The sequence below is a fragment of the Psittacula echo genome (genome assembly GCF_963264785.1).
Source record: "Psittacula echo genome assembly, chromosome: 2".
Classification (NCBI taxonomy): Eukaryota; Metazoa; Chordata; class Aves; order Psittaciformes; family Psittacidae; genus Psittacula; species Psittacula echo.
In genome coordinates this window covers 101,700,978-101,761,925 of record NC_137737.1, presented here as the reverse complement: position 1 = coordinate 101,761,925, position 60,948 = coordinate 101,700,978, and the positions used below count along the sequence as shown (strand labels likewise).

General features: G+C 38.2%; 1 protein-coding gene across 3 annotated transcripts; it reads left to right on the top strand.

The window, feature by feature from the left end:
* The first annotated feature begins 6,918 nt into the window (after positions 1-6,918).
* Positions 6,919-34,962, top strand: SOCS6 (suppressor of cytokine signaling 6). 3 transcript variants are annotated; one of them, XM_080610624.1, is made up of 4 exons: positions 6,919-7,110; positions 28,119-28,170; positions 28,847-29,024; positions 30,634-34,962. In XM_080610624.1, the coding sequence occupies exon 4, from the start codon at positions 30,759-30,761 to the stop codon at positions 32,361-32,363; it is 1,605 nt and encodes a 534-aa protein (XP_080466750.1). In that variant the 5' UTR covers positions 6,919-7,110; positions 28,119-28,170; positions 28,847-29,024; positions 30,634-30,758; the 3' UTR covers positions 32,364-34,962. The 3 variants fall into 3 exon arrangements, with proteins under 3 accessions (XP_080466750.1, XP_080466749.1, XP_080466748.1); XM_080610623.1 differs by lacking the exon at positions 28,119-28,170; XM_080610622.1 differs by lacking the exons at positions 28,119-28,170; positions 28,847-29,024.
* Positions 34,963-60,948: the final 25,986 nt, after the last annotated feature.

Below are 60,948 nucleotides of genomic sequence, written 5' to 3'. Positions count from 1 at the left end.
GGTAAAAATTATTTACAAACTGTTCAATTAAAACTAGCAGGGGCAGGTACACCCTCTAATAAGCTCTTGAGAAACAAGAGTATTGGGGCAACTCCTGATCTAGCTGAATGTACATTGTGTAACGATAAGCCCCGAGGTATGAGAATACTGGAGCAGCCCTGGATCTAGCTGAAGTCTGTGGGAGTTCAGAAATCAAAAGAAATTGCTCATGGCATTACAGGAACAGCCTTACAGTGCTGAAGCAACCGTGAATCTTTTCTGCAAACTGGAAGGAAAGGACAATCAGGGCTGGACAAGAACTGCTCAGCTGGCATTGTGAAATCTGCTGGCTATCCACAGCCATACATCCATTTTAGTGAACTGTTTTTTTGGGTTTGTTTGTTTTTAATATGCTTCTGCCTATGAATTGAGCATTTTTTATGCTTATATGCATGTTTTTAAAAGCATATTCTTAAGAATGAGACTGAAAAGAACCCATTTGACCTTCTTTTTCATAACTAAGGAAATGGCTGCAACACTTAAAGCCGAGAGGAACAGTTAGTCATTACACAGAAAGTAGAACAACATCGATTTCTAGGCACACCTGCTACTACTGGTTTTAGACATTTTAAAATTTAATATAATCCTCTAGTGAACATTTTGACCTGATATCTACACTTTACTTTGCTCTCTTTTATGTGGTCTAATGAAGTAGGGATGATTCTTGATGTCTAACCAAGATTTATTTTTAGGTTTTTTAATAAAATTCTAGCTACAGCTGTGTGCTCAGTCATCACGCAACACTAACAGAAGCTGGCTGGAGACAAATACAGAAGTAATATTACCTCTTGAGTTTTCAAAAATATTTTTCCCTGTGAAAAAGTAAAAAGTCATCTTCTAACTTCTTTTCACATTTTTATTCCATCCTCTATTCCTCCTTAAAGATGAGAAAATAAACCACTGTTTGTTTTTTTTCCTTTTAAAAGTCCTGCTTTAGAACAATAAACTCCTGACAAATATAATGGATTATTTCTAAATGACCGGGTTCATATTTGAAAGTTTGGGACACACTTTTGCCTTTAACTCTACCCTGAAAGAAACATTCTAATGCAACATTTTCTATACCAGTTTCATCCACCAGACAAGGAAACCAGGAAACAAAGGTGCTGAGCAACACATGCCCTTGCCACAGTCTCACTCAATTCACACAAATCTCCTTTGATCCTCCAGATCCCTGGCAAAACCATAACCAAAAGTTCTGGATGTTTAGGCATTGTAAAGTGACATCTGGAGCTGTTTTTTGTCTTCGGCACTTGATTGCCAAAATGATTGCTCTTGGTGAGCTCTATACTCCTTGGGCCAGCTGTGAATTCTGAAGTAAGGGCTACAAATCCAAGCCCGTGAGCTGCATTGTAAAGAACAATTAAGATTTTAAATAGAATTAATTTGGCTATAGGAAAGAATATAATATTCCAAGTTAAAATATATGTTCTTGGGTTTTTCTTTAAGGGTCTGACACTAGTACCCATAAAAATTCTTACTTTTACCTTTTAACAGAAGAAACTTTACAAGTTGAAGAAGGAAGTCTCGTGAAGTTTCTGCGCTTTTGTTACAGAAAAAATATATGACCTTCTGTATGCATTATTTTGATGAACTAGTACGGGGAAAAAGATGAAATTGAGCCTGCATGTATTCCAATGTATTGGCTTTGAGAGTACAGACTTCATATATATTGTCTTTGTTAGCTATGTCCATGGGCAGGGACACCTTCCACTAGACCAGGTTGCTCAGAAACCTTGCCTGTCTTTCTGCATCTCCAAATTTACATGACTCACTGCAGACCTGAGCTAGTTGACAAGCAAACATACAGGCAATATGGATACTTAATGAGTAAGATACATAGGCTAACTTAACTGTGTAGAGCTGCTCACAGCAACTACTGTCATGATTTATTGTGTGTCTTTACTGACAAGAAAAGTGATATATTATTTCCCTGGCTTTAACAGAAATCTATTTGTGAGGCCCAATTTACCCTGAATTTATTCATCTTTTGGTCCATAACCAATTAAAATGACTACTCCCTTTCCCCGTTATTCAGAAGTTAGCCTTCGTTTGCTGTTTGCTATTAGAAATGTCATTTTGCCATACTTTGTTGTTTTCTATCATAATATAATTGATAGAGAACTTTGATCTAAGAAAATATTGAGCTGTCCTCTTGATAAAAAATTTACACTCCTATCGTCAACAGAATCTTTGAAATGGATTTAAAAATCTTAATTTCAGAAGTGCTTGTCAGTCATTTTTAAGTATGATTTCCCTGCAATTGAATTGAAACAGGTGGAAGTGGCACTCAAACACAGGCGTCAATTAGAAAATATTAAGTAACTGGGTTTTTTAGGTATAAGCATAACAGATAAAGATACAGACTATCACAAGGTAACCACAGTGTGAAGTAGAAGCAATAGCACTACTCTCATTAAAATGTGACAAATGATTTATATGTATGTGATATGGATAGTTTATTTTTAGTAGCTATAATGAGGTCTTAACACCACTTATACCTTAAACTGATTTCAGCAGTGCTGGTAAACAATGCAAATTTAACTCCAATCTGAGGCAAAGCGGGGGGTGGAAGAACTTCCTGCATACTTCACCTGTTTTCGGTTCTGGTTTCTAACACTACTATTAAACTGGGTGGAGGGTATTTGCTCAAAAGAAAAATCAACCCAAAACCAAACCCCAATATTGAAAATATTTACATAAACTAAAAGCTATAATAGAAATGGAATTTACTAACAAAAAACGTGCAAGAATCTGAGAAAATGAAGTGGAACAATCAACATAGAGTATCCAAACATTATATGTGATGATATGATATATAAAGATTTCTAATAAGTATTAAAGTATAGGACTATAAATATACAATATTATCTAAAATAGAAATACAGGAATAAATAAAATAGATATAATAAAAAGGACTATGGAAATTGAAAACCCCAGAAAATTAGGTCACAGTTACAAAAATGACCAGCAATCTAGAGTGATTTTGTATATACTGCTTTCCTTAAAAGCCCGTGGTTTTCCAAGGCCATTTGAATATTTACTATCTAAAAGATCCAGTTCCTTTAAAGTGTGACAATAATTTGAAAATTCCAATAAAATTGCAAATGCCCTTTCCAAATTATACTTAACAGAAATAGAAAAGGAGGCATTTGTGTCCTTAAAATACAGTCACATACAGTTACATGCCTTCAAGGAGCAATAAGAAGACAAAAGCATTAACCTCCCACTGCAATTCAGGCCAAAGAGCAAGGAGGAGAGTAGTTGTTACGATATGATGGTAACTTATGCCAGGTAGGCAGCAATAGGATAAAAAGTGGGTATGGTGGATATAACATCAGCTTTGTTGTCAATGATCTGCCTCTCTGAACTAAAGATTTGTATACACACGTATTTGATTCAAAAGTTATGAAATAATTTGTAATCACAATTTTGAGTATAAAAAAGGAAAAAAAAACCCAACTCCATAAGCATATCAAAGCAAGGAACTCATCGACATGCAGACCTCAGTCAAAGTAATTAGAACTGGATCTGGAGGTCCTGATTTTAGAAGCTTATGCATATAAGGACATTGGATATGAAAAATTTGAATTTTGTATTACTAAACCCCAATTTTTAGTCCTCATCATCTTGGACAAAGCTAGCAACTGTGAGGCAAGTCTAATAAGTGATATGGGCCTAGAGAGCTTTAAAACAAGATGTCTGAATATATGAACTGCTCAATTTAGACCAACACATGTTTTTAAGCCAAGAACAAATTCATCTCAGCAATCCTGTTAACATCCTCCTCATATGCCATCCAAGTTGCAATGCGAGTAACACACTTAGGTGAGTTCACCCTTAGTGATAAACTGTTGCTTGTACTGGGATACAGCTATTTGCTGACACGCTTAGATGGGAAAAAATCTATCCTGGACATAAAGTTGTATACTAAGGCTAAGACAAGTTAACAGCACACTGGTAGCCTATAGAGAAGATTGCAATCCCCAATCCTTCTCCCCATTTTTATCATCACTCCAAATGCACAAAGTACCTCTTTTGTGTAGGCTGTGATATTCATCTGGTAACAGGTTGAACTACATCAGCAACTAATCCAGCTGGAAAGTATTGTTTTGTTCTGCTTACTCAGTGTCTTCCTTTAACGTCCCTGACTTCTTATAAACTGCTCAATGCTAACAATCTGAAAATGTTGTTCTTGTGAACTCTTACAGCAACAGATTACAGTTTCTAAATTATGTGAGTGAAAAATAAGGCACCTAGTCTATTTTACGTTGTGATTTATTCTTAGGTAAATGAACCTCAAGAGATTTAGCTACCTGAGCTGGCTTAAAGAGGTCCAACAAGGACTGTAGCCACTATGAAAAAAGGGAAAGGTTTATATGAGCAGAAGGAGGGAAGGAGACAGAGAGAGAATGAGGAATCATGTCGAGTAACAATACTAATTTAGGCCATATTTAGCATCATCCCTACTGAGAAGAAAGTTAAAGTATGGAAGACAGACTGGAGGATAAATCTACCAAGTTTTGTGGATGACTTTCCTTCAGCTCTCTGAAGTTTTCTGTCAGTGCCATTTCTGCAAACAGCTAAACCTTTTGATTCATAAAAGTGACAAGGAAGCAGTTTCAGACACATTAAAACCCTTGTTTAACACATGGGCTGGAAAACATCATCCAGAACCAACTCTATAATAAAGTGTGGGTGGCTGTAGAAAAAGACTTCTAAGACCTTTTTGTTTTAAAAAAAATTCTGTCTCATGTGCAATACTACAGAAATTGTCTTAGGGTAACAACCAGCTGAAGGTAGAAAACCATTTTTAGTCTTTTGACTTCTTCATACATACAGTTGCTGTTGTCCCACAGCTGCTGCCAAAGACACTGCTAAAGTTAATATCACATATATGTGTCGAGCAGGAGTATTAGCTGGATCCTGAAAATAACTACTTGTTCAGTGTTTGTATCCAAAGGAAAAGGAGGCCTAAGACGAAGGCAAGAACACACACACAAAACCCCTCAAACTTGTTTGAGGAACTGACAAGAACTGCACAATAATTAAACAGAAACTTTCCCAGTGAAGACCTTCCTTGCTTCCGTGGCTCTCTCTTATTCCCCTCTTGGATTAGGTTGCTAACAGTTTATCCAAGAAAGGAGGAACCTACTATGTTGAAAAACAAAGTTTTTTGTTATTTCCTTTTCTTTCCTTCTTTGAGCACCACTGCCAACATAGAAAGTCATTCATATTTTTAACACCAACAATATGGGTTTTACGAACAAGTTACAAAATTCATAAGGTTTCAGAAATTATCCACTTGGAGCTATTCTTAGCTTTGTTATACCACTGATAACATGTAATCATAATTGTTAAACAAACAGTTTTAATATAAGCCACTTAAAACCATAAATCATTCTATATAGATCAGGAAAAGCCAAACTTTGTGGAAAAAAATAATTTCTTTTTGCAACTCTATTAATCTCCTGAAATGGTCCTGGCCTGCCAGCAACTGAGGTCAATCAGACACATAAAGAAACATACAACCCTTGGATGAGACTCAGGAAAACCCTTTTAATTCTCAGTGAGTGCCTGAGATACAAAAATGTAAGCGAAATCAAGACACATTCTGATCTCAAATAACTTTGGCAATTAAAGAAGTCACAGACCTCAACCCACAAATACCTTTGATCTCAGTAGAAGAATCCAGGCAGAATGTGCATGGACATTTTCACTATCTTGTGAGTTTCAACCATTTCTTTTAAACCTTGAAATCAGTGAGCACTGGCATAACGAGTCATACAAATGACATTGGCTCTCATGCGATTACATAGGTACGCAAATTATGCATATCTTTACAAATCAGGTTCTTGATTTGCATCAGTTATATATCACAAGCAGGAAATAAAAGGTAGCATTTTACTAGCTCCACATCAGTCAACAAATATGACTTGTATATTTTAAGACCCATATTGTCCACAGATTTTAATTCTTCGCTCCCCGCAAGTCACTTGTGTTGGTCTCACACATCCTATATTAAGAATTGTTTAGTTGCTCTTGATTTAGCATTTTATTTTTAAAAAAGGGGAAGGCAAACAAGCAAGCCGGCATGCAGCCTGCTTGGCTGGAGTCGCAGTAGCACAGCTGATGGGGCTGAAGTTTAGCAGCGATCTGTGAAGCGAAGTTAAACACTAAAATAATGCCTATTCTCGTCTTCACGGCATGGGAGGTGTGAAGCAAAATGAAGCGGAGCGGCGGGTAGACCACCTCTCTCCCCAGCACAGGGCGGGCCCGCACCGAAAGCTGATCTCCGTCGCGGGCCTGGCCCATCACCCCTGCTCGGGAACCCCCTCAGCAGTGCGGTACCAGCAAGGCGATACCTCTCGCCAGACAAGTAGGGAGGAGTAGCTCCTTATGAACTTGTGAGCTTCTATAAGCGAGGGGGTCAGCCAGATACCGGAGCGGGGTGGGAGGGAGGAAAGGGCCAGAGACTAACAAAGCCTGATTGCCCCCTCCCAGCGCGGTTCCTGGCCGCCCCTGCGGGTCTTCGGTGGCCGTCGAGCCCAGAGGAAGGCGCCCAGAGCCGGGAAGGGAAAAGGCCCGGTCACCGAGTCGGGCGCTGCAGGGTAGCCGAGCCGCGGAGGGCTGTTGCCGGCCGCCGGGGCAGCGAGGAAGGCGGAGGCGCGGAGGGGGGAAACCCAGGCCCCGCTAACCCCGCCGGGCTGTACGTGGTCGCCGCCTGCCGCAGGCACTGCTCTGGCTGCGGCGGCCATCGCGGACTCGCCACCCCCGTACGCCCCTCCGAGGACGGAGGGGTGGGGGCAGAGGAGGCGGAGGAAGCGGCGGCGGCGCCAGGAACGGGGGGGCGGTGGCACGGCGAAGGAGGGAGGGAGCCGGAGCCGGGCCGGGCCGGGCCCCGCAAAAGCAACAGCAGCGCCAGCTCCTCCTTCTCCTCGGTGAGTCGCGCGTCGCCGCCTCGGGAGGCTGCTCGCCGCTGAGCCCGGATGCCGGCGCAGGCCGGGCCGCGCCGCCGAGGTGTCCAGGGAGAGGTCCGCGCCGGGATCGGGACACCGCGGCCTCCGCTTGGTGAGCGTCCCCGCGGCAACGGGCGCGCCGCGGCGGGTCTTCCACCCCCTTCCCACAGGGCTGGCGGGGAGAAGGGAGGGCCAGGGGATGGGGACAGCGCGGTTCACGCTTTGCCTGCCGCCCTTTTCCTGAGCTGCGGCCCTGGCCTCCTCTCCCTTTGTTCGCTCAGCTCCCCGAGCCTGCGGCGGTGCCAGGCCCTGCGGAGGCACCGGGGCCACTGCGCGGCCTGCAAGGCGGGCGGGTGGGGAGCCGGGCCCGGGCCGCCGAGGCTCTGCCCAGCCCCCCGCCGTGACAGGAGCAGGCCGGAGCCGGCCTCTCACTCCTACCAGCCGCCGGTCTGCCCTGGGCCGCTGAATAAATACACCCCGCTTCTACCGACCCTATGATCGGGGTAGCTGAATTAGGCTGATTCGTCCCCACCCGCCTTGTAACCCGTCTGCAGATATGGGCCTGCAGGGTCCCCGCCTGCAGACGGGTCGGGGCTGGTGCGGCGGCGGAGTCCGAGGGCGCCGGTGCCGCGCTGTTGAGGTGAGGGTGCGCCGCGGGCTCCCGGATGGGCGAGGAAAGGAAAGGCTGGTTTCTGGGACAGGCAGCACTTGAAAACTTGACTTTAAAACCCAACACCAAACCCCCAAACTTTACTGGCTTACTGTTCCTCAGGCTGCTTCTTGCGTTCTCCTTACCTTAATGGTTCTGCTTCTCTCAGAAAAGAGCTCCTGGCCCATGCCTACTGGCTTGCTGAAGAAAAAAGCCTTTTGAAAATACTGAGGTTCTAAGAGATGTAGAAGTTGATGCTTCTGTGGTGTGAAGTGCTTTGGCTGTGTCTTGCTGTCTCCTTTACTCTTTGGTCTTCCTGTATTTTCAAAATCATCTTAGTTTGGAACACTTTCTTTTGTGGAGTACGTTACTTTCTGTTACAGTGTTGGTTGCAGAATAATGCGCTTCAGCCAGGGAAAGCTGCTCTTCCACTTAGTAAATTCTTGTGCCTTTTTACTATTAGGTGCCAGCCCCTCTTTCCTACCTGCCAGGAATGTTTATACCCTGTCCAGCCTCTTAATACACCTATAGTTTAAAAATGCCTGCTGCAGGCCTTCTGTATTAAAGAGCTGCTCTCTGCACAAGTGCTTGGGTAGTGCAGCTGCATTTCTGCTCTGGGTGGAAAAAGTAGCGCTATTTTTGTTTCATGTTAATAAACACATCCTTGGATTGTAAAAAATATGGAAGCTTCAGTTTAGTTACAAAATAAATTACTTGGCCTGACTGGGAGACTTTAAATCGCTAGAGAATGTGTAGATATTTTTGGAGCCTTCTGCAGTAAGGTGGTAATTGTAGCAAGCAGTTTTATGTGTAACTCATGAAAGGCAAATTTCAGCTTTTTCAAAATGCTTTTCATGAAGTGTTAAGCAGCACTTGAATGGAGTCTTCACTTCCTATTACATATTTCTTGGATCTGTGGCCTTGCACTGTGTTTGAAATTGAACTTGTACTTAAAGCAGGTTTACCTGTTGTAGGCTTAATCAAGTGTGTATTCCCTATATCTTGAGGCTTGAGATTTAAGTAGATTTTTAAATTTAAATTCAATGAGACTAAGCTTTAATACTTAAAAGTATGAATGGTCATAGTGTAGTGTTATAGACATACCTGCATTTGCTAACTCCCTGGGAAGGAGTAAGGAAGGAGCACCCACCGTATTGTTTGCAAAGCTTTTGCGTCACTTCATCACAGTGTGTATGTGCAGCATCAGAATGTTCATGTGGATTCAGGAGACATAATAGATAATCCTTAAACTTCCTGAGAACTGGACATACTGAAGGCTGAAAAAGATGTATGTTAATTTAGACTTTGCTGTGCACAGTATCACGGTATCACAGTATGTTAGAGATTGGAAGGGACCTCAAAAGATCATCTAGTCCAATCCCCCTGCCGGAGCACGTCCTATATTGTGAAGTTGGTCAGCCGGACACCTTGGGTTACTCTTGGAGAGGGGTGTTTTGAAGAAATAACTCCTCCACATTGTTCTGCAAGTAGATTGATTGCACCTCTAAACTCTCCTTAGCACAGTGAAGTGAGAGGATGAGCCCTTAGTTAACAGGTCATCTTAGAAATCAAATTACTTCTTTCTGTTCTTTCGCATGAAGTCTTCTATAGTCATACAATAACTCAAACTTAAACAGTAGAAAGACTTTATCTTGTAGTTGCCTTGAGTTCAGTACATACTTGCACTGTTGCTGGCAAAACTGAGGCCACAGTCCAGGGTAATCCATTACTCAAATACTTTATTTGCTATTGCTTTACTGCCCTCCTGGGCCTACACTCTTTTGGTAGTGTTTGGGTAGTGCAACATATAGGGAGTTGTAGGAAGGTGAGTGATAACATACAGTAGGTAGAAAGGAGACTCTGCTGGTATGTGTCTCAGTTTTTTGTTGATAGTGCTTTAATGCGTATTACCAACAAATTAGAGGGGGTAGCTCAAGCAGTTGTGATGCTCCATGGAGGAAAAATAAGATATAAGTAGTATAAAGGTAAATGTAATCTAATTAAGGATGCAAATACTATAAAATGTAGTGAGTACAAATTGGATAGGATTGGGATTGAGATGTAGGATAAAGTTTTCTTATGCAACTTAACTATCTTGTGATGGAGTATTAAACTGAAAAGAAACAGAACTTTGAGTTTCCTCATTTATTTATTTATTTATTTACTTTTAAAGAGAAATAACAGTATCTGGTAATGTCCATTATGTTTGTGCCAAAATCTGATTTCATTGCATTTTAGCATACACTTTTTTTCAGTAAATACATATCAGTCTTCAGAAGACAATAGGTATACTTAATGCAAAGCTCCCAAATTCTTACATCCTCTTTCCCACTGCCTCACAATAATTTTTTAGTAAAAGCAGAAAAGGAAGCATCCTTAAAAAAAAAAAAAAAGTAATGAAAATTTTCCTTGACAATTTTGAATGGCAAATTATATACAGCAGTATGTTATTTTAGAAAACATGAAGATTGTGCTTGTAATGGAGTATTTATTGTTCATGTTTAAAAAGCAGCTTCATACCAATAAAATATGCTTCTGATACAGCAGAGGTTAAAGATTAATGCCACACAGTAGATTCTTTCTTTTATTGTTATTTTTGCTTTTTCCTCTATAAAGAATTGATTTCTGAATTTAAACTGTATATTACATAAGTTGGATACATTTCTGTGTTAGAAAGTTACTCTAGTTTTGAAACATTTGCAAACTTGTACCTTTTGGTTTTTTTTTGGTTTTGGTGTGTTTTGTTTTTTTTTTGTTTTGGTTGGTTGGTTGGTTTGTTTGTTTGTTTGTTTGTTTTGTTACAGTAGGGTTTTTTTCCCCACTGTAGCTGAATGATCTTATTGAAACAAAAACCTGTCACCTACTTCAGCCTTTCCTGGTAGTTAAAACCAAAACAAGCTGGCCTTGAATTATTGCCCTGGATGAAAATGGAAAGCTATCTGCATGTGAAGTGTTGTCTAATACATCAAACATATAAAGAAGGTTACACAATCTTTGCTGGGCTCTATACAGACTGAATTTGAAAAGGCAACATGATGCAGAATCTGAGTGAGTCTACTTACTGTAAGAACTAAAACTCTCAGATCCAAAGTAATTTCGAACATAAATTATGTTTGTTATTTCTTTCTTAAGCTCACTTAAAGAAAAGTTGTACCTATTTTTTTCTTCTATTACTTTTCACGGTGTTCTGACTCCAGCTTTTGTCATGTACAGACATGCAAGCAATAAGCATCTGCAACTCCAGATAATTTCAAAAAGTTTTGGCTTTGCAAATCTGACTGGTATTCATTAGTCTGTAATGTAGATTTAAGGACCCATCTTTAGACATTTTTATTTAAAAAAAACCCAACAACTATATGTCAGGAAATTTTCTTCTGGAAAATATTAAGATAACCTACTCTGAAAATTATTGGCCCTTTTCTGTGTCCTTAACCATTCACATAACATTTTGGTCTCTGAGGAACTCAGTTGACTTTGTTTATGACAAGAATGTAAGCCACATGTTACCTAAAAAAAAAATTGTTCCTTGATTGCTACATCACCAATAAAACTATGCAAGTTAAATATAAGTCTTTATTTGTTTAGTGCAGATGCCTATACATTGTCTAACTTGTTCTGCCTCTGACTTTAAAACTCTATTTAAGGAAAATGAAAAAAAAAACTCCTTGCTTGCAGGTAACCCCAACCTAGGCATGCTGTATCTAGGCATTTATGTCCAGGTGATGCTCTCCAAATACTGTTTCCCATTGTGTATTTATAGGACATATAGATCATGAGATAGTTCCTAGCCTCTGTGAAACAGCCTTTACTTTTTGAACCTGCCAAGTGCAATAGGTTGGCAGTTTTTTAAAAAAGTCTCAGATTTGTAAAGTATGTGTGTTTTTTGTTACAAACACCAAACAATTTTACTGTAAACTGCTGTAAAAACAGTTTTGGATGGGAGCCATTTTCTCTGGCAGGGAAGGTATAAGTAGTAGACGGTAGTCTTTTTTTCAGCATTTGTGAGGTGATCTGTAGTAAAAAAAAAAAAAAGAAAGGAGCAATGAAAATGAACTTATGTGCGGTGTTAAGTAAATCATAGGGATATGTGGTATTTTTCTATGCTTCCCAGAGCAATGTATAATCAGCAACTGTATTTGTATTATTTAACTTGAATGGCATATGGTAATGATCTGTAAGATGACTTGTGTAAGGTTTTGGTGCTCTCAGCTAGCAGCTAAATTGATTAATCTTAGGATTTGAGATTGCAGACTTAATACCTTTGGTATTGTTTCTCAAGGATATTATGTATTAATACATAGAGTGCTACTCTTGATGACAGAATTTCTGGAAGTGAGGATCCATTCAGACTTAGTTTTACAGTGTATGATCTCTGTTTTTCTTGAGTAGTTTTATTCTTAATTAATCTTGACATTCTCTGGTAAATGTGCTAAAACAGCAGTTTGTAGGAGTCTTGAGTAGGTGATTGTTTTTCCTTCTATAAGGCAGTCTGCATTTCTCAGATAGGTTGAGAACGAATTAGTAGGCTACTCCAAACATTTCTGAAGAATGTTTGTTTGATCCCAAGATGTCTCCAATACAGTGGTCAAGTTTGCTTTCCTTTTTATTCCTTCTGATTTAGGAAATTCTGTCTCCTCTGACTTTGCCTCAGTAAGTGCTACAAGACTGGGCAGTTACAAGCTGTAATGCTGACTGTGGTTTTGGCATCAGAAATGGGTTTTAATACCCTTGGATTACCTTTCAGTTGGTAATTGGGCATCAGATTAGAAGGTTTATTAAAACAGAGAAATAGAGACTGGTGGCATTAGGGCAAAGGTGTTTGATTACAGAAGGTGTGCTTTCTAGGATAAGAATTGTGGAAGCTGTAGTCTAGAAACTGGGTGGACAGCTTTTCTGGTTGACTCCATTCAGGAGCTGGTGGGAACTAAGCGAGTAAGGAATTCTCGTGGGATTCACTGAAGAGAAGCTGTTTGTGCAGGCATACTGGTTTGGGTGAAACCTGTTCTGGGGAAGTTTTCCAGAATTTTGGTCAGCCCAATGAGAGTGACTCCAGAATACTTGGTGTGTGCATTCAGAGGTATGAGTTGCTAGTTTATGTGTAAGATCTTAAGTGTGGGTCTGTGTAAAGGTAGGTACCTGGTGGCTTTCCTTTTTTCCTTCACCTCCGAGTTTTCTCTTTAGTGGAAAGCAAGCAAAACCAACCAATGCTGATGCAGTGCTCTATGAAACATTGATTTTTCTCCTCTTCTTGGCTTTTGAAAAGAAGAGAGCTTATGGTTAATAGTAAATAATGTTGGGAAGTAATAAAGGATTAGCCATAGGCCTTTGGCATATTTTGTGCAAAAAAATCTAGTTACTTGGCAAAATACTTATGTGTAAATATAGATATTCCACAGACCCTTAATAAAGGGATAAAAAAGAGTCTGTACTGACCAGTGCTCTGGTCTTATTTGCAGTCTAATCCACTGGTGGTCAAAAGACAGTGAAGGGAAGTTGTTACATCAGTTCTGACTCAGATGTACTGTATTACTAAAATAAGTGCTTTGTGGAAGCAGCAGTGTTTAAAATGTTGTTTGACATGGAAAAGAGTAACAGAAATTCTATGTATCAGCATTGAAAAGTATGTATCCTATTTTTTTTTTTAAGTGGGCTAATACATTTTTTCATTTTATTTATAGCATAAGTTTAAAGGTATGGCAGAAAGAACAGGATTAAAAACAGTCTGTGTGTGTGTATGTTACTCTTTATTTTTTCATGCTTGAAATTTCAAGCTTAGCTAGCTTTTGCAGCCAGGCTTCTATACTCCTGGCTCTGCAGAAATTTGACCTTGCTCTGGAGATAGCTTTCTTAAGGGCTTTGAGTTTGTGTAAATCTCAGAGATTCATATAGACAGTGAACATTTTATCTTAGATCCTGCATGCAAGAACTTATACACCAACATGAAATTGCTCAGTGTAAGGCCCCAGCTCTTCATGTGCAAGCTAAACATAATATATAATAAACACTCCTATTGGTTTAAATTTCTCACAATTAATCTTTGCTGGGTTGGGATTCAATATTAGCAAAATCAGATTGTTTAGGGCTGTGTGGAAGATTCTTTTCTGCTTCTGTGGAAAATTATTAAAAAAACCCCAAATCCACCACCACCAAAAAAAACACCTGGAACAGTGCACCCAAACCCAAAAGTCTTCCAGTGTGCATTAGGTCAAGACAGTGTCTTGTCTAAAAACTTTTGCTAAAATGCTCTCCATCAGTTTCTTTGGTGTGGTAGCGAGATGTTTCTGTCTGCAGGTGGTTAGAGTGTAGGTGTAGGAGGAAAAATATAACTTCCTGATTTTAATAATGAATAATTAAGAGTTTCTCTAGTTTTGACCCAAAATTAGAAAATTTACATGTAGAGTAAGCTTTTTCAGAACTGGTGTATTCTTGTAAATCTGAGAAATTAGGACTTCATAAAAAAGAGGGCTAAGCAGCTTCGCCTATGCAGTAAAAATTCTGTTCTCCTTCTGGTCAGTGTGCTAGTTGTGCAGTGTTAATTTATGTGCCTTCTTAAAAGCACCCCTTTTAAGGATCAGTCAATTTAGGAAACCTATTTAATGTTTCACCTTCTTTTTTAAGGGAAACAAAATATTAATTCTCTGAGATTAGATGGAGATAATACTCTTTGTACAAGTGTGTTTACCCTGTGTCTTTGACAGTTCTTCGAGCACAGCCATGTCTGCTGTTTCCCATATATGTATGCATGGGCTCAAGACCATAAACAAGATTATGACTTTACCCTTTGTTCTTATTGTGCCTCCTGCCAGTGAAAATGGGAAGGGAAATGTTTTAAATAAGTAGTATTTTACAGTCTCATTTTCCCAAATGCTGAGCTTGGGTTACTCTCTGCAATGGGTCCTAAGACCTTGGAGGGACAGCCAGGATGAATGCACCAGGAGCCAGTGGGCAAACGTTGGGTGCAACTTCTGTTCGACTGATCCAGGTTCTACTGCTAGAGTGTGTTCCAGAAGCATTCGCTTATTTACAAGAGGTACTCTGTGAGGAAGAAGATTTCCTTTTAGGAAATCCACCTGACTGAAGATCTCTCAGTCTTTAAACAGAAAGAAGGAAGTCCTCTTTCTCTGCCCCTCTGCCCTGTTTTGTTTTGTTGTGCTGGCTTGTCTGTAGGCTAAACCCTGCTTTCTGTTTCACTGACCATGAAAGATTGTTCTTCAATAGCCAATACTGTTTGGCATTCCATGTATAAAATCAGTTAGATTTGAGGTTGACAAATGATCCTAACCTAATCTTCCTGTATGTGGTTTGATACAGTTACCAACTTTCTTTAAGTGAACAATATTCATTTGAAAGAACACGACAGTTTAGAAGGATTGTTTTCAAATGTCTCATTCTTGAGGATTAGAAAGCTTTTAAACGGTCTTAAGTTTATTTAGCAATTGGCAGGCTAGCTTATGAATCACATAAAGTCCAAAGGAGGAAATAAGATGCTGGGGGTACTGGAAATAGAGTATATTGAAATAAGGATTGCAATAAAAATAATTTGGAGTTGTAATAGTGGAAAAGAGGACAGAATTGTGAGCCTTCTTGTCTTATTTTTGTGTGCTGTGCTCCCAAGAAATCTGATGATATATGACCCTTCTGTGGCAGTATTGTATGAAGCATATTTTCTGATTCTGAGGATTCCAAAACTGATTTCAGAATCAGTAGTGAAGTGTTACAATATTGTATTATTGTTTTACTTTGGTATTGATTCATCAGGGTGAACATGTGAGTAGCTCTGTTAAAATCTCTCTGTCAATGCTTAGTGTTGAAAAGTGAGTGAAGCTTCTGCCTGTGTGTGCCTGACCGCTCCAGCCCCTCCAAATTTAGAGAAGCTTAAAATAATAATTGTAGTACTCAAAAATGAAGATGCAGGCCATAGGGAGCTTGTGTACTTATCAAGTATTATCAAAGCCAGTAGTTTTATGATAAGTTTTTGTTTAAGTACAAATAGTGGGGAAATAGACTTCTAAAGCAAAATGGATACTAGTATTTATTTTCAGATTAATTGTTGAAAGGCAGTTTAAATTATGTTTTGTATCACTCAAAAGTTTTTTTTTTTCTCACTTCAGAATATACCAAATAAATCCAGCCTACTAAATTACCATGTACTATTAGTTTTTTCCAGGAAATTTGATTAAAATTAATTTTTTTAACTTCCCAGATTAAGTTGCTTCTGTGTTGTACAAAGTTTTGACTGCAACTATTTGAAAAACTCTTTCAGTGTTTGTTAACTTTGTCTCTTTAAAAATGCAATTGTTTTATGTAGTAGTAGTGGGAAATAGTATGCTTTCCTTATCGGTATGAAGTACTAAGTTACTTAAAGCTTTAATTTTTATTTCATGAAAAAATAATATTGGACTTTAGTTTAAAAAAACACAAAAATGTTACTCAAACCTCTTTTTAGAATATTAACACTAATGTTAGGATTTGCATATATCCAACAAGATTATGTTAAGGTATTTAAGCAATGTGAAACACTATTTTTCTGGATGAGGTGCTTCTTTGAAACTTAAACTATAGCTGCTTGAGGGCACGATGAAGTTACAAATCTATTTGGTGACTATATGGAAAAGCTTCTGTACTAACAGTGACAGAGAGAAGTACATTCAATTGGAAAGGAGTTATTAATGACATTTTTCTGATAACATTATTTATGCATACTTTTTGCCTTAAATTTTCCCTTCTATTAAGTATTATCAGAGCCTAGATCAAACCAGTATTGATCTCAGTTGAATTGCATCTTGTTAAATAGCATCGGTGTTCCAGAATAGAAGTGAGTTGCTAATATAACTGTGTAAGAGTGGCTTCCTTACGCTTTTGGTATTAAATGCTCTTTTGCCTTTTAAGTGGATTCCCGAGAGCACGTGAGCGAAGTATATATTGTCACAGTTACTTACTGGGGACCAAGTAATTGAACATTTGGCCTAGCATCCGTGTGATGGACAAAATTTATCTGCAATGAAATAAAATACAAAAGTATATAGCTAAAAAATTCCCTTGTCATTTGCATGTACAAGTTTCACAGACTGCAAGCAGTACAGGCTGCATTTCCGAGTGATGTAAAATACAGGATGTAACAGCTTGGTATCTAGAGCCCTTGTTCAAAATGTAAGATAACCAAGTTAATTCTCCGCTTCTATCCTTTCTGTATGAGGATTACCCTGAACGCCAGCCTTTTGGCTGCTCTGTAGTGTGAAAAATTCTCTGTTCCTTCTTTTAAAGCTCTTCTACAGAAGATTAACTGAACTGAAAAAGAAAGGGCTAGAGATGGTCTGTTTTCTCATCCCAGTGGAGTAAGCAACTGCCTTGGAGAGGGAAAACCTAGGGCTGAATTTCTGACCCGGTTCATCCTGCATCTGAAACTTGTTGCAAAGTTAGGTATCTTAATCAAGAATGAGTGAGAATTTCCCTTCCACAATGGCTAGGACCACTCTCCAAGTTGCTAGAATTTGTGGTTTAATTTCCATTGGTGCAGTCTACTTATGTGATTCTGAGGGATACTATGATCATTCTTCCGCTTCTCATGATGTCCATGAAAAATTATTGCTGTTTTATTTTATGCAGCATGATTCTGTGGGGTGATGAAGGGCAGTCTTGCAACATGCCTAAGGAAGTAGGTGAATGCGTAGCCATGAGGTAGGCATTGATGCTGTTCTGTACTCCTGCTTTTAAATGCAAAAAATAAGGCTAAGGGCTACTGAAGATGTTTTAATAATGATAATAATAGTAATAACTCTCTGAAATTTGGTGCTTTATAGATTAAGCAGCTCTGTGTATGTGAAGGAGAGAAGGGTTTTGATGAGCAATATTTTAAGTAAATTCTGATGCCTGTGGAGACTGACTCTTCCAGTGTGCCCTAAATGCTGTTGTTTTTCAGAGGAGTTGCTTGTTCATAGATACTGAACCCCTGGCCCTCCCAGATCTTAACATGGACAAAAATCAGATGTTTTATCTCTATTTATGTAAGACTGGTTGTAGCTTTGACCTTTGCAGTTTGTCAAAATGTGCTTTGCTTTAATTTGTATTTTTGGAAAGTAGGCCATCAGCCTCTGATGTTTTTTGTCAAAAGAAGAATGTGGTACAGTTGTGAGAATACTCTGTGCCCCACTGGGGTCACCAGTTTAGCAGAAGCAGAGTTTGTGTCATACAGGGTTTAAACTCTGGGCAGAAATATTATAGGCCTAATTGTTCGTCTGAATTTACATTCTTTGCAGGCTGCACTTTCACCAGTGGTTTAGAACTAATCTTGAAGGGTGTTTTAGTTCTGGGGTTTCTATGGGTGTCTGTGTGGATTTTTTTTTTTTTTTTTTTTTTTATTACCTTCCTCCATAAGTCGTATTTACCCTCCCCCCCCATCTTTCTAACTCCTTGAGATATATACCACTGATGGATCTTCTGCTTGTTATCTGACTACCTGATATGTTTTTGTACTATAGAATGTGATTCATTCACTTACTGCTTTGAAAAATGAAACAGTTGGGCTGAAAAGACTTTGTAAAATATCTACTGAATTGTAACCTTTAAAGAAAGTCGGGAAGTTGAATCATGACTCAATAGAGAACTGTGACAGAAGGTATCTTGAAAAGTTAGGTATGTGCCCACAGGATGGTGAACCCCCAGCGACTTGGGTTTAGCTTACTCCTCCATTGACAGCAAACCCCTGAAAGGGACCACAGGTTTTACCAATCTCCTTCAGTGAGTGGCTGTTTACTGTTGCAGTCAGCTACTGGAGTTAAACTCATTTGGTTCTCTTGTCATCTTGTACTTTTACCTGGAGAGATGGGGGAGATTTCAGATTCAAGTAGATACCCATTTACTCAAAACCCCAGGAGGTCACACCACTCCCCCCTCCCACCCCTGGCCATCACTCTGCATCATAAAAAAATCAGAATTCAGGTTTTGAATTAAGTGACCCTAAGTTGGCTTATTATTCAGCTTATGAATCCATTTTAGAAAGTGTAAAGGTATAAGATTGAGCTCTCTCTTCTGGCTCCTCAAGTGTCGAATAGAGCACTGAATGCCTGAGCATTAGCTTATAAGTGTCAGATATAGAGACAGCAAAAATTTCCTTAATGAAGCCAATAATTATGTCTGTGAGTTCTGGAATTTAGAGGTTAATTAGTATACTGTAAGTGATAGGACCATACACTTTAAAGGGTGGTGAAGGGTAGAATTAGTATAAACATTATAGTCCCATATGTGAGGCAGGACAGAGAAGAGAATTGCTCAGGAAACCCTTCTGGCTTTTCTCAACTTTTGGGTTACTGAACTTTGAACTTTAATGAAATTGTTTGGTATGTTTCCTATAAAATAGTTCAGATGAAGGATACAAAATGATTTTTTTTCTCAGTATGCTGTTGTTCAATAGGGAAAACACAAAAGATTTTACTCCTTTGTGATAGAAGTTGTGTGTGATTATTCTAGTGAATTTTCAAGAAAGTAAAATTGATTCTGGAACTTACTGGTCCCTTCAAGAATATTCTCAAATTTTGAATTGATGTAATACATAGAAAATGTTTATAATTTTTAATATTTTTGATAGCGATTTCTTATCACAGTGATATAAAAAAGTATTGGTCTTAACTGCTAATGGGAAATTAAAACCAATAGTAACAAACCACTTTTGCTTCTAAAGAACATAGTTGAGATACTGGCAGTTGGAGATAAGCAGTTTTTCTGTTACAATGAAACAGTTATGTGAAAGGTGTCTCTGAGGAATAAAATTGTTTCATGCCACTTTCCTCCTTGTTTTTAGAAATGTTTTGAGTTCCAGAGAAAGCTTTTCCTGTATTTAGAAATGTCCATGCAGATTTATATATATAAAAAATATATATGATTTTTTGCTATGGCTGCTTCCTTGTCTGCTTATTTGATAAAACTTTATTGGGCAGTTCTGAAGAGGCTGCAGGGCATTCAGGCAGGAGGAGCTTCTTTGAGTTCGTTTCTATATGAAATAATGCTAAAACAAGCTATAGTCTTTGAATCTGAGTTTAACTCTGAACTGTTTAGAAGGGAACTCAGGTTCTTGAGTAGTAGCTTGTACTTTAGATGAGATACTATATTACAGTATTTTATCTAGTTGTTATTTTAAAGATCAAAAGGTCTGCAACTACAAATAATTGTTACTTAAATGTAACCAATGCTTTTTCATCCCAGGTACTTCATGTTTCACTGAGTGTCACTTTCTCTTTTAATGTGTTGTATGGAATGGGTGCATATACTTTCATATTATACACAAGTTATGTTTGTGTTAATGGTGTGCATTTGTAATAAAACAATTGGTTATTAATTTTGAAAAATGTCACTATTTTTAATAAAAAAGAATGAACCAAGTCTATATGAATTTCACTAAAAATGAGATTTTTTTTCACATTACATTCCTAGAAAATGAGGATAATACCAGGTGTTGGTTTTCTGACAGAATTTTCCATTATTAGAAATTAAATATACCAGCTGATTTATGTGTATAAAAAAGTAAAGTCATGGAATAGGAGTCTCTGTGGTTTTGAAACTTATTAAATCTTTGAGTTGTATGGCAGCCAAATGCCTTGATATGAGGCAAGTATTATGCAGTATTGACATTAAACCTTTTCATACAGTCTGGGGAGAATGGTAGATCTTTGTGGCATCCGTGTTTTTTTTTTTCTCTGATAATTTAGTGAATAAAGTCCAAAACTAGAGATCAGTCTCTTCCTCTCTGTGATTCTGAGGAATGTCCTTATTAACAGCTTCTTACTCCTTGGCATGTATGTGTGAATGCTGTACAGATGCTGTGGGAAAGAGCTATCTTTCTGCTTTATTTCTCTTTAATCAAGGTACTATGCTCTCTTTCCTCTCAGACCATAAACAGGTCCGCTTAATCATTCCATTTATGTAAAAGATTAACTGCATTATAAAGGATTGCTGCATTTCAGCTTAAATTGAGGGGATAGAGTGTATACCTTCTAATGAAAGAAAGCTTTTATTGTTATGAAAATAGCATGGTAGAAGTGGTAGAGTGATAGCTGTAAAGAGCTCAGATCTTACCTGGTCATACAAATTTAAAGGGTAATCCAGCCCCAGTCATAAACTAACCCAGCTGAGGTTAATTTGAAGCCATAGGTGTGGCCATCATCAGTCATGAGATCGAAGGCAGAATGGTAAGTACAAAAGTAGTGTAAGACTGCAGTGTACTGTATTTTGTTCAGGCCTTCAGAGAAGCTGAGAAGGAAAATGACTCTTACTTCAAGCACAGGTCCTCCAATTGTAGAACATGACTGTGCTTGATATGGTGAAACGGAATCCTCTGTATAGTGAATTTGCAAACTGGTCTCTATTTTAAAAATTTGTTTCTGCTTTTATTCTGTCTTCTGTATGTGTTAGACAGCTTTGTGTTAATAAATTTAGCTTTTACAGTTTTAACAATATTTCTTTTGTTAATAGTGAAATAGATTAGATAACTAAATTTGGATTATTGCTTGAAGAAAAGCATGTTCTTAATAATTAAGTTTGGGGGGTATTTTTACGAAGATGTTTTGTGGGGTTTTTTTTCTGCTGGATATTTTGAAAATAATAATTTTAATTTGTACAAAATCTTTTTTCTGGTTTTGCATACCTTTGATGCCAGGTGAATGTTATTTGTAGAAACAGAGGTCAATTAGATGTTCCTGATTGTCTGTCAAGTAAGCATAAATCAAAGAGAGAAGGTGAGCAGTTGCTTGCTGGTCAGGATACCGGTTTTACAAATACGTGCTGTGAAGCCACCTGTTGGCATGATAGCGTGGCTAGGAAAAATGTTTAAAATAAAAGTTTTGGGTTTTTTTCTGTGAATGTAACTCTCTAGCTCTCCTGATGTGTTGCTTAGGTTTTGATTTCTGCTTCTCAAAAAGAGAGTATCCCATGTTGCACCTTAAGGAATGCGTAATTATCAGTCATACTTGCTTGGTGCTATAGTGTGTAAAAGCTACTTCCTTTATATTCATTTTCACATCAGATGAATTAGACAGGAGCGAACATGATTATAACAAATTAACAGCTCATAACTTAGGGAGAATGGCAATATTAAAAAAAGATAAAAATACTCCAGTTTTATTCCAACTAGTATAGTGAAGTATGTGGTGATATTGTGTAAACCTATCTGTTTTCAGCAGAAATATGGTACAAGGCTTTTCCTTCTGTTACTTTTCCTGTCTTTTCCTCCTTTCCCTCACAGTGTCTTCCTTTCTTATCTAGCATTATTCTCCTGCATGCAGACATGCATGCACGTGTGTTAACTTGGAGATGTATTTTTGTATTGGCTGTTTGGTACATGCCCTATATACTGCAGGGTGCATCCATGGTAGAAGATTGACTTGAGAAGCTGAATGTCCTGACAGCACTGTAATAAAGATAATTCATGGTACCTGTTTTATGTCTCTTCATCAAAATATCTGTCAGCAGCAGGCCCTTTTCAGCTGGCTTCATTGTGTTTTGGAAGTTGGCCACAGTGACAGTGTTTCTCTGCTTGCTGTAGAAATGCTAGCCTGAAGTGGCCCAACATAAACTTCGAAAGCGAAACTAACATCAGTACAAGTCAACATGAAGTGGTAATACTCAGCTGTTGCATGTCTGCTAAGTGTTTTCTTCCCTTTTTTGGGAAGGGCTGGAAAACTGTTTCTCACAATTATGTTATTTAGTCACTAATATTAAAAGAACACCAGATTATTGCTGGCCACAAAATCACTTTGAGAGAATGATCTGCTTTATTATTTCTGCCCTTCTGGCGTATACTTTAAATGGATGGACAACATTTGTAAAACTACGTTTTGAAATGCATTGGGATTCAGAAAACGAGCTGCATTCAGAATTGGGTTTTAGTGTCTGCATCTGTACAGTTAGATAGGTAATGTTTCTTTCAACACATGTTCCAGAATTTAAGCATTAGGCAGAAGTGGAAATTTTTGTTCTTATGGAATGCCTTTTCCATTCTTTCTTTCATTTTCACTGTATTCATTTCAAATTTCTGTTGTTCTCAAATAAGTAGGCACAGAATCTGTTCTTTGCTGAAGGCAGTTTCTTACTGTAAATTGTATACTGGTTTCTGCAAGTAACTTTACAAAAATCTTAGAGCAAAATTGTTTTAAAAATTATTCCTTTTTACAGAACATTGTGTTCGTCCTTCCTGCTAAATGAGAAACTGCTTTGTAGAGCACTGTAGTCTTCGAAGTTTTCAGACTCCTAACATAACTGTATTAATAATTAATAACTGTATGAGAGCTGCATAAGTATGTTTGATAAGCAGTAAGTCCTCCCTCCTCCTACCATACCTTGCAGCAGAGGAAAAATATTTTGGTGTATCCACCTTCTGTCAGGACAGAGGAGTAGGCTGGACCCTTACTCAGAAATGAATTCTCATACATCATCTCCCAGGAAATCTAACCTTTGCTTACAAAGCTAAACTTAGTTTTTGCTGACAGACATCCTGCTGCAAGGCTGGCTGCTGCAGTCTTGTAAAATAGCAAAAAATGAAAACTGAGTCTGACTGAGCTTTATTCTCCGTCTGCTTTTTCACAGCTGTGAAAAAGAAAAAATGAGGTTTATTTGCACTCAATGGATGTGCTTTTCTGTAGTGAAACACATAGCAGATTTTTTTAAGTGACTTCTCTCATTTAAGTCAGCAAAAATATTCCACTTTTCTGTTTTTCAGTAGCTTGGCATACATAAATCCTCTGGGTCATTTTTGTTGGCTCCTTTTCCCCTCACTGCTGGTTCACCAGGGTCTTTAGAGCCAAGCTGTGGCTTTCTTTTCCCTGTATATTTTCAGCATGCTTGGAAAATTTGTTAGCCATATACTTGGTTATCAGATGTCTGTTCAAAAGAAAGTGATGAAAGGTGGTACTTGTGCCAGTCTTTTAGTAAATGTATTGAAAAATACAATCTGCTTTGTTCCCTGTTGACTCCCAGTTGTTGAGAGAAGTCGTAAGAGCGGTTGAAGCGGTTACTGTTCTGGCTGTAGTCCACCCAACTCCCCCAGAGTTTCCTACTCCTAAAGCAACAGTGGTGGTATGATGCTGTTTGTGTTCTTGAGCTGACACCAGCTGATAGAAGCTGGTGCTAAATTCAGTTTAAAGTACCGAGTTAGTATGCCTGTAGTAGCTGTGGAGCAGATTGCATGCCAGTCAGCCATCCTTGTGTAAGTGAGATGCAACCTTGGGAGAGGACTGTTAGTGTTAGTAGCTGCTTTTCGCTACTGTAGTGATGAGGTTATTGTAGTTACAAGGCTGTATATACACAGATGAACTATAATACAGAGATGCCATTTAACACTCTTCACTTACTCCCCAGAGGAAAACTACCAATCAGATAGAAATATTTTGTCCTGCAACCAAATATGGGAAAGAAGAACAGGACTTACTGCAAGCAGCCATGGATTAAGTAGTGCTTTAAAAAAAAAAAAAAAAAGGAAAAAAAAAAGAAAAAAACAAAAGTCAGTGAAATCCATGTTAAGGAGCATCCTTTTTCAACAGCAGGCTAGAGGCAATTAGTCAAGGTATACAGACTTCTTTGGCTTTGCATGGAGTTAATTCCATTAATGGTGAAGAAAAATCCCTTTATTATTATCTTATCCTACTTTTCTACTTATTACCAAATGCATACCTTGCTTATTCTCTGCTAAAGGTTGCTAACTGTGATTAGGGTTACTCTGTATGTTGTTAGAACATTAATGACCATAGAATGTTTTCCCTTTAAGCTTTGTAAAAGGAAGAAAAGTAGAAAAAAAAACAAAAAAAGCAATGTTGTTTTCAAGGTATAAGAGCATGCAATGAGGTTCAACTTACTTCGTTTCAAAACTCGTCGTATTAGAGTAATACAGTGAAGGAATTTATTTGGAGCTCTGGGAAAGGAAAAAAAAACCTCACCATCTTAAGTATGCTGACAGCATCTATAGCGAGAAAGCTGAATGTAGTCTATATGTTCTATCAGAAGCTGATGATATTTGAAATAGATACTTAATCTTTCTTAATGAGTATTTTATGTATAGTTTCTGTACTCATATAGACTGAAACTGTAAGTACATGGCAGGAAGTATCTTGAGCGAGTTTTTTCTGTTACTGGTTTGAAGAAATAACTTCCAGTGATTCAGACTTGATTTTTTTACTTATTGAAGTAAAATCAGGTATGGAGAACAACTTCTTAGTGATTTTACATACACAGATTTAGGAACTCGAGTAAATTTAGACTCTTAGGAATTTCTGAAATATAGCACTTGAAATCTGTGTTACCTTGTGTGCCGAACCCAGGACACCTTGAGATGCTGTTTTTGAAACACCCTTCTGAGTAATGCATGGCTGTATTTCAGCAAGAGTTTGGAGGCAGCAGGGGAACAACACCTCATACTTCTGCAGATAATTAGACTAGGTTTCATTATCTGACTGTAATGAAAACCTGTTGCTTGTCATACCCCAGGAATGCAGAAACTTTTATCTTTCAAGGTATCTTTAGTTATTTTAATATAAATAATTATGTTAAAAATGCAGTAAGTTGAAGTTGTAAATTATGTAGGTCCTATTATGATTCAGTATAATAATAAAGATTATATATTTCTAATCAACAGCCAGACTTTTCAAGAATAGAGCAGTTGAAAATCAAGTTCAGTGCTCCACTGTATCACTTTATGGAAATAAATGAGCAGATTAACATTTATTTAGCAATGTAATTTATTTAGGAAAGTCTTTAAGTTATTTGAAACAGCATTGATTAATAGTTCCAAGCCATTTTAGGACGATATTTTTATTAAACTTTTAAAGGTGATTCTTCGTTCAACAGTGATTTGTATTTTGCTGTGTGTTTCATGTATGATGTTTTCTGTCCTGACTCTTAAAAGTTAGCGTTGTTTTATTTCTATAGCAGTGTATTCTGGCAGTAGTGTTTATAGTATTTTTCTCAGGAAATGAGTGCACCTACCCTGAAGGTGTAAAAAAGATAAGAAAAGATAAGAAAGGTCATATAAATACAAATAATCGAACTTTTTGTTGGTGTACTTTTGTGAATAGTGCATTGAGATAGCTATGTACTGAAAATGTTTTGTAGCATCATACTGACTAAACTGCTGACTATTCAAACTGGATTGCACAAATGGATTTATATTTTTTAAACTTCTGCGTTTTTTCATAAATCTGCTTAAAACCACAACATTGCTGCTCTTCACATTTCAGAGAAGCAGCCTATAAAGTTTTTACTTTAATTCTCTTCACTAATAATTTCACATTTATGTGTAATTAATAGATGTTATTCTTCAAAATAAGGCATGCAAATTTAGTTATGATTATTTTTATAAGCACAGAGTGGCCCATGTTGTTTGCTGGGTAGTAATCTGGCAGTCTGGCACTATGGTAGTTTTTGTCTAGAGGCCTGTGTTTTGTCAACCTGCATAATTTTAAAATTCCAAGATGCAGAATTTGTGATGAAAGTTCATAAGGCAGAATTTCATTTTGCCTCATTAATCTGTGTGTTAACATCAGGTTCTCTTTTTGGGTCTGATTAATCTCCCATTTTCAATATGTATGTTCCAGGTATTACTGTGTACATAGCTACCAGGCTTTGGCAGTGCACTGGCATAGTTCAGACTGGTTTTAGCCGCATATACCTGCGAGAAGAATTTCTGGAGGTGTCTCTAGTTAGGCTGTCTAAATTCACTGTACAGCAGATGGCAGTGGAAGAGCACATCAGTGGGAGACTTCAGTGATGCTATAATTCATACAGAACACTAGCAAAGCTGTTGCAGTGCTGAGGGTTGTGAAGAAGTTGAATAGCTTGTTTTAAGGTATTCCTGGAAGAGGTGCATGCTGGGCTCTTCTGCTTCAGCTCTTCTAGATGTAGACAGTAGAAAATTCTACACTTGCAAATGTATGAGTGTATCATGTTGAGGACTGGTTATACAGTACTTTTAAACACATTAATCCACAATGCAGAATTACTGTTATGTTTTTAAGTATGTGCAAATAAAGAAGCGTATCTGAATCAGTATTTTATTTCATGGTATATTTGCTTTCTGCTGTCTTGGATAAATACGTGTATGAGATATCATAAAGTAGAGTGATTCTCATGCGGAAAACTTGTTTAGAGGTGTGCTCTTGTTTGTAGGTGTGTTGAGTTTATTTTGCAGAGCTTTGACCACGGCCTGTCATTGACTAGATTTTTATCATCTTTTCCTGGATGAATGAGCTGGACTTTTAGATACATGCATGTTGTTCATATAGTTTGTATTTGAACTTCAAACCTTTATTATTTCTTTATATGAAATGTTACAATGATATAAGTAATGAGTTGTGCATTTGGGCAATCGTGTTTTGTTTGATAAAGACATTGGCTACTAAGGTAGATTGGCAGATGTAAACCACTAGCTCAAGCAGGCTCAGTCACATTCAAAGTAGAAAATTTTTAATTCTCTATGCTGCCATAGAGATTTATCTGTTGAGATTATTTTCAGATACTGCTTTTTTTTTGTAAAGCAATACATTTTTATACCGAAAGACTGGTATGTGATAAAAAAACCTGTTCTTTCAAGTGACTTGTTAAGTCTTTTAGGTATGGAGAAACTGAAGAAATGTTGTTCCTTCAGCCAGATCCTAGGGGACAACTTCTTTTGAAATGCGCCAATAAAAAATATATTGTGAATCAGACAGTTTGGGTCTCTTACATCTCTCCCCAGTCAACAGCCTGGTAGTGTTCTTTTATTTTCTCTCTAGGTTAGAAGGCAGATTTTACTTCGTTTCATGCTTGCTTTTTCAGGGTTAGGAATTGCAGACATTATGATGTGCTTCCCACAAGGATGGGGGTACATGCCTGATGAAGTGGAAATAGTATCAGCTTGTGGATGTCAGAAACAGTTGGAGAACATCGTGGATTTCATAAGTGGGGCTAATATGAGGATTCCCAGGCTTCTGGTAGTACTTACACAAAGGCACAGTTAAATTTATCAAATGAGCAAGCACTCTGTCAGTTTAGGAGCAGCATAGAATCCTGAAGTTAAATTTTTCACTCATTTTGTTAGGTTATTTCAGTTATATATGATGAAAAGAAACTGCAGATTGGTAAGATGGCAAAATCCAAATGATTTAGGAATAGAAGGTCAACAAGGCATTTCAAGTCTACTTTTAACTGACATGTAACTCTCCCCTTATCTGTATCTGTAGCTTTTTCTTAATTACTGTACTTTGTCAGTTATTCCAGTATGCCAAATATCAGGTGTATAAAACTCACTAAATGTGTTCTGCTCACGTTTGGTTTTCAGTCCTTCTATATTTGCCAGTTATTCCAAACATATGGAGCTGATATTAAACACCAGTAATTTAAAATGTTAAATTTTATGGTTCTGCATGTATCTGTCATAAGAAAAGGAAAATAAAAACAGTGTCTTAACTTTTGAAAATATATACACATATCCCAGTATCATCTTCATGTTTTTTCAGGTGTCAGGACTCCTGGTACAACAGGAATCATCTTAAAAGTGAGAGATAAGCGGTAAACTTCTAATAAAATACTGGGTTTTAACATTTTAATATTTATTTACAGCAAGAATTGGTTCTTAGTCTTTTGTTTAGGAAACAGGTTGCTTCCTAAAGGCGTGTTTTCTTTGCTGATGGCAAGTGAATCAGTTTATGGGAAGAAAAGAAATTTTTTAGTTTCTCCCCATTGAGAGAAAGGAAGGTGCTCTTTAATTTGGTAATTAGGAAAAGGAAATGGAAATCACCTGAGATACTCTAAAGATGGACCTGGAAAATGTCAGGGGTTATGGCAAAGACAGAACGGGTCTTTGTGGTGGGGTGATGCATAGAATAGGGAATTTGAAGATAGGACTAGGGTACATATCCAAGTAAATCATGCATTAGTGCTTTTGCTGTTTGAGAACAGTGTTCAACTGCCCAGCAGCAGGGCTTTACTTAAATTTTTTCAAGGTATTTTGAAGTTCAGAATCCTTAGATGTCTTTTAGTTTGCTTTGGATATGATCCTTTAGCCTTTGTGTACTTGAGGACCACAAAAGTTGGGCTGGATAAGAGTAATCGTCAATGGATTGCTGTTTGATTATAGTAATAATTCTCCTTACATGATTTTATGCAATTTTTGAGTTGTTATTTAAGAAAATCATATTGCTTACTTGATAAAACTTATTTCTGTTTATGCCATTATTTTTCTCAGTTGCTTGTACTGTGATACCATGGGTGAAAAATGTGAAAAAGGGCAGTTTTACTTTCCCCTCAGTCCACCAGATTCTGGAAGGTTTCTTGAAAAATTAAACTCCTCCAGCTTGCCATGTTTAGCCTGGCACCAGGCTCACTGCTGCAGTTTGTGCTGCTCATATCACACGTGTTTGGAGGTATGTGGAATAATGGCTATTACTAATGGTAGTGCCTACTTCTGTGGCAGCAGCAACTTTCTTCTTGTGCTTCCTCTCTCTACACAGCTGCTTGCTTTGGAAAGTCTAATTAATATTAGAAACACATAAGCCCCCTCCCCCCCAACCCAATAAAACCACCCTCCCACCCCCAAAACCACTGTAGCCAAGCCTCAAACAAACAAAAACAATAACAAAAAAACCCCCAACAACCAAACAAAACAAAAAAAAAAACAAACCCAAGCTGAAAAGTCAAATTTGTGGAGGGGGTAGGTACATGACTCTAGAAGAAGCCAGGTGGGAGCGGTTGGCTGGGGTTTGAGCAGATGTGTCCACTTACTCTTGGCAGAAGTACTGCAGGAAGAAAGCTCTATTAGTACTAGGCAAGGAGAGCCTGTGATTTGACCTCCTCTGTACCTAAAACAGTGTTTGGAAATTAGCTTTTCTTGTATGGAAGTTCAGGAGGAGACTTCTATGACTTGCTCTAACCAGATGTTACTTTGCTGTTAATGTGTGTCTCTTTTCACTAGAGCTAGTTTTCCTAGAATTATGTAGTTATTTGAATATTGCTCAACTTTCCTGTGTAAAGAAAGTGTGACCTTGTAAGATCATGTTTTAGGAATAATTAAGGTTTAATCCTCTTGGATAGAATAGAATATCTTCTATAGTTTTATCATCTATACTGGGGATTTTTAGGAGCCTTCTGAAAGAGAGGGATATTTCTGTGCTTGAAAATTTTATATACAAGCACATATATACATACACAAAATTCTATATATGTGCATTAAATATATGTGCCTATGAGTGTGACATAATGTGTGAGGGAGATAATCCTCCTTCTCTGCTCCACCCTGGTGAGGCCTCACCTGGGTAGTGTGTCTAGTTCTGGGCTCCCCACTACAAGAGAGCAAGTCCAGCTAAGGGCTTCCAGAATGATTAAGGGTCTGGAGAATCTCTCACAGGAGGAAAGGCTGAGGGAACTGGGCCTGTTCAGCCTAGGGAAGAGAAGACTTGGGGGATTTGATAAATGTGTATCTGAAGGGAGGGAGGGTGTCAAGAGAATGGGGGCAGACTCTTCTTGGTGCTACCAGACGATAGGATGAGAGGCATTGGGCAGAAATAAAAACACAGGGAGTTCCAGCTGAACATGAGGAAGAACTCTTCTGTGAGGGTGACTGAGCATTGGAACAGATTGTCCAGAGACCTTGGGAAGCCTCCTTCCCTGGAGATAGTAAGAGCCATCTGGATGCATTTCTGAGCAATGTGCTCTAGGTGACCCTGCTTGAGCAGGAAGGTTGGACTAGATGACCCCTGGTGGTCGATTCCATCCTCGGTCATTCTATGTATATTTTACAAATAGCATGCTGAAAGAAGAAAAAAAACAATAAAAGGAGGAAATCTCCAGGGCAGATATATCAGATTAATTCTTTGAGCCTGATTGGTTTTCAAGTCAGCTCTCTATATTTACTTCTATTTGATGCCCATTAGTTAAAGTACGGGAATTTTTGTTTTGTTTGGAGGGGAGAAACCCTTATGGATAATTTAAAAAATATTTCTTTTGTGAAGTTAATTGTTTCTTATTTGTTTTCAGGAAATGGCTCTTAAAGTTAAATGAGGCTGGATAAAACACATAAATGAAGCAGAAGCTGCTCTGCGTGTGTTAGGGCTATATCACCACAAGCACTGCTGATCAGCCAGACTTGGTAACTTGTCATAATGAAGAAAATTAGTCTCAAAACAATTCGCAAGTCCTTTAACTTAAATAAAAGTAAAGATGAAAGTGACTTTGTAGTGGTTCAGCAGCCATCATTGAGTGAATTTGGAAAAGATGACTCCTTGTTTGGCAGCTGCTATGGTAAAGATTTGGCTAGCTGTGAAGTCAATAGTGAAGATGAAAAAGGAGGCAAAAATAGATCAAAAAGTGAAAGTTTAATGGGTACGTTAAAAAGGAGGCTTTCAGCAAAACAAAAACAGAAAGGCAAAGGCAGCACACCATCTGTAAGCTCTGCCGATGATGACACCTTTTCTTCCTCATCTGCTCCAATAACTTTCAAAGATGTGCGAGCTCAAAGACCTCTGAGATCCACTTCTCTCCGTAATCACCATTACAGTCCAACTCCGTGGCCCCTTCGACCTACAAATTCAGAAGAGACTTGCATCAAAATGGAAGTCAAAGTCAAGGCCTTGGTCCATTCCTCTAATCCAAGCCCAGCACTGAATGGTGTTCGAAAGGACTTTCATGACTTGCAGTCAGACAGCGTGTTCCAGGAACAAAACAGTGTGTTAAAAAATACAGAATCTCAGAACGGGGACTTGCATCTTCATATTGATGAACATGTGCCTGTAGTTATTGGATTAATGCCTCAGGACTACATTCAGTATACTGTGCCTTTAGATGAGGGAATGTATCCTTTGGAAGGATCACGTAGTTACTGTCTGGATAGTTCCTCACCCATGGAAGTTTCAACTGTTTCTTCTCAAGTGGGGGGAAATGCTTTCCATGAAGAAGAGAGCCAAGTGGATCAGGATGTAGTCGTTGCACCAGATATCTTTGTGGACCAGACGATGAATGGTTTGTTGATTGGTACCACAGGAGTCATGTTACAAAGTCCAAGAGTTAATCACAGCGATGTCCCTCCACTCTCACCTTTGCTACCTCCAATGCAGAATAATCAAATCCAAAGGAACTTCAATGGATTGAATGGCACAGATGCCCATGTGGCTGAAAGTATGCGCTGCCATTTGAATTTTGATCCTAACACTGCCCCGGGAGTTGGAAGAGTTTATGATTCTGTACAGAACAGTGGTCCTATGGTTGTGACAAGTCTCACAGAAGAACTGAAAAAACTTGCAAAACAAGGATGGTACTGGGGCCCCATTACACGTTGGGAGGCAGAGGGAAAATTAGCTAATGTGCCTGATGGCTCGTTTCTCGTTCGAGATAGTTCTGATGATCGTTATCTTTTAAGTTTGAGTTTTCGTTCCCATGGAAAAACTCTTCACACTAGAATTGAACACTCAAATGGTAGGTTTAGCTTTTATGAACAACCAGATGTGGAGGGACATACATCTATAGTTGACTTAATTGAACATTCAATCAGGGACTCTGAAAATGGAGCTTTCTGCTATTCGAGATCTCGCCTGCCTGGATCTGCAACTTACCCAGTGAGACTGACAAATCCAGTATCTCGGTTTATGCAGGTGCGTTCTTTACAATACCTGTGTCGTTTTGTAATACGTCAGTACACCAGAATAGACCTGATTCAGAAACTGCCTTTGCCAAACAAAATGAAGGATTATTTACAGGAAAAGCACTACTGAAAGCTTACGGGAATCTTGCATCTTGCACTTTGGGAACGACAACAACAAAAAGAGATTGAATTACAGTTTACAGACTTTCATTGCTATCAAAATCTTTTGCTGCCATAAAAATATTTCATTTTTGTTTGTAAAAGAGAAGTAATGCATTTGGATTTATGTTTGTTTTGGGGGTTTTGTGTATTATTTTGGGGGGCTTTTTTTTTTTTCATTTTTATTTTATTTTTTTTTTTTTAAAGAATGATCTCAAGTTTATTTTTAGAAGTGTGAAATAGCTATCTTTCATCAATGTGCAGATTAATCACAATGTGAATGATCAGATTCTCCTTAATTTCCCCCAAGTCCTTTGCTGCTATCCACTGTGATTTTTATGCATTGAAAGCACATTTCATGTGTATTCAACGATAAGTAAAAGTAAAATAAAACTTGTTCAATGGATTTTTTTTTTTCCCTCTTTAAAGTAGCCTGTTTGAAAAAAGTGATCATGGATAGAAAACATAGTGGTATTCTAAATTACAGAATTTACATTTTTTTATTTTTATGTTAAAAACAATTTCCCAGTATCCTAATTATGAATTTCTATAAAGATATGCCCTAATGTAGAACTTACAGTCAGAGCTGTGTGATAAGAACATAGTTATATGCGGCATGTCTTTGGGAAAAAAACCTACCTTTCTCCTCAGCCTTGTATTGTCTATACACTTTTGTGTTTGAGAAGGTTAGTTCAGCTGCTGCCTTCTCTCAGTGTTCTGTCCTTCTAAAAATGGCCTTTTGAAAAAGTCAGTGTGTAGTACCTATAAGGAAATGGCAGTATTTTGGTCTTGTCAAATATTACCTTTAAAGTCATGCCATAAATTAAATAAATGAACACCTACCAGGTCCCCCTCTTTCTGTCCTTTTCCCTCCTACCTCCTGTTGGGGGGGCAGAGGTGTGTTTTTATAATTTTTTTTAAAAGATTCTAGGAATTTTTATTGTGGGAGTATAAATTGATAAGCCATTGTAGGGAATGGGGGAAAACTTCTAATAGGATGATTTCTACAATATATATTCAAGCTATTTGAAATTTTATAATTTTCTGCATTTTTTTTTCATTCCAGAAATGCAGTAATACACTAATATCCTTTGGATAGTTTTCTCCTTTTTTTTTTTTTTTTTTTTTTTTATATCCTTTGGGGAGGAAGGAACAGGACGTAACATTTTAGATGGAAGATGCTTAAAATGCATCTCTCAATCTCTATTCTCATAGCCTTTCAGATTATAAAACATATGAACACTAACCCTGACCACAGAAAATGTCTAAGTCTATTGTCATAAAATATGTTTTGACATACGAAGCATTGAATCAATTAAGTAAATGTTTATGATATTTGTCAAAAATTCTGGCATTGAAAAGCTTACAGTTATTGTGACCTTCTGTAGGGAAAGACGTTCAGTGGGGATTACTTGTTCTACACTGTAATTGTCATGCAAGGTTAATCCATGGCATTTTTCTGTTTTGCTTCAGGTTTCTCTCTCATCCCCTTCCCTGCCAATGAGTCTATCACTTTTATTTGTTATTTGTTAAAGGGGTCATAGCCTAGGAGAAAGGCTTGCTTTGCCTGCGCCTGCCCCATTTTTTATTTTAGAATGTCATCTTACCCATCCTTGGTAGGAGTGTCTAGTCACTAAACATCAGTTTAGAAGAGGCTGTTCATCTTTGATAGAGCTTTCTTGTTTAGGTCATTTCTTTTCTTTGTTTTGCCTGGCCTTTTGTCCCCTGAAATGAGTCTTTAGTAATGAATACAGTATTGCTGCAAGGTGGTGCAGTAGCACTACATCTTGGGTTGCCTGAATTGATAGACTAAATTTATATTTTTTTAATTTATTTTTTGACCATAATGTTTAATTAAAAACTAAAAAAAAAAAAAAGAAAATCAGAGGTAGAGAAAGGATGCCTTTGCTTTTAAGGGAGGGAGAATAAGGATTTCTTCTTTAGTCTGATAAAGTTTTAAACTTAAAAAGAAAAAAATCTAGAGCAGTCTATACATGTGATTTGTTGGCTCTGCCATTGAGATGTATGTATGAAAGTGTGAATTCTGTTTTCTTTTTTTTCCTCTACTGATTTGCCCTTTTCCCCATCACCGAATCAGGATCACAAACTTTATTCAAAAAAGGCACAATAATCTATTGTATGGTACAGTGTTCTGATTCTGTCTGTGAGGAGGAAAAAGAAAATAATTTTTATGGATTTCAGACACATACTTTTGCAAGAAAACCTCTGGCATTTTCTTCACTTTAAAAATTCTTTCCCCATACAAGCTAGAGGGCCTATGCATTCTACAGAATCTTCGAAAGATTATAGTATATTAAATATTTTCTTTGCCATTTAATACCACTATTGAATGCATTAAACCTGTTTATACTATGCCACATACATTAATTTAGCAGTCATTGCATTGAAACTTAAATATTTGAAGTTGTAATATCCTTGTCTTATTGCTGAATTGAAAAACGTGCAAGAACACACATGCTAAATTTTTGCCCATGCCTTTATAAATTTCATTTTTTTTCACTCATACAAGTTGAGGCCTTTTTTAATAAACAAACAAAACAAAAACAACACACTTTGGTTTAGCTATCCAGTTTTATAATTGCTTTCCTTGCTGTGTTCTTCATCTGTGAACTTTTCCAGGTCAAGTTAACTTTGTCATTTCCCCCCCCCCACTATAAAGCTTCCACAAAAGAAACAGTGTAAAGTGGTTTAGACCTAGAATGTGAGAACCATGTAGCACATTGCTTCTAAATAAAAAGTGGTGGTGATATTTCTACTAAGCTCAAACTACTTTAAATCAGTAGTAAGTAGACACAAATACTTACTTTTACAGGTTTCATTAATCAGGACCTTGCAGGTTGTTTTGTCTTTTTTTCATACTGAGATTAACTGGCCAGCCAGGAGAAGGAACCCAGAAAAATTACTTTGAAAACATTAAAGATACTTACAATTTCTTATAATAAACATTAATATAAAAGTAACATTTAGTTATGAGACAATTTAGAAGTTCTCAGAGTAGCCATAAAAATTGTGTTGACTTCTTCATGAAAATTAGGGGAACAAAGTGTCCTTGATAAATACAAAGAAAGTGATTGAGGATATTTTGGGGACCTTTGGAAGTAGATACACTAGGAATAAAAGCTAACTGACTATGATCCTTACAGAGGGGAAAAATGGCTGTTTATGCAGCACAACAGTTTAAGGGTTCAAATGCAATTGAATTGTGGAAAAATGTTTTGAAAATGAAACTTTGGAATAAAACTCCTTCTTTTGAGTATCTCAAGTGATTCATGTTATTAATAACATTGTTTTACCAATCAGAAGAATAAAACAACACCTTATATTTGGAAATAGAAAAATAAATTTGCACAACTCGTGTGGGTTTGGTTGTGGTTTTTTTTTTTTTTTGTAAGCCAGTGTTACAAACACCTGAAAGTGATTTGTATTCTTTGATCTATTTGAAGGGTATAGCACTTATCCTGCTGTTGACAAGTGAATGCCATCTTTTTATCAAAATATTTTTCTGTCAGACGGATCAGAAATGCAATTATTAATTAAACTCTTTGTTCTCAGATGAGCTGACTTTGCATTTTGGTAAAGCCAAATTCTTTCTGTGAATATTGACTGCTGGGCTAAGTGAAAGCTGTGCAGGTTTTGTTTTGATGCATTTCGTCTATGTGAATACTGGAATTATAAATTTAAAACAGCATACCAGCAATATATGGGCTATGATTCTGATGAGAAGTATTTTTCTGTTACTAAACTTTCAAATTGTGAGCTAAGCTATGGATAAATTAATGATTGCCAACTTGATTTCTTAAAATCTTTTTATGACTGCAGAGAACATAATTTACAAGCATTCTTTATAAACAAAAAATGGGCTAGGTGGTAGTTCATAATATGGAAAATATGGCGTTGTATCTGGAAAGTGTTCTAAATTCTACACAGATAATGAAAAATTCTTAAAGAATTTTGTATGAATACCTGTTGGGTTAAAGAATTTTTATAGTGATGATGGAGTGCCATGAAGTTAATATTTGCAATCCAGATTGCTGTAGTTTACACTTTTCTCTGCTTCAGACCTGGTGTGCACTGTTTGTACTAAGCACACCACAGAGTGAATTATCCAAAGTCCATTGATTTTAATGTGTTTTGGTTTGTAAACAAAATTATAGTAATTTCTTGCACATTTTTGAAAAATAATTGTATAAGGATTTATGTATCTGCTTCTGGATACAGTGTGTAAATAAAAATTTCATTCACAAAAACATTTGTGGAGTGTTATATACCTTAATGACATTCTACACCAAAAAATATAAAGTGACATTGTAAAATCTGGGCATCTGGCAAACATTTACATTTTAATGGTTGCAGTTTAAATTGTTACATATTTTTAGCCCTTGCTAGCTGACTCTTCAGTATTTCAGTTATACCAATTATATTAATTTCTACTTTTCAAAGCAAGAAAAAAGAAGACCAGGAAATAATTACACCATTACTAACTTTTTGATAATTTTTGTTGTTGTTTTTTTCCCCTTAAATTACAGGATTTTGTAACAAAAGTCTCAGTTTCATCCAGATGTATGTTAAAGGTAGTATACCATCTGTTGGCTTCCACGCAAGCGAATAGTACTTATTTAGCTTAAAATAATAATACTATATATATATGGTATTGTTCTTCATATATTCCCATGATGCTGTCCTAGATTAATTTTAAAAAGACAGTGGTATTTTAAACCCTGGGAGATCACACAAATAAACCAGAAGATCAAGGATAAACAATTTCTGTGTTACAGAAGATATGTACAACTGTTCACATTTTCATCTAGTTGGGGCTTACAGATTCACTACTTAAGGTCAAGAAAATACCAACAGCTCCTTAGGTCTTAATTATAACTGGTTTGTTTGTTTGTTTGTTTGTTTGTTTGTTTTTAACAAACAAAACCCCCAGCCTTGATAGCAAGTGATTGTTGTTCATATTGTCCACAGCTGATAAGCACTTTTCTACTATATTCTCTAAACTTAAGTCCTTAACCAGTAACCAGAAATAATTCATAGCGTTCTTTGCCATTCAAGAGAAAACCTTTCTCCTATTTCCTACTGTGCTGGGACTAGCATTTCATGCTCAGGATGGTGTGAAGTTTTTCTGCCAATACGTGGGGGATTTTCCTAGGATTTTGTTACTAAATCTGAATGATGGTCTTCTTTACATTTGTTCTGTTCACTCCAGAAAATATGACAAGAATTAAACTTGCCCTCAAATGTTTCCTTGTCAAATGGAAAAAGGTGAGTAAGAGTTAATTTTACAGCTGCATGTAAAATTAGCATGATCCAGGCAGGGCTGAAATGTTTATAATCAAGATGCCTGCAATCCTAATTATTTCTACCTCACATCCAATCAGCTTCATAGCTGTGAGAGTAGAAGAGAAACATGAAGATACTGCCAGATGCAGAAATCTTGTTCTATGTCTGATAATGTAACCCATGTAACAAGTCAGGGCTTGGCAGTTGGGGGATTGAATTAAGTCATCCTCCACAATTAAAACAAGACCTCAAAAATTACAAAGGTGTAAGATCTAGTAGAAATCCTTAATGTTCAAGAAACAATGTTTGATCACTTCCGTATTTATATAGAAATTATTTGCAGTCTGTGCTTTTCTCTTTTCCTTGCAAAGGGTAAGGTTCAGCCAAGCATTTTAATATCTTTTGTAATGGTAGTATGCACGTCTTTGACATTTCTGGTAAGGTAATACCTACTTTTTCCTGTCAAAGCCATGTGAAGTAGGAATAGGATATTGTAGGGAGTGGAGACAGTGGTTATTTGTTCGGTTTTTGAGGAATGACTCAGAGATAGGAGGTGGTGTTTCTCCTGAGACAGGAGCCTGTCATTTTCTCAGGCCAAGTTGCTGCATACTGTCAGTAAACTACTAACGTGTTTCCTGAATCTGATTAAATGTGAACTTTGAAGGTGGTACTGCAGGGGGTTGGGGTAGGCAGGGCCTTCATGAAACAAGCTTAAAAAAAGAAAGGAATGTTTCCTTGCATAGAATGAGGAAGGAGGGATAAACGAGACGTTTCATTTTCGGTGGGTGAGAATGCTTAAGTTTGGATGCACACAGAGGAAGGATGTGTGACGGAATCTGGACCACTCCTGATACAGACAGCTCAAGTGCCACTTGAGCAATTGTGTGTTGAGGGAAGAGTCAACATACACTGAAAGGAAGAGAAGCTGTAGCAAAGGTAATACAAGTTTGGTGAAACTTTAGAGTAACTGTGCCTGATGTTAAATGTGTATTGTATTTTTATCTGTTCTTCAAAATTGCTGTAATTTTCTTTAATTAACAAAACTCTTTGGCTGCAGTTACAGTTTTCATGGCTCTGTCATAAGGCATCACATTCTTCTCGTCAGCCTGCTGAGGTAAGAAGGGCAGTTTTTTAAAAGCAACCTCTGTTGGTTCCAGTTATTTAATAGGAAATACTACTTAAGTAGATGTAGGAAATAATTCAAATGTGTTTTCCAGGGTTCTTAATGAAGTAGTGGGGGCATCTATTATGTGATCAACATCAGATCTATTTCTTTATGACACGTTGTCTTTTCAGTTACTCACCTTTAAACTAAGAAAGGAATAAAAACATCACTTGAATCTCTCAGGTTGTCACCAGAAAACTGGCTTGACCACATCGCATCAACCAAGAGGGTAGCAGGGCTGAAGAGATTTTTGGCAGTGTTGCTTTCCCACAAAATATCACTCCCCACCTTTTCCTCTGCCTCAGCCACCTGCTTCCATCAGGAGACAGCGTCTGTCTTGTTCAGTTTCTGGTTGAAATTTATTTGGATTGACAAAAGTTTTTCCGTGTCCACTGCTACAAACTTGGATTTCCACTGAAAAGCATGCCTTATATTTTCTTTCAGAGCACCTTTCTTCCCTGGTTGTCTGCCTTGTATCACTCCAAGAGGAAAATAAACTTGTGAAGTTTCTAACCTTCCTCAAACCTGAGCTTGTCTGAAGCAAAACTGCTTCTGGTTTAAATAGACCCGTTTCAAGTCATGAAAAAGTTAGCTGAGCTGTTTCTTCTGAGCAGGTAGTGTTTTCACAGTCTTACAATGCTGAAACCTCTAAAAGTCTCAGCTTCAAGACTTTATTGTGCAACGACTTCTAAGATACTCTATAGCTCTTATGGATCTAAAGTTTGGAAAATGTTTAGATTGAAAAATCAGAAGTCTCTGAAATTCATCCTATTATCTTTTTCCATTTTTTTAACTCCTGGATAAGAGCACGAACAGGAGGGAACACCAGCAAAATGAAAACCATTGCTGTGACAAGGGTGTGAAACCTTGTCACACTGAAAACTGCTGCTTAGCTCTGCTGAATGTAGGTGTTAGGGAAATTCCCAAATCCCAGTCAGAAGGATATAACTCATGTTATTCCTGAAAACAAAAGAGGGATTGGTGTGCTGGGTAGGTGGCAGGGTGGGCACCTCTCCTGGTGTGTTTTCTGCCTGCACTGGGAGAGTCCAGAGAAGATATGACCTCTCATACGTGAGTTCCTTTTTAGCTTCTGACATCTTTTTCAAATCTTGTGCCTAATGATAGTATGCTGCTGGTTGGCAACATTCTGAGAAACTCCTGTTTTTCCAGGTTCTATTGAAGGTAAAAGGTACCAAAGTGCAGTTCCATGGTAGACTTACTCCTTTTTGTCACTCATCTGTGACAATCAATAACCCAATTTCAAGTTTCCTAACTTCCTCTTATGTTTTCTTTCTCTTCACGTGTCTTTTAAGATTCAGTGGGTGAATCCAAATGATAGGAGGTTGGAAATCGTTACTATAACTGTACTTTCTGTGGGATGGTTTGTGGTCTGATTACAGACCTTTACATGAAATTTAATATTGACATTGTTAACATCTTCACACTAGTTAGACATTAGGATGTGTTAATCAAAAAGTCATTACTTGTGTGGGTTAATGTAATGCTGAAAGTGAGGACAACTTCACCATCATCACCCTGAGGTGTCCCTCAAGAATTGATGTTGGGACCGGTCTTGTTCAACATCTTTGTCGGTGACATGGACAGTGGGATTGAGTGCACCCTCAGCAAGTTTGCTGATGACACCAAGCTGTGTGGTTCAATTGATACGCTGGAGGGAAGGGATGTCATCCAGAGGGACCTTGGCATGCTTGTGAGGTGGGCTGATGCCAACCTTACAAAGTCTAATCATGCCAAGTGCAAGGTCCTACGTGGGTTAGAGCAATCCCAGGCACGGCTACAGGCTGGGCAGAGAAGAGATTCAGAGCAGCCCTGCAGAGAAGGACTTGGGGGTGCTGGTCGATGAGAAAATGAACATGAGCCAGCTTCAGTGTGCGCTCGCAGCCCAGAAAGCCAGCCATATCCTGGGTTGCATCAAGAGGAGAGTGACCAGCAGGTCGAAAGAGATGATCCTGCCCCTCTACTCTGCTCTTGTGAGACCTCCCTTGGAGTATTGTGTGCAGTTCTGGTGTCCTCAACATAAAAAGGCCATGGAACTGTTGGAACAAGTCCAGAGGAGGGCCACGAGGAGATCAGGGGAGTGGAGCACTTCCCATATGAAGATAGGCTGAGAAAGTTGGGGCTGTTGAGCCTGGAGAAGAGAAGGCTGCGTGGAGCCCTCCTAGCAGCCTTCCAGTATCTGAAGGGGTCCTATAAGGATGCTGGGGAGGGACTCTTCATTGGGGACTGTAGTGACAGGACAAGGGGTAACGGGTTCAAATGTAAACAGGGGAAGTTTAAACTGGATCTAAGGAAGAAATTCTTTACTGTGAGGGTGGTGAGGCACTGGAATGGCTTTCCCAGGGAAGCTGTGAATGCTCCATCCTTGACAGTGTTCAAGGCCAGGTTGGATGAGGCCTTGGGTGACATGTTTTAGTGTGAGGTGTCCCTGCCCATGGCAGGGGGGTTGGAACTAGATGATCTTAAGGTCCTTTCCAACCCTATTCTATGATTCTATGATTCTACATTCACAGTTGTGCATGATGGTCACGTAACAGGAAGGTTTTGGGATTCTGGGGTGGCTAGAGACAGCCACAGTCATTTTCTTAAGACATATATTTTTTGTCACTGAACTATGCTGTTAGCCATGATATTGGGAAGTTTCCACCTCATGTGTCAGCAGTTCAGTAGGACAATGTACTAAAATATATTATTGGCTTTTTAGAGAGAGAAATTAGTCTTTAATGATTATGACAGCAATTACTGCTTCCTAAACAAAAGCCTCAGTCTAACATGGCTTCTTGACCACTCATAGGAAACTATGTTCTGTAATTCCATTTAAAATTAATTAAACTTGAAAATTTGTTGAGGTCAATGTTCATTTGAGGATTTGATAGTGCCAAAAAAAAAACAACAATGTAAGAAAAAGTTTTCCAAAATTAACAGGTTGAAGTAAAATAATCATTTTTCCTCAAATACCACTATTATTTGGGAAAAAGGTAACATTGTAATTATGAGAGGCTATAAGTTTGAGTCTAAATATTAAATTATCTCCATCAGAAATGCGGATATATATCAAATTAAGTACCAAAAGATGATCATAAAATCATAGAATAGTTAGGGTTGGAAAGGACCTTAAGATCATCTAATTCCACCACCCTGCCATGGGCAGGGACACCTCACACTAAACCATGTCACCCAAGGTTCTGTCCAACCTGCCCTTGAACACTGTCAGGGACAGAGCATTCACAGCTTCCCTGGGCAACCCATTCCAGTGCCTCATCACCCTAACAGTAAAGAATTTCTTCCTTATATCACAGGTTAGGGCCGGAAAGGACCTTAAAATCATCTAGTTCCAACCCCCCTGCCATGGGCAGGGACACCCCACACTAAACCGTGCCACCCAAGCCCTCATCCAACCTGGCCTTGAACACCGCCAGGGATGTCATAACGTAAAATCTTCATGAAAGAACTGCAACAAAATAATCGGCACTAAAGGTTCATTCAAATATAGCTAATGTAGTTCAGTGGCATAATTAAGTACAAATAAATCTGTGCTCAAGATAAACGATTGTTCTAGGGTGTAGTTGTTTAATACACAAACTAATGATACTATCATATAAAAGTGATAATTATTAAAATATAAAAATATTTTTTAAGGAATTTGAGAAAGGCTTGAAACACATCAATTTTTGTTTCAAGTAACATCAGTGAATTAGTTACCCTTCCAAGAACCAGTTACAATTTTATTCAACAAAGACTGATTTTTAGATAAGTTATGGTTACTAGTTAATACCCAAATTATTTGGTTACTTTATATAAATTGAATTATATCAGAATTTAACTTGAGGTGGAGTCTAAGAGGTTTTAGTTTTTTTGGAAGTAGGGTCGGGTTTTTTCCATTATTGTCAGCCCTGCTGCTCCAGAAATATGAAAGTTACATTTTGCACAGGCTGAGTTGGGAAATTGATGCTTAGTTTTGTAGAGGTTTGCTTTCCTAATATTTTAGGTAGTGTGTTCAGTCACTGGAATGATATTGTACTTGTAAAACTGTCAATATTTTGCAGTATGGAATATGTGATATATGATGCAATGCAAGGGAATAAAATAGTTACAAAAATAATCGCTCTGAGTTCCCAGAAGAAAAGCTTGAAGAAATGGGTTTATAATTGCTTTAAAAAAAGAGATTGTGGTGTTAGGTGTTTTTGTTTCTATCATACAGTTTTAAAATGTAATGAAATCTGCTTGAAGAGTAGCAATGTTTTAAAAATCGTTATTTTCTTTTAAAAACCAACTAATTATGCCTTACAGCGCTGACATTTCTTCCCCCACGTGCTTTACCCGACCTGATTGTTTACTGCTCCTGAAGATTGAATCACTCCTTCTGGTGTCATTTTCCCCCGCTGCTCCTGCAGTATCGCTGACACGCTTGCTGTATGGGATATTCGTATTAAAACCTGAAATGTGACTTCAAACTGTATCTGTTCATGTTAGAGAGAAGGAAGAAATAACAACATGAGCATCATTCAGTTGGCTGGTGTTGTACATGCTGTCAGCTGCATCAGGATTCATACAGTCCTGTGAAAGGACTGAGTGCAAGGCCTCTAGGTTAAATCTTTGTCTAATTTCAGCAATGCGGTAATGGTTGTTGCTTGACATCTCAAAGGAAGTTATCCTTAAGTTAGAGAGAGCAAAGGAGGTATTTGTTTCTAGAAGCCTCTGTGGAAATCTTCCACACATATAGTGGTGTTTGAGGCTTTTCATGGTTTAAGACAAGCGTTCTCGAGTTGTCATAACAAGAATAAGAATAATATTGCAGAGAAATGAGCTTCCATTGATAGCTGATGCTGCTAATCAGATTTGGCCTGCCCCAAGTATGACTTGCAAACACTTGGGGTCACCACAACCAGCCCACTGTTGAAGTAACATGCAGGTTACTGGCCAGGGGCAATGAGATTGTTTCAGGCAGCTGAGGTACTGGGTGTAAACTGGGATCAAGGATTCATTGTCTTTCTCAAAACAAGATCTATAGCAGGGGGGTTGGAACTAGATGATCTTAAGGTCCTTTCCAACCCTAACTATTCTATGATTCTATCTAAGGGGGGAAAGTGAAAAGTAAGAGGGACAGGTTCGAAAGAAGAGGAAGAGGTGCTTCATATAGCTGATCTTGAGGTGTGAAACTCCTTTTCACGGGATGTTTAAGGTGCTAAGAGTGTGTGTGGGCAAGAGCATGGTAAGGTCATGTGTTAAAAATACTTATAGTTCTTCTAAATGCAAAGATAGCAAAGGATGGCTAGGAGGGCATCTGAAGGGCATGCTGGTTTTCCTTTTTCTATTCTGGTTGTCTTTTCCAGAATTGGGTTCTAACTGAGCAAACATGATACTGAGCTGTGAGGGTCTTTGGTCTGGCTCTGTATTTGTTCTTACATTTTTACATTGGGTGAGAGATCCTTAAATCCTGTCTAACAATTCCTGTTTCTGTATTTTGGAGTCAGTAGGAATTTTAAGGATGAGTACATTCTTGATCATTATGGAAAGTGCTACTTTTTCTTTTTCATAAGGAAACTTTAAACAGAACAGTTAATAATTTGGCATTTTCAAGGCAAAGAATTGCTCCCAGCTGGAGCATCTAACAGATTTTTCATGAAGTTCTTCTGTACTTTTTTTAGTGCAAAGCCAGTGTTAAAATTAATTCAAGATCTGCTTCAGATTCATTCTAGCACTGAAAGCTTTGAAAAACATCATATCCGAGAGAGACATTTGTATTTGAACCAACATAAAATCTGTGTAGTATAAATATTTCAGCACGAGAAGAACAAGAGCAAATCTGAAGTTATGTTCTTTCTCCTATATTTGCCAAAGCAGTGCTTCTATGAGCATATTTAGCTGAACAGAAAATGATAGAAATCTCTGCGTAATAGTTTGTATCAGAACAAATTCTGACCTGCTTATCCTTATAATTTATTGGAAGCATATTTGCATGCTTATTTCTTGTCATGCTGTAATTATTATAATTTAGGTTGTTTTGGTTGATTTAAGTTGCAGAAGTGATGAACTAGCTAGGGGTAAATGAAGAAAAAAATGGGAAATGAGGAAAAACTAATTCATCCTTCTGGCTTCATATGAAAGTAAAAAAAGAGAATAAATACCACTAGAAGGGCTGGAGACATCTTGAGTCTATCAAGAAGACTATTAACACTACGTTACAGGGACTTTGCCTTTTGTGTGTGTGTGTGTGTGTTTGTTGATATTACCTATGTAAATCATGTCTAAGCTTCACAATTTGATGCCTGTTCATCTATTTTCGCAGCATTGCTTCTGGAGATTTTTCAGGGGTTATGTTTTCAAACACCCATCAGAAAACCAGCTTTTTTTTTCTTTTCCTCCTCACATTTCTCACATTTTTCTTTTAAATATTACATTGGTGTAGGAGAAAAATAGCAAAGTCTAATTTTTTTGTCCTGGATAGTCTTGGAAAAGATCAAATACTTCGCTAATGAATGGATTAGTGCTTTTTCTCATTGCTTTATGAGTCTCAGATATTTCCCCATGGAAATATATAAATAGATTTTGGTAACGAACAAAGGGAAGATGTATTTTATTCCAAAAGTGCTAATGCTGAAGGGCATGTCAAATACTGTAAGTTTTTTTTTCTCTAAGAGAGAACTGAAAACCACCAGGGATTTTGACCAAAGATTTTCTTTTAAAATGGTGGAAAGGAATTAAAATAAAGCATAATGAGTGGTTTCCTAACTCTAAAAGGATATTAGAAGGATCTGAAATAAAGGGAGCTATAAGAAAATCTGGAGCCTCATGCATGTAGAACCATAAATGCTTTGGCATCACCTGTTCTCTTTCAAGGTTGGAATTGAAAATGTTCCATCTTTGGAACTAAGCCTGTTGGTACTATTAGAGGAAGAAAAGTCAGGTATTTTTATGTAGTAAAAGAAGATTTTTTCTTTCTTTTTTAAATCTATGTCGAATTCTAGTTTGAGAGGGTGGATATTGTGAAAATGTGGCAATCAACTGAAATTCTTGCATTTCTTTAAGGACCTGTTGGGAACAGATGCTTATTCTTTTGCTAGGAGGTGATAGTCAGTGTTTCATTTTAAACACAAATTATTTTGGGGGTCTGGGGAAATACAGAAAAATAAAAAAAGATGAACATGAAATTTTTCTCCTCTGCTGACCTTTAACAAGTTTCAGATCTTAGATTTAAAACCATACATAATTTAAATAATCATAATGGAGTTGGCACGCAGCTTGGGAGGATGAGAAGAACTAAAAACCTTCATATAATATATAGAGGTTATATATTATTTAAATCTCATCTATTTTTAGGAGTAAGATAGTGTAATTTTGTATACTCATTTGTTCTTAGTAGTAATGCATGCTTTATTTTGGAAGTAACACCTTTTGAACCAGTCTGAAGCTTTTCCATGCCTCATGCACTAGTCCTACTTGCGTTTTTTCCAAACCTGTTAATTCTTTACTTAGGCACACAGTAATATTAAAACATACAATATTTTATTAACTCATAAAATCCTTTGACTTGTTTTTATATGTCACACAATTCTTTTCAATGCAGTTATTTGTAGGCATAAAGCATGAAAGTTTAAAAATCAGGACAAGAAAAGGAGCTGATTTTCTTAACTTTAAAAGAATAACATCCTGTTTTTAGCTCAGCTTCTAAGAAAGCTGACAACAAATAGTGGGTCTCTGTTGTCTAGACAGGGTTTAATGTAGCTACCAGCAGCTACTTATGCCTTTCCCTTTTCAAAAATTGAACACAGCTTTGCCCATTTCTACATCCTGTCCCTCAGAGGTAGTAAAAGAGGAGAAAAATGGTGATGAGCCTTGCTCTTTCTATGTGAAAATATAATTGTATGGCAGAATCAAGGATCTACTAGGAGGAAAAAGAGAAGAAATCCTCTTCTTGATAGGACCAAAATTTACCTAAACTTCTCTGTAGCAGAAAAACCCCAACAACCAAAAAAGTGGTGAAATTTCGCCGCCTTCTCCCTCTTCTGTATGCACTTAGAGATCTGCTTTTTAACTCTTGATGTTAATTTTGGCTGAGCCAAGACGTATGTGACCTTGCACTAGTTGTTTAATTTCTCTGAGACTCAATAAACTCACCAGTTTAATTTCTCTGAGCTTCAGTAAACTTGGCAAAACAACTGGCCAAGAACAGAAGATCACTGGATAACACAGACGGGAAAGGAAAATAAATTTTACACAAAGTGCTATACATTGAGGTGAATAATTTGAGAGGAGGGGATGAAGCAAGCAATAGACTGGCTGCAGACTCCAAAGAGATCAGCTGACCTGCTTGGGTAGTTAACCTACTCAAAAGAATAATCCCATGGAGTTATTTATCTGAAATATAATCTGTCTGTCCTTTTCTGTGCATGTGTGGTTGTGCACATACATGTGACTGAATGAGGACACTGAAGAACTTTAGACAGTTCAAAGGAGCATTTAAGGCCTTGTGAATGCACTTGTGAATTACCCTTATGCCTTCACAAGCAACATGGTAACACGTAGACAAAAGTTTACTTTGCATGGAAATTTCTGTAATCACATATGTGTATAAATAAATAGCTTAAAAGCACAATATGGAGCAGTAAAATAGAATGCATTTCTGCATTGCATGTATTAATGGAGTTACTTGGGATTATATGGAATGATTTGTTTAATTTTTGTTTTGTTCTAAGCTCTAATGCAAAAAACTGCATTTGGAAATGAAAGTTTTGGCTAAATGATGAGAAATGCACGTTACTTAAAAAATGATTCCCAGAAATCTGAAAATGAGTGAAACTTTTTCTGGTTTTCCTTGTGAAGTAGATTAGCCAATAGTATCTTCTGGTATCTATCTACCTATCTACCTACCTACCTATCTAGTTTCATATTCTAGCTTTAAGAAAAATAAATGCATTAATGAATTCAAGATCTATTACCAAATCAAACTCTTCTTCTTTTGCATTATATAAATACCATTTAAATTAATTTGAACAGTAAATATAGGCAACCAGTTCCACTTGACCTTTTTGTTTGGAACAGGAACAATTCATGGCATGTCAACCATTCTTACTAAAAACTACACCATTGATTTAGTCAGTCAATGTAAGCTGCCAAACATTGATGAGGCACTGCAGAGTTCAGGGACTGTTGTTAGTCAACATTTTGGGGGGAAATAACACTTCTATGGATGTTTATCGTAGCTCATCTGTATATTCTACTCAAGGGAAAAATTAGTTTAGCCATGAACATCAAACTGTAATGGAGATATTTCTAGGAAATTAATAAAGCCAAATGTTTTTTGCCAAGTAAACAGAAGTGCTAATTTGTCAGAGGGTATAAGAAACTACTGGCGTCTGTACTGTGAGGGGTATTTTTAAATGTCAAATTACTCTTTTTTTTTTTTTTTTTAATATTGCTAGGCTTACTTGTCTCTTTGGATCTGTAAGCTTTGATGCCTCTAAGTAGCTTGATAATTTTTGTAGTGTTTGGATGTGAAAAGAAAAGCAACAAACATCACAATCATTTGTGTATTTTAAAGTATAAAAGTTATGTTTATCATTTTAGGTTTTCCTGGTTGTTAAAGAAAAAAGAAGTAGCCTAAAATCAAAAAAGTCTGAGACAGTCTTGTCCTTTACAAAAGATTACAAAGTATGTCATGGTACAGACAGTGATTGAGACTATGGTTTAGAAATTGTTTGATAAACATTATTTTGTAGCTCAATTGATTACTTCACCATGTTGTAAGTTCTGTGTTCTTAGAAAACAATATGGAAAGCATTCACCTTCTGCTTGCACTGAAATCAGAGGCATGTTGCCTTCAGAGGCATTAGAATACCACTTTTTAAAATTTCAAAATAGAGTCTATTTTATTTTTATTACATAACGTGGCAGCTGGAATAGTTCTGGTGGCAAAGGAGACAGTACCATATGGGCAGGTACTTTAACTGATTGTCAGATTGCCACTGATTAGTAGATACATGGAATCACTCTTCCAATTTGGAATTAAACTATTCATACAAAGTTGCTGCCCTCCAAAGGATATCAGTCATTTATGTGGTTGTGGAGTGCTCTATTCAGCTTTTGTAGCATGCCAAGAGAAATCTCTGTTCAATGATAAGGCATTACTTTATTTATTTCTTTATTTATTTAATTAAATTTAATGAAGCACAAATGAAAAATGTCAGCTTGCTGTTCCATTTCTTTAAGTGATGTCAGGATCACTGTTCTTTCAACCTTAACAATATGAAAACATTATTTGTCTAACACTATGTACATGCCAGTGGGACTACTTTGTGAAGCTGGTTGCCATTAAGCCAAATGCTGATTCCACACCTTAGGACATTAAAGATAACATCTTTTAAAAGCAAAACCTTTCACCCTAACTTGAGTGCTCTGTGGACTAAGGTAGGGACATACTTAAATTTTAAAAGTATGCTAACCATTAACAGTTGCCAGTTGAGAAGTCTGGTTTCTGCTATGTTTGGCTTTGGTGTAACTAATATCCCTGGGGTATCCCTAAAACCCCAACAAGAGGTTCAGGCAGGATTCTTGAGTGAGGTAAAGAAGCTGTTCTGGGATATTCATCTCTTTCTTTCACCTCCAAAACAATCTTTTGACCCAATTCCTTGACCTAATGCTAGTCACTATAAAAGTTTATTGTCAGGTAAACAAATATTTGTGTCATCATCATTTTACTATAGTATAAGGAATTTATAGGATAATCACTTCAGTTTTATTGATATTTCTATAAATTTGCCATTTGAAAAATCTTGATTTAATGATCTCTTGCAAATATTGTAGAGCCTAACAACAGTGTACAATACAAGAGTATCCATTTAAGAGTATCAGGTTGCTCATAGCCCGCTGCAGCCTGACCTTAAATGTTTCCAGGGAGGGGGCGTCTACCGCCTGTCTGGGCAACCTGTGCTAGTGCCTCACTACCCTCATGGTTAAAAATTCCTTCCTGATACCTAGTCTAAGTCTACCCTCTTTTCGTTTAAAAACGTTACCCATTGTCCTATTCATAGAATCATAGAATAGTTAGGGTTGGGAAGGACCTTAAGATCATCTAGTTCCAACCCGCCTGCCATGGGCAGGGACACCTCACACTAAACCATGCCACTAAACCTGGCCTTGAACACCGCCAAGGATGGGGCATTCGCAACCTCCCTGGGCAACCCATTCCAGTGCCTCACCACCCTCACAGTAAAGAATTTCTTCCTTATATCCAATCTAAACTTCCTCTGTTTAAGTTTGAACCCGTTACCCCTTGTCCTGTCACTACAGTCCCTGATGAATAGTCCATCCCCAGCATCCTTATAGGACCCCTTCGGATACTGGAAGGCTGCTAGGAGGTCTCCACATAACTCTCTCCTCCAGGCTCAACAGCCCCAACTTTCTCAGCCTATCTTCATACGGGAGGTGCTCCACTCCCCTGATCTCCTCGTGGCCCTCCTCTGGACTTGTTCCAACAGTTCCATGTCCTTTTTATGTTGAGGACACCAGAACTGCACACAATACTCCAAGGGAGGTCTCACGAGAGCAGAGTAGAGGGGCAGGATCACCTCCTTCGACCTGCTTGCTGGTCATGCTCCTTTTTATGCAGCCCAGGATATGGTTGGCTTTCAGGGCTGCGAGCGCACACTGAAGCTGGCTCATGTTCATTTTCTCTTTGACCAACACCCCCAAGTCCTTCTCTGCAGGGCTGCTCTGAATCTCTTCTCTGCCCAACCTGTAGCCGTGCCTGGGATTGCTCTAACCCACGTAGGACCTTGCACTTGGCATGATTAGACTTTGTAAGGTTGGCATCAGCCCACCTCACAAGCGTGTTGAGGTCCCTCTGGATGGCATTCCTTCCCTCCGGCGTATCAACCGAACACCACAGCAAACTTGCTGAGGGTGCACTCAATCCCACTGTCCATGTCACCGACAAAGATGTTGAACAAGACCGGTCCCAACACCAATCCCTGAGGGACACCACTCGTTACCAGTTTCCAGCCGGGCATAGAGCAATTGACCACAACTCTTTGCATGCGGCCATCCAGCCAGTTCTTCATCCACCGAGTGGTCCACCTATCAAATTGATGTCTCTCTGATTTAGAGACAAGGATGTCGTGTGGGACAGTGTCGAACGCTTTACACAAGTCCAGGTAGATGATGTCAGGTGCTCTGCCCCTTTCCATCAGTTTCATAGCCCCACCATAGAAGGCCACCAAATTGGTCAGGCAGGATTTCCCCTTAGTGAAGCCATGCTGGCTGTCACCAAACACCTCCTTGTTTTTCATGTACCTTAGCATGCCTTCCAGGAGAATCTGCTCCAAGATTTTGCCAGGCACAGAGGTGAGACTGACTGGTCTGTAATTCCCTGGGTCATCCATTTTCCCCTTCTTGAAAATGGGGGTTATATTTCCCTTCTTCCAGTCGTCAGGAACTTCACCTGACTGCCATGATTTTTCAAATATGATGACCCGTGGCTTAGCAACTTCATTTGCCAGCTCCTTCAGGACCCGCGGATGGATGTCGTCAGGTCCCATGAACTTGTGTCCGTTTAGGTTCTTAAGATGGTCTTGAACCAGATCCTTTCCTACAGTGGGCCTAGGGTCTTCATTCTTACAGTCCCTGCGTCCGCCTTCCAAGACTTGGGTAGTGCAGTCAGAGCCTTTGCCAGTGAAGACCGAGGCAAAGAAGTCATTAAGAACCTCAGCCTTCTCCAAATCCTGGGTAGTCAGTTATCCTGATATCTTCTGGAGGGGGCCTACGTTGTCCCTAGTCTGTCTTTTATTCGCTACATACCTATAGAATCCCTTCCTGCTATCCTTAACATCCCTAGCCAAGTTCAATTCTAACTGGGCCTTAGCTTTCCTCACCTGGCCCCTACCTTCCCAGACAGCATCCCTGTATTCTTCCCAGGCCGCCTGTCCCTGCTTCCACCTTCTATAAGCCTCTTTTTTCCTCTGAATTTTCCTCAGCAGCTCCTTATCCATCCAAGGAGATCTGCTGGCCCTCCTGCTGCACTTCCTTCTAGTTGGGATGCAACACTCCTGAGCTTGGAGCAGGTGATCCTTAAATAACAACCAACAATCTTGGCCCCCCCCGCCCCCCCAGGGCTGTATCCCATGGAACCTTACTAAGTAGGTTCCTGAAGAGGCCAAAGTCTGCTCTCTTGAAGTCCAGGACAGTGAGCTTGCTGCACGCTCTTCTCACTGTCCCAAGGATCTCGAATTCGACCATCGCGTGGTCACTGCAACCAAGGCTGCCCTGGAGCGTCACATTTCCAACCAGCCCTTCCCTGTTGGTGAGCACAAGGTCAAGCATGGCACCTCTCCTTGTTAGCTCCTCTATTACTTGCAGAAGGAAGTTGTCTTCCACACAATCGAGGAACCTCCTGGATTGCTTGTGCTGGGCCGTACCTTCACTCCAACAGATGTCAGGGTGGTTGAAGTCCTCCATGAAAACAAGGTCCTGCAAGCGTGAGGCTGTTCCTATCTGCCTATAGAGCACTTCATCCACAGATTCCTCTTGATCAGGTGGTCTTTAACAGATCCCCACAGTAATGTCTCCCATTGCTGTTCTCCCTTTAACCCTGACCCACAAACTCTCTGTCGACTGCTCACGTGTCCCCAGACAGAGTTCCATACTCTCCAGCCTATCCCTAACATAATTAGCAACTCAACCTCCCCGCCTGCCAGGCCTGTCTTTTCTATAGAGCCTGTAACCTTCCATTCCAACACTCCAGTCCTAGGAGCCATCCCACCATGTTTCTGTGATGCCTACAGTATCATACTCCCACAGTCGTGCACACATCTCTAATTCCTCTTGTTTGTTCCCCATGCTACGGGCGTTTGTATAGAGGCATCTGAGCCGAGCTCCAAATGAAGCCAGCTCATTGGCTGGAGCGTCTGGAATATCTCTGCATCGCTCCGAGCATTTATTGTAGGTGCTGGCAACTGACTGGGTGCGTTGGAATGAAACAATGCCCCCCTCCCCCAACACATCTAGTTTAAAGCAACACTGACCAGCCTGGCAAGCCTCCTACCAAAACCACTCTTCCTCTTGTCAGACCAGCTCCACCAGCCCTCAGTAGACCTGGCCTACTAACTTGGACCCCATGTTCAAGACACCCAAACCCTGCTAAAAAGTCTGTCCCCGTCTTTCTTTTAGGCCCCCTTGAAGTACTAAAAGGTCGCAATAAGGTCTCCCAGGAGCTTTCTCTTCTCTAGAGTGAACAAACCCAACTCTCTCAGCCTTTCCTCACAGGAGAGGTGCTCTACCCCTCTGATCATTTCTGTGGCCCTCCTTTGGACCCGCTCCAATAGGCCCATGTCTTTGTCATGCTGAGGGCTCTAGGATAGATATGTTTACTAGCATTATCAGATTTTGCTGGTATACATTCAGTAGATTGCTCATTTGAAAGCCACAAAGTGAATAAGTCAAACGAGGAAGGTATTGCTGTCACATTTTCACAACATAACAAATAGCAATGTCAGGCATACTTGCTTCTTTACATTACCTGAGTTATGAATTTTCAGAAGGGTTAATATATACTCTTTCAGCTTTCTCGCCTTTGTGCTGTCCTGAGACTCATAAAGCAAAAGGAATTGATAGATTCAGCATTTTGCTCATGTAACATGGAGAAATCATTTAGAAGAGTGATTTATGGTGTTGTCATGAAACAGTTCATAAAGGATAATGTCTTTCTACTTAGAATTCACATGCTATTACGTAGGAAAGGCTGTGGCATTTGTAGGAAAAGTCAGCTGTGGTATCATCAATTTAAAAAAGGCTATTTGAATGTGAGCTAGAAGGAAACATCCATTAAGCATTTTATTCCTGGGAATGTTAGCTTCCCTGATAGTTAAACTTAATCATTCATGGAGGCTGCCATTTGACAATTAGCCATAGATGTGTGATTGCGGTGAAGAATGGGCTGGAAGAGAAAATGAGAGAGGCAGTAACCTATACAGCATTTCTGTATGTGTAGAAGAGATAATTCATTCAAGGACAAGCCTTTAATTCTTCTGTCTTTGACATATTAAGGTGACACAAAATGGGAAGGTTGAGACAGATGTACCTAGTTTATTCCCACTTCAATATTCAGCAACAATAAGATTAGAATATATTTTCTTTTTATCAGCTGACCTAATACTTTTCAATACACACTAGAATGAAAGCTATTATAGTGGTCCCCAGATATGTAAGTCTATTCCCGTCTCCTTTTGATCTTTTACGTATTTTTATTACTAATTCTGATTTAAATCTCAACTCAGTTCTTCGCTGTCAATTTAAAACCAACCATACCGGATCATAACCATCTGCTTGACTGTTCACTGATTTTTGGGAGCTCCTCTGCCTGTGGCTGCTGCTCCTGCTCTCATGATCATGGGAAACAAGTACTTGCTGATGCCCCAGTAGCACAACCAGTGTGTTCTGGGGAAAAAATTATCGTTTTGTTTTGTTTTGTTTTGTTTGGAAGATCACAAGTGTATCTTAAAAAACCCTATTTGAGATACAGCACAAGCATGGGCTGTGGAAGGAAGAGGAGTATCTCCAGGCAGGAAGTCAGCTGAAGCGATGGCTAAGAGGGATTTGTTAATTTTTTAATGAAATATGTAAGTTATTCATACACTGTGCGCAGAAGTAGAACAGGCTTAGGAGACACACCTAAAGCTTTGTTCAGGGTAACTGGGACCAGTCCTACCATTAAGTGGCTAAGCAATACAGTGTGTCGTTTGCTAAGTACAATGAAAAGTCAGAATAAAATCTCCTTTATATCAAAGAGATTAACTCTGCTTCATTTATCCTCCTTCCCTTAATTATTAACTTGTCTTGATGTTGGCAGAACAAAGTATGGGACTAATACTCTGACTATTTATTGTCATCATATGGAAAAGATTTGGCAAAGATGGAGGAGAAACTTCTGCTGCTTCTAAAATTGTCCCAGAAATTTTAAAGGAAAATGTGACATGTGTTCCTAATGTGACTATATGCAAGCACCAAAAATCTGGGAGAAACAAACAAAAAGAAGGTACCTTGATCTTCTTTATTCTTTATGAAAAAATAATATTACCATAGCTTAATGAAGTACCCCAAAATTATGCATTTCAGTAGCAATTTCATGGCACTGAGAAGATTACAAAGTGGACTGTAATTTAGACAAGTACAAAGATTTTTTATAGTAGTCTGAACTAGATCCACAATGAAAGCAACACTGTGGTATCTACTAGCCAGTAGCTGGGGGTTTGTTGCTAACTGGTGGTGAAACCCAAGTGAATTGTATATACTTATTTACCAGTGCAGGCACATAAGAGCTGTTTTGCCCTTATTGTAAGCGAATGTTTGAATTTTAATTTTCCAGTCATGCCTTATATGACGCAGCCACAAAAAGGATCAGCTTTGTCTTACATCTCAGTTAAAGAGCAAACAAGTGAAAATGCAGTTTTGTAACAATTTGGGGGCTTCTCAGGTGTTCACTCCCATGTCATTCAAACACATTTAAAATCTACTTAATGCCTTTAAGACTACATGCAAACGATTTTCCATTCCTGGTATCTAGGATACTGGTTTTTCATCTTTGATCATTTTTAATCACTGGGATGTGTATACCTACGTCATATATTAGGCCACTATCGAATCACTAAACCCTAGAGAAAGTGTTATATCTAAACTATTATTGAAATTAAAATAATACATATAGAAAATGTCAAGTCTTTTACAATGAAGCATCTCTGAGTTTAAGAATTTAGTTTTGCTGAAACAATACAATTTGTCAGTGTTTACATTTCAGAAAAGACGTTTAGCTGAGATTCTTAATGTTTGTTTTATACTGACAGTGTTTCCAAGAATGAGTATATCCCATGTAAAGAGAAGAAGATACCTGAGAAAGTTATGTACTTACTGTATGAAATAATGAAAGCTGGTTTGAGAACTGTAGGAGTTGCACAGGCAGCCTTGGGACAAGGAGGGATATGAAGGTAGGGCAGCAGCTGTTTGACTAGATGAGGTTCAAATAAGAAAAGGAACATAGAAGGTTTTGGTAACTCTTATATTTGCTCAGCAGAATCAATTCTCACTCCTTTGGAAGAAATGCCATTTTTACTGTTTGGATCACTTTTCCCAGAATTTTTAGTAAGTGGGCTTTTAGCTAACCCTAAATGTGTATGGGTTGCTCTCTCCCTCTGAAGTCCTTAATGAAAACAGCAAATGAAATAGGACCTTAATAATGACCTTGTTGTTATTCTGCTGTGATTGTGTGCGTAAAACCTTCAAATTATGCTTCAGAATTATTCATTATAATTCACATCTGCATCCATCAAAGATTCGTTAGTGTTTCTTTGGGGGTTTATATAGCTTTTATTCACAAGAAATATGGAAGGGTAAGAAAACTGCAAAACTAGAAGGAAAGTAGTTGTCTGAGTTATTTCAGTTTTGTTTGCTGCTACTATTCATTTTCTAAGAAAAGATGATAAATTCTGAGAAAGAGTGTTCTAGTTCTAACTTTTTCAAGCATTGCTTTCAGAGCTACATTTCTGGGGAGGCATGTCTCCTCCTTCTTCCCTGTGCCATTTACCAGAATGGTAAGTGCTGTCTTATACATTTCCTCTGTACTGGTGACATAAGAACAGCAAGTTTTTCTGTAGCACAAGTCCTGCAGTTATAGCAAACCATATGCTTTGTCTTTGTATCAGTAACTGCTGTGGCATTCAGTACTCTACAAAGCAACTTACTGCTTTCAGTTATGTTCAGAGTTGCCACCATAGCTGTGGTAACTGGCTCTTGAGATCCCTCAGTCCTTGTCTATGGTATTAAGGAGATGTGGTATTGCAGCCATGATTCTATGATTCCTTAAACATAATAAGAGATGTGAAATGATCTAAATGCACAAGAATTTGCAGTACTGACATCAAATTTATAAATTTTATTGAGATCAGATTAATATATATCTTTGGGATTAAAAAGTTGATGTTTAGTAGGATCCCTGGGAGGTGAGGGTCAAAGAAGATGAAGGTTCTGGGAGATGAAAACAGTGTGCTGCATGTGACCTTGAAAACCAAATCTCCTTTGGGAATCAACTGTAACTCTGTACTTAACTTTCAGTTTTCTGGATAATGGAAAATTATGGTGCCCAAGAGAAAAGCACAGAAAATACAAACCTATGTAAATGAAATTTAGAAAATACAGGATCTGTGCAAAGCCCATGCAACCCACTACCATGTCCCTAAATTTTACTGCTTTCTGTCCCGAGCTGATTTGTGTTAACTGTAACCTGAATCACTGAGAATGACTACTTCTTAAGATAAAAACATGGGGGCAGATATTCACTGTAGCAGGAAGACATTCTAAGAGACATTCAAAAATTTTTCAAACCTGTAACATGATGGCATTACTGGATACCAAAACAAATCCTGGGAGAGCGTCTGGAGTCCTCAAATTCCATAGGGACAGAAGAAGAGGACACATCTGAAGAAATGAAAATAGGTAGTAGTAGTATCTTGGCGTCTTTCGAATGAAAGATAATCCATGAATTTTCTTTGTATCCATGCCCACATAATTAAAAGCAGGATCTTGTCTAGATGCTTAAAGAAAGTTAAACTACTTGAAAACTCCAGTCCCATTGTTTAGGACACTTTTAGAATCTTAAAAGTTATGAGCACTTTGTGTGTAAAAATTAACAACTAAGTGTTCAGCAAAACTCAAATGAAACCTGTTAGTCTTTCTTCAGTAAAAACGGGTGCTCAACAGTGTGGTAATTTCAGGTGCCCTCTAAGCAAAGAATTCATTTTCAAGTGCCTTCCTTTATATCCTATTGTGCTATGGATTACTGAGTTTAAATCTTGAATTACAAAATTAATCACTTACTAATTTCTTCTGTGAAACATATTGCACACAGTTCCTGTTGAAATCTTCTAACCCTAAGAGATACTTAGGCTTGTGGTGATAATCCCTACAGATGATAGTTTTCAGTCAATAGCAAACTTCCTGAAATCATGAACAATTGGTAGGAAACCCTAGAATTTATTTTAATAATTTAAAGTATATCTAAGATACAAACACTGCTAACATTTTGGTGTGAATTTAGTTAAGGGTTATTTTACTAAAAATGTTGTTCTATCAGCTCTGTTATTTTCTTCCTTACTTATATGAGGAAATATACAGCTAAAACATGATATGCCTAACACCAAGTCAGTGGGATTTCACAGTAGTATCCTGATAGATATTGCCATACTAGCACTTTTATATTTATATGGAGAGCTCAAATCCAGCCTACCTCTTTTAACTTAACTTTTGATCACATTACTAGATCTTTTAAGGATTAGTGTCTTTGACATACTAGCTGTAATGTTTTTCAGCATTTGTCTTAACACCATCTTTGCTGATATAAATTTTCATAAAGGATGATACCTCAGCAGAGGGGCAAAAACCAGATGGTACAAGAGTTCTGGCTGTATTTGCAGGAATTCTGAGTCTGGCCTGCAATTCTATGTGAAAAGCACTGTGGTAGAGAGTAAGAAATTCAGAATCTAAAAATATTTTTTGTCATTCCTCTACAAATGAAAATTTTCACCATCTCATTTTGAAACTTAGTTTGATACTATTTTGAAAATAGGGTGAATAAAACATTCAATGAAATGTTTAGGGAAGTATTATTTTTTCATTGATCCTGAAATAATTAGAATGGATAGGCACTTTGGATTGATGTGAAATGAAATGTAGTCATCAGTAATATTCATTATTGATGGTTATTCTCATTGTACAAGTAATATTTTTAGAAAGCTTCTGGCTAAGATATTAGGTTAACAAGAAGACAATTCAGAAATGATGCCATCTTTCTTTACAACCCATTCTTCCAATTTCTGTAGCTGATTCCTCCAGATTTATTCTTGTGATTTCTGGTTTGAAGGCTAACATAAAGTAATTATAACTGATGTAGCTATCTCTCATATTTACTGTGTGTTATCATGGATAATTTATAAGTATTTCATTGCCATATGCCATTTAGAAGGACTAGCTTGGCTATTATGGTCTTAATCTTATTTGTTGCATCTACTAATTTAGTGTTGTAGGGCTTACAAAGCTGTTGTCATACATAACTTACCTCTCTTTTAATATACATCTATATATTATAAGTTTTCTGTTGTTCTTGTGCACATTTTAGATATTCAGATAGGCTGAGAAAGTTGGGGCTGTTCAGCCTGGAGAAGAGAGAGTTATGTGGAGCCCTCATAGCAGCCTTCCAGTATCTGAAGAGGGCCTATAAGGATGCTGGGGAGGGACTCTTCAATAAGGACTGTAGTGATAGGACAGGGGATAACAGGTTCAAACTTAAACAGGGGAAGTTTAGATTGGGTATAAGGCAGAAGCTCTTTACTGTAAGGATGGTGAGGCACTGGAATGGCTTGCCCAGGGAAGTTGTGGTGTTCAAGGGCAGGTTGGACAGAGCCTTGGGTGACATGGTTTAGTGTGAGGTGTCCCTGCCCATGGCAGGGGGGTTGGAACTAGATGATCTTAAGGTCCTTTCCAAGCCTAACTATTCTATGATTCTATGATTCTAAATACTTGATATTTAGAGCACAGACTATCTCATTTCAGCCATTGGTTTTCTAATTTTTGGGTGCAAGAGAAAGTTTTAGAATCTCCTAAGATTCATGGGCTCATTTCTCACTTGATGTTCACTTCTGCACCCTTTTTCATACTTTCATTTATAATGCAATAACATAAGCCATTGTCACTGAAAATGCAGTGATAGACTAGTAACAGACCACAGATTCTGCAGCTTTCATGCCATTAAACTATGAGTAACTAAGCAGTGCAGAGTTAGAGGTGGAGTAGAATCTGGCATGTATTCAGGAAAATGCATTTCCTTTTTCAGAGTGAAATGTTGCATGGCTTCACTTGTACTGTTGGTGAGAGTATCCGCCTAGTTGATGGGAGCACTGTAAACCCTGCATCATTGTGGGAAGAGCTGGGATGTGGAGGAAGTTGGTTTGGAGATTTGTCAATGCCTTGATCTAATTACCCTATGAAAGAAGTGACATGGTACTTGACTAAGAAACAATGATAAGACTTTGCATTTTCTGCAAAGTATCTCAAAACCTTTGCAAATACCATTAGAATTGTAATTGTTCATTAATAAGAATAAATAGTATTTAATAAATGTGGAACATGCAGTCAAAGAAGTAATCCTATTTTCTTTCATTAATTCACTTTCTGAAATTCCCAGTAAAGTCATGATATCATTTTTTTATAAGTTTTAAGAGTATATTGCTCAAAAGAGGCTTGGCTAATGTTACATAGGAAGTCTGCTGCAAAACTGGGAACAGAACCCAGATTTCCTGTTTTGTGAGTCTGTTATAGTGAAACAATCCTCTCTTCTTAATAGATTTAATGCTTTAGCCCAAGACCCCATCCAGTGTTTCATTATTTTTGAGACAGAAGTGCAACAATTTGCCATAGATAAGGAAACGTTACACCTAGGCAGTGTCTAACTCCTCCTTAGGTGGCCTCTGTCCAGGGTCTTGTAAGTCTATTTTGTATGAAACATGGCTGTTTTCACTGTGTATAGCCCTAGAATGTGTGTATTCATGGCACTGTATCTCAGTTATTGATATATACCTTTTCCTGTGATCAGTGTTGCTGCACTAGTGCTCACCCAGAATCCCACTGATATGACTAATGCTTTTCTGGTCTGAGGCCACCATGCTTTCTACTACCAGGGCTGCATTATGCAATATATCTCAGCAGTGGGTCTCAGCTGGGAGATGATAATGGCTTGCAGAAAGCTTCACTGCTTCAACTGTGGCTATTTTGTTGAATTAATGGTGTGGCATCATATGAATGACCAGTGTGGTTCTTGTCATTCTTGGCTGATTCACTTCTTTCACAGCTGGGGACTTAGGACTGTCCAGCAGCTCCCGCTCTGGGACAGCCTGCTGCTGTAGGTGTGACAAATTGTCTGCTGTGTTAGCATGACTGTAGCCAGCAAATCAAATAATGCGGCTCTTTCCCCTTGTCAGGCACTTGTGAAATAAATTCCATAGTACTGCATCCCATTTTGGGCTCACCAGTGAGA

Excerpts from the sequence above, each read along its gene's own strand:
- SOCS6 (XM_080610622.1), top strand. The coding sequence starts at position 30,759 with ATGAAGAAAATTAGTCTCAAAACAATTCGCAAGTCCTTTAACTTAAAT.